The sequence below is a fragment of the Mustela putorius genome, unplaced genomic scaffold (assembly GCF_011764305.1).
Source record: "Mustela putorius furo isolate JIRA1106 unplaced genomic scaffold, ASM1176430v1.1 tig00003846_pilon_pilon_pilon, whole genome shotgun sequence".
In the NCBI taxonomy this organism is placed as follows: domain Eukaryota; kingdom Metazoa; phylum Chordata; class Mammalia; order Carnivora; family Mustelidae; genus Mustela; species Mustela putorius.
The window spans coordinates 8,069,024-8,129,971 of NW_025421999.1; the positions used below are offsets into that span (position 1 = coordinate 8,069,024).

At 39.4% G+C, this 60,948-nt stretch overlaps 1 protein-coding gene across 2 annotated transcripts; it reads right to left on the bottom strand.

The window, feature by feature from the left end:
* Window positions 1-25,176: 25,176 nt before the first annotated feature.
* On the bottom strand, window positions 25,177-57,690 carry CA13 (carbonic anhydrase 13). 2 transcript variants are annotated; one of them, XM_004766961.3, is made up of 7 exons: window positions 57,512-57,687; window positions 52,974-53,171; window positions 45,601-45,719; window positions 39,359-39,454; window positions 37,792-37,854; window positions 37,115-37,270; window positions 25,177-26,873 (listed from the first exon to the last, which is right to left on the bottom strand). In XM_004766961.3, exons 1-7 carry the CDS (start codon window positions 57,546-57,548, stop codon window positions 26,754-26,756), a joined length of 789 nt encoding a protein of 262 aa, XP_004767018.1. In that variant the 5' UTR covers window positions 57,549-57,687; the 3' UTR covers window positions 25,177-26,753. The 2 variants fall into 2 exon arrangements, with proteins under 2 accessions (XP_004767018.1, XP_044919089.1); XM_045063154.1 differs by lacking the exon at window positions 39,359-39,454 and having other exon boundaries at window positions 57,512-57,690.
* Between the last annotated feature and the right edge of the window lie 3,258 nt (window positions 57,691-60,948).

Consider the following 60,948-nt stretch of genomic DNA (forward strand, 5'->3'; position numbering starts at 1 on the left):
AATGGGTAAATTGTATGGTATATGAATGAGAGCTCAATAAAACTGTTCTTTTTTAAACTTCTTTTCTAAAAATTCTCCCTCTCTGCATCTGAATTACTATAGTTAAGAAGAAGGCACAAATAAACATGAAATATATTTTATAGTTTTTGGCATTATGTTTCAGGGACTTATTTTCCTTTTTCCTAGATATAGTTCCTGGTAGTATAGAAAAATTCCTTACCTGCACTGTGCTCCATGTTGACTATATTTACTTACAAGGGTGCGCATTCCCGTATGTAGCTGCTAAACTTACATTATTTGAATGAAACAACAGCTGATACTGATGGTTTCCATCAGAGATGGTTCCTGCTGGGACAGGGTGAAAGCCATTCTCAGCGAAGCTAAGCAAAAATCAGCTACCCAGAAGCTGAGATAACAGCAGATCCTTCATATTAAAAATATTATAGCATCAGTGTCCACAATAGCCAAACTATGGAAAGAGCATAGATGTCCATCCACAGATGAATGGATAAAGAAGATGTGGTGTATATATACAATGGAATACTATGCAGCCATCAAAAGAAATGAAATCTTGCCATTTGCAATGACATAGATGGAACTAGAGGGTATTATGCTGAGTAAAGTAAGTCAATCAGAGAAAGACAATTATCTATGATCTCACTGATTTGAGGAATTTGAGAAACAAGACAGAGGACCATAGGGGAAAGGAGGGGAAAATGAAACAAGATGAAACCAGAGAGAGACTCTTAATCTCAAGAAACAAACTGAGGGTTGCTGGAGGGAGGGACAGAGGGTGGGAGGGATAGAGTGGCTGGGTGATGGACATTAGGGGGTGGGTGGGTACTATGGTGAGTGCTGTGAATTGTGTAAGACTGATGAATTACAGATCTGGAGCCCTGAAACAAATAATACATTATATGTTAATTTAAAAATAAAATAAAAATATATTCAGAAACACTTGAGGGAAATAATACCTAGCCAGTTTTGCTCTATATGTGGAAAGAAAACCCAACTTTTGGAGGAAATCTTTATTGTGCTTCAATACTCAAGAATATGGAATAAGACCCAAAAAAGAATGACTCAGTCTTTATGGTGCAACACATCTGTTTTGAGGATGAGTGAGAAGCTTCATGATCCTTCTTCCTCCATTTATTGAATATATCATTTAACATCTGACCTCTAGTTTCTCTTAACTTCCTACCTGCAGTTTTTCTTAGGTGAAATAGGAATAAAGAAATTCAACTCATGAGAATTTATATGATGTTTTCCAGATTCCCTAGACAGGAGCTAAGATTTTATTTTCTCTTTCTTCCAACAAAGCCATTAATTCCCTCCAACTGAGCCACACTACTGAATGGAAGCCACATGCCAAAAGATGGCTGCCATAAAGAACAACAATGGCTGCTCATTACATCCTTCTTCTGTGAGTCAGACTCAACTCTTCTTGTCAGGTATTCATATTTATTGTCACAATGCATTCCTGTATTAGTTTTCTATTGCTTCTATAACAAACTACCACAAATTTAGTGGCTTAACATAAAGCAAATTTATTGTCTTTTAGTTCTCTGGGTCAGAAATTCTACATGGTTCTCATAGAGCTAAAATCAAATTATTAGCAGGATAAGTTCCCTTTTTGGTAGCTCTAAGAGTAAATCTGTCTCTAACTTTTCCAGCTTCTAGAGCCATTCCTTGGCTCATGGCCCCTTTCCTCCATCTTTTCAGCTCACAGACATACAAATGGCCAACATACATATGAAAAGGTGTTAATCTTCAGGGAAATGCAAGACAAAAGTACAATGAGATATCACATTGCACCTGTTAGGATGACTATTGTCGTCGAGAAGACAAGAGGTTCACAAGAGTTGGTGAGGGTTTGGAACACTATTAAGGGGAATGTAAATTGTGCATTATTGGTGAGAAGGTAAAGTGGTGAAGCCACTATGGAAAACAGTATAGAACTTTCCCCCAAAACTAAAAATAGAACCACCATATGATCCAGCAATCCCACTCTTGGGTATATATATCCAAAGGAAATGAATAAGTATCTCAAAGAGATACCTGCACTTCCACGTTCATTGCAACATTAATCATAACAGTCAGGATGGTGGAAACACCCTAAACATTCATCGATGTTTGGATGATGAATACATAAAGAAAATGTGGTCTACAATTTATACAATGGAATATTATTTACCTATAAAAAGGAAGGGAATCCTGTCTTTGTGACAATGCAGATGAACCTAGGAGATATTATATTAAGTAAAAGACAGAAAGACAATACTATATGATCTCACTTGTAGATGGAATCTAAAAAAGTTGACCTTTGTAAAATGCTAGTTGACTATCTCAGGTGGTCCCCTTTCCATGTCATAGTTCATTAATGTCTCACTTGTCCAGACTAGAGGAAAGCCACAGTACATCCTCACTCCAAGCCTATGAGGCAGGTGTATATTGAAATTTAAAGATGGATGCAAGACTTTCTTCTGGTTATCTTGTTAAACTCTTTCTCTTCTCTTTACAGAGGAAGGCTAAGGAGGTTTCTGTAGACACCTTTGCTTTGTTGCTAGTGCTATGGATTCCTAGGACAGCAGAGTCTCAACAGGGTCTGGAAGTGCAGGAAGTAGCCTCTCTCTCTGTATTTCTAACACCACAGCTCTTCTCCCTGACAGGATAGTCCACAGTGGGAATCAAAGGGAGAATCAAAACCCCCATTACATCCAGCAGAAATACCCAGGATTGTACCTTTGTTGGCAAAGAAAGGAATCATTCTTAAACATACCTTTTCTGAGGAGAACAGACCAGAAATTAGATATAATTTATGTAGTCTTGTTACTTACACTCTTTTTTTTTTTTTTTTTTTTTTTTTTGCTACTTACACTCTTAAAATGCCAATATCCACTCTAATGTCATAATGGAAAACACACTGAAATGTAAGAACATTTTTCTATTTTACCAATTAAATAAATGAACATAAATTACCTTATATATTTATCTCCCTCACAAGACTGTGGTCCCCTTTGGATCAGGAACAATGTCTTATTCAGTGGGTACTAGTGCCCACCACAAGGTCTGGCACATAGTAGGGACCTGGTAGAAGATGGCTGAATAAATAAATAATACATATTGGTAAACAACCATCACTTGCTTTTTTATTAATTTACCAGTGACTGAGCCTATTTACAAACAGATGAATTTGTTCAAAGTTATTTAACAAGCACAATTGTGTTTCTGAAACTGTGTTATCTCTGGGCATAAAAACATGAAATGGATACATTAAAAGAAAATAAGCTGTGGAGGGGCACCTGGGTGGCTCAGTCAGTTAAGCATCTACCTTCAGTTCAGATCTTGATCCCAGGGTCCTGGGATTGAGTCCTTCATCAGAATCTTTGCTCAGTGGGGAGCCTGCTTCTCCCTCTCCCTCTGCCTGCCACTCCCCTGGCTTGTGTGCTCGCTCTCTCTCTCTCTCTGTCACAAATAAATAAATACAATTTTAAAAAGGGAGAGGGGAGAGGGCATCTGGGTGGCTCAGTGGGTTAAGCCTCTGCCTTCAACTTGGGTCATGATCTCAGGGTCATGGGATCGAGCCCCATATAGGGCCCTCTGCTCAGGAAGGAGTCTGCTTCCCCCTCTCTCTCTGCCTGCCTCCCTGCCTACTTGTGATCTCGCTCTCTCTGTCAAATAAATAAATAAAATCTTTTTTTAAAAAAAGGGAAAAGAAAATAAGTCCTAGAGATCTAATGCATAGTAGAGTGAATATAGCAAATAATATTGTTTCATAATTCTACAACCTACAAAGAGGTTACATCTTAATTATCCCCACCATACAAAAGAAATAACAATTATGTGAAATGATAGATGTACAAATTTTCACTACATCAGCAATCATGTCACAACCCTTAAATGTATCAGACTAACGTGATTTACATCGTAAATTTACATAGTATTATATGTCAAATACATTTTAATGAAATTTCTTTAAAATTAAAAATACATGAAATACAGCAGCAGTCGGCCAGGTGTGAAAGAGGCAAAAACAAAGAACTGTATTATCAGGTGGGCAGTGCTGTGAACAAAATACATGAGAGCAGAGCTGAAAAGCCCTTCGTCATGCCCAGCAAAGAGAAAGAGATGGTCAAAGAAGTATTCAGAGAAGAGGTTACATTTGTGCAGGCTATTAAAGAGCAAAGAGATAGAGCAAAGACTTTAATGGAAATGAAGAAAGTGTGAGCAAGACCAAAGGTGGATAAGAACAGAGCTTGTTTGGAGAATGGCCAGGATGTGTGGAGAGACTAGAACAGGGCGGGACCAGCCAGTGAGCAGCAGGAAATGGCACTGGAAAGGGGGTCAAGGCCGAGAGCACAAGGTCTTGAATGCAGGAGCTCTTGAATGCTGGGGCTCTACTCTGTTGGCCACATAATCCCCAACAAGGTGTATGGCCAGAAAAGAACACCACTGTATCTTGGACAGATGATTAGTACAGCAGGGAGGCAGCTGGACTGAAAGCAAGAAAGCTGGGGTGGGGGTGGGGGTGGTTATGGCCTGAACTAGGACAATGGACACGAGGAAGGGTTCCAGCCTCCAGAGACTCTCACAGCACACACACCATTTCCAGATTCATGGATCTGTGTCTGAATGGGGGAGCTCAGGTGTTCTATGTCTCATCCATCCAGTCCCTACCACAGCTCATAAAGCCAACCTTAAAATGAACTTTTCTGTGGCAAAAGGTGAACAAATGACTTTTGAGAGTTTAGAGATCCTGGCATCTCTTTAAACACACACTTAATAAGGATTTTGTCTTTGTTTGCTCCAACCTTAATGTTGGCATCTGTGTGACACCATAAACTGAATTATCTCTGCTTTATGAGAAGACATTTTAGCAGCATCGGGCAGAGTGTGACATTCTTCAACCATTTGCCACCACTTTGAAATGCCTGATGTTATTTGGAGCTGAGGCCATGGCACACTTGCTCCTAGACCTCTTTGCTGAGCTTGCAGGCAGAAATGCCGTTTGGAGGGTTTATATGTTTGAACAAGGAAAATAAATGCTTGCTTCTGGATGGAAAACAAACGCTACCCTTTATACTCTAAAGTACATTGTAAATTGCTGCAACTCTGTGATTTTTTTTTTTTTTTGCAACTCTGTGATTTACAAGCATCGAGTGACACCCCCCCCCAGCTTATCTGATTCCCTTTATTTTCTGCCACATTATTCAATGGATAAAAAGTAAAACAAATTATCAAAACTTTATAAGACGAAGATATACTGAAGATTCATTTTTGCAATCCCTAAAAGACCAAGTGGTCAGAGTTATTATTGGTGTGGAAGTGAGAACACGAGTGATTTTTTTTCTTGTCTTTATTTTTCTTGTCTTTAATAAGTGGTTTTCTAAAGCCACTCTTTGCATGTGTTGAATATATTACATTTTCTTAATTGAACTTTATGAATGAGCAGCCCCAATTAAATTCCCAATCTGACTTTCAGAGGTAAGATCTCTTCTGGAGAGGTCCAGTTCTCCAAGCCAGGGCCCCTCAAATTCCAGGAGAACCCTGGCCTCTTACCTTTTCCACAGTCCTTGCATAATCTTCTGTGGATGAAGTAAATTCTGCTTCAACAGGATAGGAATTCAGAGTAACACCGTTTTCTCAGTGAGAAGAAATTCAGTGCTGCCAATCCAGCTCAACCACATTTAACTCGCAGTTTGTTTTGGGTTTTGTTTGGTATTTGTTGTTGTTGTTTTATTTTTTTCCCAAACAGTCACTTGTGGTTTGAGGACAAAGGGCAAGTATGCTCACATTACCCTTGGCACTGGAAATTATTGGCTCCTGCAGGGTCGCATGGCAATGCTGTGTGAAATGATTATAACCTCCATGCCCTTTGGGCCTAAATCAACTCCAGGAAATTTAAAGTAAGGAAACAAAAAGGGGGATTAGTAGGGTATGTACGAAGATGTTCATATCGGTACAACACTAAGAAGCAATGGAACTAGCCTAAGTGTTCAACAATAGTGGATTTATAAATCCTGGTATAATCTGTGATACTAAAACTTTACTTAGACAAGACAGTGAGACCCCGTCTTCACTGAAACATTTCCTTGGTTTTTGTAAGACCAAGATATACTAAATAAAGATTCTTTTTTGTAATCCCTAAAAGTTGAAATGGTCAGAGTTGTTATTGGTGTGGAAGTGAGAACATGAGTGAACTAGGATATGGCCTGAACTAGTATATATGTATATGTATATATTTTAGCTCATGGATATAAGCTAAAAATGTCAATGGATTTAAAATAGTTTATGGGGCGCCTGGGTGGCTCAGTTGGTTAAGCATCTGCCTTTGGCTCAGGTCAGGATCCTGGGTCCTGAGATCCAGCCCCTCATCTGGCTCCTTTGTCAGCAGGGAACCTACTATTCTCTCTCTATCTGCTGCTCCTCCTGCTTGTGCTCTCTCTCTCTCCATCAAATAAATAAATAAAAATTATTTTAAAAATAATAAAATAAAATAAAATATTTTAAAGAGCAACTACTCTAGGAAGTTGAGGTGAGGCAGGAAATAGAAGTAGGCTGGAGGCCTGCTTGTTTGTGCCCCTACCCCCAAACCACCTCTGAAAACTTCACAGGGCACTGGGAAGCAACATGAAAACCACTGTGGCATCCTTTCCGTCATCACTACAAATAAGTGTGTAGCCACATAAACAAAATATTTGAGACAATGTGTATAAAGTAACATTGAGCGGGAGGAGTGCAAAACACCCACACTATCCACACCTCTGCACATATAATTGTATAAATGTGAGTAATTAGGAAGATTGGAAAGATGGTGTATAGATGAATATAATAGGCCTTACTGTTGAAGGTTGTTTTAGGAACTTACACCTCTCCTTAGTGGAAAGGCATTTATCAAAGTCAAGATTAGCACTAATGCTTTAAGCAATTAGCTCAGCCTTCCTCAACATTCCCATCTGTGAGATGGGAATCGTTACAGTATTTGTGCTGTGGGGTGACTGCGAGCCTCAGATGAGTTGTACACAGTGCTCAGAACAAGTTTTATACAAATTTTAGCTGTCCGTGGTAATACTGTCCTTCCAGCAACCCAGTTGTAAACATTTTTGAGGGAAAAGGAGAAAAATTTAGATTTAGTCTATCGGCTTGATTTTGGCACAGCACAGTAAATGCCCACCCACACTGGCTCTAGACGGCTGCCCCTGAGCTAAGGCTCCCCACAGCTGTGGAAAAATCCCAGAAAACAGTGGCGAGGACGGTGTGTAGGTCCCTATGCCTCCACTTCTTACATACTTGGTAAAAATAGCTCTTTCCTTCTGGAATCTATAATGTGATTCACAAAATCAGCACACCTCAAGTGCCATTCTTCTTGCATATATACTGAATTTACTTCAGGCTGTATATTTTCATGTACTCTGATGCTCTGTCCACGCACAGATCAGAGAAGCTACTTTTAAAAGATTCCAATATTTAAGTACGTTGACCAAATCTTTAGTGGGCAGGAAAGATCTGCATCTACATAAATGTCTTCTGCCATATAAAAATAAGGTCAGTAGGATGCTGTTGGCTAACGTTCCCTCTCTACCCTCCTCATCCAAGCCTCTAATTTCTAAGGCTGATTCTGTTGTTTCAGCCTTCAATCAGCGTAGCAGCTTCTTAAATACAGAAGTAGCATTTATTTTTGTATTAATTTCAATCAGTTAATCAGCAGACCCTACTGCGTTACTTGGTGTCTAAATATGTTGATTAAAGCCTAACAATTTTTGTAAAGCTACTCACTTTTGATATGGTATTTTAAAAATGCTTCCAGCTTATGTTTTCAAGAAAGCAATCTCTGGATCCCCCTCCCAACCCTGCCCCTTTTTTCTTTAGAACTTTTTAAAAAACTTTCATATGAAAAGTACCGTACATTAGCAGCAACATCTAGTGTCTGAATTTGGCAGTGCTCGATGGTTCATACTTGTATCTCATACATTGACAGATTATGCTCATGCAAACAATAAAATTTATTACGTATGCCAGGACCTCTCATAATTCCTCTAAGTGCCTAATCTCATCTAAGACGCACAAAAATGTTTATTTTGATGCTAGCTCTGCATGTGCACGTGTGCACATGTGCATGGATTAGAAAAGTAAGGCCTGGAGAAGTGAAGACACTTGCCCATGCTCACAAGCCAGGGCACTTCACCCTCCTTCCTTCCTTCATGGTCACTGCCCTTCACCACCAATCTAAAAACATGCAGGAAAAAAGTGCTCAGATTTGACCTTGATGATTCAGTTGCAAGAGGGTAGGACCAGAAACCCCAAGGCTTCTCAAAAAGAAAAAAAATATTTATCTTTGAGGGAAGACAAAGAAAAAAATTACTTTTTAAATTTTTCTTTAGATTTTATTTATTTATTTATTTATTTGACACAGAAAGAGAAAGAACACAAGCCGGGGGAGCAAGCAAGGTGCCCCGCTGAGCAAGGAGTCCAATATGGGGCTCCATCCCAGCACTGTGGGACTCAATCCCTGAACCCTGGGATCACCACCTGAGCCTAAGGCAGACGCTTAACCCACTCAGCCATCCAGGCGCCCCTACTTTGTTCTTATACAAGAAAGCAGTAACCTGATTTCTCTAGAATCCTAAAGCTAGAAAAATCCTGTTCATGCTCCCATGACTTTTTTTTTTAATAAAATGTGTTTTTGGATTCCCCTTATTTTGGGAATAGCATCTGAGGAATGGAAGTATGTGGGTGATGGAGGGTTATACAGGTGATCTAAGGGAAGAAAGCCAAACTGCGCAAGGCAGTAGACTGTCTTTAATGAAATCTCCCACCCTTGAAGGCAGCAGTGTAGTCCTGACCCAATAGAAAACCTAGACTTTAATGAGGATTGAAGAAAGAATACAAGCTTGTTTCCAAAGGCCACTGTGAATCTCATTAAGAATGAGGCAAGTGAAAGAGAAGGAGGGTGTGGTAAAAAAGACAAAGAGACCTTTGTAAGAAAGTTTCTGATAAGAAAGCTTTTAATAAATAAGGCCTCCACATCTACTGACAGAGCGTAAGCATTGCTTAAGACCTCAATCTAGTCCATTTCCTTTGCAAAGAAGGAGAACAACATTCACAGATGGGACTCTACCCCATCTGAAAACATAGGAAAGGGGTACCTGGCTGGCTCAGTGGGTTAAAGCCTCTGTCTTTGGCTTGGATCGTGATCTAAGGGTCATGGGATCGAGTCCTGCATCAGACTCTGCTCAGCAGGGAGCCTGCTTCCCCCACCTTCTCTCTCTTGCCTGCCTCTCTGCCTACTTGTGATCTCTGTCTGTCAAATAAATAAATAAAATCTTAAAAAAAGAAAACATAGGAAAGGATGACATATTTATAGAAGAGAAGGGTGACCCAGCATTAAAGCAAACTTGACTCCAGGATATTTACATCCAAATTTGCTTCCACCACTTTCCCTGGTTTTGTGCTAAATAGAGGTATACAACAGAGGGCGCATACAAAAACATTTACTATTAGTGAATACTTCCTCAGCCTTCGCTCCCCTGGCAGCGGCACATACAGGGCCCAGTGGAATCTGTATGGTGCCCAGAGGATTAAGCAACATCCAGAGCAGGTGGCAGAGATGCCCCCGGAGGGATTGGTGGCCAGAAGATGCTCCTGGGGGAGGAGAGAAAAGTGTAAGAATAGAAGAAATGACAGCATGAGTCGACCTGTCTTATTCATGAGCACCAATGAGACACTCCCTGGAAACACGTAGAAGTAAAGGAGGAGTGGGAGTCTTTGGAAAGTACTGGAATCCGGCACTAGCAGAAGAGAGTAAAGCAATGATTATGCGTTTCAAAGACCGGTGGTGCCAGATCTGGCGCTGGCCCGTCCACTCCCTGGAAGGTAAAACGGCTTTTCTTTTCCAGCAGCACCACCTGGTGGTTAACAGGAGGAACAACTCATGGCTGTCCAACTTCCTATTTCACCCACTACAGAGATTATCCTCACATAAATTTTTTAGTTTAGATTTTCTTTAATACCTGTAAAAATGCTCTCATTCTTCTTCTGTGTATTCTCCATTTCAAACACCATTGACTGCAAGAACATCGTTTCCCTTCTCACCATTCTCTCCTGTGCTTCCTTCCTCTTCGTGTCTCACTCAGGCAGCGCTCTGGAAGATGAGGAGTCCGGGGCAAAGCGCCCACCTGAGTTTGGAAATATGGCATCTATTAAACTGAGTGAGCGTCTTTGAGTGAATCAACTACTTGACAGGAAATGTATACCTTTGAACACTGCGTGAAAACTTTTAGAAGCCTTTTGAATTACTAAAGCACTCCTGAAAATAGTCTGTTAATATGTATGTTGCTGCATCAACTCACATCTTGAAGACTGCAATATATTTCTTAAAGTTTTCTGGGGTGCCTGGGTGGCTCAGTCGGTTAGGGAGCTAAACAGCTGTCTTGAGTTCAGGTCATGACCTCAGGGTCTGGGATTTGGGCTCCCCACTCAGTGGGGAGTCGGCTTGTCCCTCTCCCTCTGCCCTTCCCCCAGCTCAAGCTCTCTCCAGGGCTCTCTCTCTCTCTCAAATAACTAAATAAAATCTTTTTTTAAAAATCTCTAAGAAAGAACGCACATTATATAGAGTAACAAAACTGACATGTAATTTTACACCTGGCTTTCTACAGAAGCACGAAACTAATCCAGAAAAACAAATTTATTTTGTGAATCTCTGTTATTTTATTTATTTTTCTTATTGAGATATAACTGATGTAACATTGTATAAGGTTTGAAATGTACAATGTGTTGACTTAATACATTTATATATTGCAGTATGATTCCCACCTTAGATATGCTAACGCCACTCTCACATTACATAATTATCATTACTTTTTTTGCGGTAAGAACAGTTAAGGTCTAAGCTTTAAGCAGCTTTAAGATGTAAAATACAGCCCTGTTGTCTTTTCATCACTAGACTGTGAATTTGATCTCCAGAACATATTTATCTTCCAGAAGTAAACTTTGATGAACTGTACTATTTTATTTTTTAATTTTTTAAAAAAAATTTTAACTTTTCAAACTGTGTTGTTTTAAATATGCATGAAAATATATTCATTTGTTCACTGAATAAATATTTACAGATGTCTAGCATGTGCCATATTAATTATAAATATATATTTATAGATGTCTAGCATGTCTAGCATCAATATTTAGATGCTGGAAACACTGGCTAACAAAATAAAAACCCTGTTCTTAGGAAGGGCACATTCTAGAAAGAACAGCGGATGGATGACATTAGAAATAAATACCATTATGGTAGGTTCAGTGCAGTGACAAAAACAGCCAAGCAAGGTAAGGAGAAAGAGAGTAACAGAGGGCTAATTCAGAGAGCAGGGTCAGGGAAAGCCTCTTTGAGGAGGTGACACCGGAATGATTAAGGAAGTGATCTGTGAAGAGATCAGGGAAGGCCATTCCAGGTGAAGAGAATCTCAAATGTGAAGGCTTGAAAAGGCCCGTTGGCAAAATAGCCAGCGTCTGCCCAGGAGTGCAAGGGGTGGGACACCGGAGGAGAGCAGGGGACAAAGGCAGCAGCCGGCACAGATCACAGGAGCCCTCTGAGCCATCGTCAGGCTTTGGCTGTTATCCAGAGCGTGAGGAAGTCACTGAAGTGTGGAGCTCAAGGCAATGAAGCCCTCAGAGCTACTCTTCAAAGACTCACTCTGGCCGCTGTATGGGGAAGACTGTGGGGGCAAGACCAGAGCCAGGACACCAGTGGGGAGCCGTATTTTAAGAGCAGAGTCTGTAGCACTTGCTAACACGTTAACATGGTTTCAAGAGAGGAGTGAGATGATTCTGTTGTGAGTAACTGGTGGTGCCATATAAGGGATGAGATGGGAAGGGGCTTCTGGGTGGCTCACTCGCTGGGCGTCTGCCTTGGGCTCAGGTCATGATCCCAGGCGTCCTGGGATGGAGTCTCACATCCATCGGGCTCCCTGCTCCGTGGGAAGCCTGCTTCACCCTCTCCCACTCCCTCTCCCACTCCCCCTGCTTATGTTCCCTCTCTCTCTGTCTCTCTCTGTCAAATAAATAATTAAATTTTTAAAAAAGAAAAAGAGAGAGAGAGGGAGAGAGATGAGATGAAGCCCTGGGAGAGTGGGGGTTGCAGGGAAAAACACAGGAAGGCACGTGGACTCAAGGGATCTGTGTGGAAATGTTCGTTGTGAGATGTGTCAGGAATCCCATGGAGTCGTCTTCTAGGCAGTTGGATGTATTGGACTTTCAGGGAGAAGTTGGGGCTGGAGATATAAATATGGGTATCATCAGTCTATTTAAATGTTGTTTTAAGTCATAGGACTAGAAAAAAATCACCCAAAGAGAAGGTGAAAAAAGCACCTGGAGAGGAGGGAAGAAACTAGGAAGGATGTCTCAGAAGAAAAGTGAAGAGATAGAAACACATACATGTACATGCCTGTGGGGGTGTGTGTGTAGGTGTGAATGTGTATATGTATCTATGTATGAATGTATGTGTAACTATCCAGTATATTCATGTCAAGTAAATAATTAAATTCATAACTAAGAACTTAGTATTTCTGATTCTTTTTTTTAATATTTTATTTATTCATTTGACAGACAGAGATCACAAGTAGGCAGAGAGGCAGGCAGAGAGACAGGAGGAAGCAGGCTCCCTGCTGAGCAGAGAGCCCCATGTGGGGCGCAATCCCAGGACCCTGGGATCATGACCGGAGCCAAAGTCAGAGGTTTTAACCCACTGAGCCACCCAGGGGCCCCTATTTCTCTGATTCTGTGACGCCAAGACTAAAGGAGAATTAAGAAAGGTAGGAGAGAAGAAGATATTTTGTTGGCTTTGATTTATGACTTAATTAGAGAATATTTGCATATAACTTTCCTAAATGAAGTTATTATAGAACAATAGCATGTGATTAAATTTTGCCAAGACATTTGAAAGATACTGTCTGACCTGGTGATAAAATGACACATTTATAATAAACATCAGTTATAGGGACTAATTAAAGAATTAATCTGTAATTGGACATCAGCAATTAATAGATATGAGAGAGTTCCTTTATTAAAAATATTTCAATATTTAAACCTTCTCAATCTTACTGATTTTTAAGAAAGATACATTTTCACTGTATATGACAAGGAGTTCTTGCTTGGATAGGAATGAAATGTATCCTAATTGTAAGGAAAATAAAGACAGCTCTCTTTTCCTTTCTTCCTAAATATTGGCTAGAAAGTCAGGTTTGGCTCTGTGTTTTCTTAATAGAATCCTTTAAGTAAAAGAATAACTGGGGCTCAAATTTCACACTCCTGTGACCAGTGAGCAAATTCAGCTTAAACTGTGCCTCTGTGTAGCTGCAAAGCACACAGAACCCTCCATTGTTTAAGGAAGGAGCACTTCAAGCTTGTGTTTGTCCAAGCTCCAGTTTCTACAGGGAAAAACACAGAAAGTATATCAACCACACAACAAATAAAAGGAGCAAATAGATGTGGATTTAAGAACTGTTTTTTCACTGCTTGATCTCAGGATGTCCAAGGAACAGATGGAGAAAACCAAGCCAGAAGAGTCGCTGTGCCAAGAGAAAGGGGCTCTTTCATGATATTCGGGAGACCCCTGGGGATCAGGGCTCCGCTGTGCCAAGAGAAAGGGGCTCTTTCATGATATTCGGGAGACCCCTGGGGATCAGGGCTCCAGGAGTTTCATGCATCCCAAAGATTTTCATTATGTAACAACCCTGAAAATTGTCTTCAGAAGTTTTTATCACTGCACGACCGCTGCTTGTCATGGATTAGTGATGGGTCTGACTCGTATTTCTCACAGCCAGTGCCACTATCTGCATCCCTGATTTCGCTCCTCTGCTTCTCGTCCCAGCTGGCTGAGAAAACAGTGCACCTACCTACATCAAAAACCAAAGTTTCCCTAAAAGAAAATTCCCATGAAAAGAAACAGGATGAAACAAAAAACTATAGGGCCATATTGAATTCTTGTAGGTACGCTGTCTCGCTTTCTTTGTGTTCTTTTTTATCCATTCATTGAGTAGAAAATACCATTTCCAGTCCTTGGGGAGTTTTTCTGGGACCTTTCCAACAAAAACTTGAGAATAAGGAAAGGAAGTTTAAAATTCTGTATATCAGGGGCACCTGGGTGGCTCAGTGGGTTAATGTCTCTGCCTTCGGCTCCGGTCATGGTCTCAGGGTCCTGGGCTTGAGCCCGCATCAGGCTTTTCCCCGCAGGAGGAGACTGCTTCCTCCTCTCTCTCTCTCTGTCGGACTCTCTGCCTACTTGGGATCTCTGTCAAATAAATTTAAAAAAAAAAAAATCTGTATATCAGCTAAAGAGCTCTAAGTGTTGGGCTTTGTAATCTGTACATTATGGATAAGAACAGACATTTTAAGACTCTTCTTAAAGGGCAGAATGACCCTCAGATCTGAAACTCTTACTGGGTGAATGCTGACACGTTGAAAGAAAAGATGTACCAACTAGGGAAAAGGTTGATTTGTCACACACACACACAAAAATTAGAAAATGAAAACTACAAAGGTATATAATAATAGGGTTTATCCAAACATGACCCAATGTTGAGAAACCATTTGCCAACAGATCGAGTATTTTAGTCCTCTTGACAAAATTATCCATATTTTGGAAATAATGGCTAGGAGATACAGCCAACAAAATTCCCTTTTTATTGTCTCACTTTGAAAATCACCCCTTTTAGTGAGCTGGTTGTGTTAAAACTATTCCAGGTCTGCTGATAAAAGACTTGTACTTCTATTTATCTTCTTTGTCCCGAATTCCATACTTGCTGAGCAAACACAATTTGGTGTTCTCTGTGTGGTGACCTTCCTAGTGGAATTCAATAGATGTTCTTTGACTATAATCATGTGCTCTGAGTGTTTCAACTAGTATGAGATGCAGACAACACTCTAAATTGATAACTTGACTTTGTTGCTTTATACTGTCAAATTTGTGACCTCACTTATTATGAGTCTGCACCTGAAAAGGGAATTCATTGCAGTAACAAAGTAGACTTCTAACTTTGAAGGCGTGGCTCCAGACCTGGAGAACTTTATTAAGGTATATGAACTTAGGAGACTCCTTAGAAAGTAGCCATCTGGCCTACATGTAGCCATGTATACCCTCTTGCATTGCTATGACCTGGCAAGAAAGCTGCATTGTAACTCATGTGCCAAGATAAATTATTGCTCTTTTCCAAGAGAAGAAGCAAGAACTGGAAGGCAGGGCCCTGGGGAGGTAATACCCTAAGGGTAGAAGAGAAGGGATTAGGGGAAGGGAAAGTTCCATCAATCTAAAAGATGAAACTGGGAAAGGATAAAGAATCCTGGAGTTCATGGTCAGAACCATCCCATAATACACAAAAGGGAAAAGACAAAGGGCTGAGCGGAAATTGTTCAAAACTGAGGGCTTACGGCAGGAGGAATGACAGCAGGAGTAGGTAGGAAATTTCCATCGGCAGAACCCACGGAACTATGAAATCGGGACTTCAGGTGACTACAGTAAGTCATTTGGACTTGAATTCAAGAAGTGACCCAAACTTAGAGGAAATCACATTGTTCCTTCAGCTCCTAAACAGGAATGAGTGCAAGTTGCTTGGCCTTAGATCTGATGTTGAGCAGTAAGGAGGACCTCCGGAAGTACCTGAAGTAGCATGAGTGATCCCATGTCAAATAATGTGAGACTGTGTGACCAGATTTGCCTTTTTACATCTCAGTAATATGTATGCATATCCATATCTGGTTTTATTTTAGCATTAATAGAACTTAACTATTGTTTACTAGATCTGATCACAACTTTCTTACTTACTTTTTTATTTAGGATGGGATCCCGATCATGGCATTGTCCACGGGGTCAACTCTAAATCCTTTTGGTCTTGGGATCCTTTACTCTTGAAAGTTACTGAAGACCCCAAACAACTTTTGTTACTATGGCTTATAGCTATTGAGAGTCACTGTATTAGAAGTAAAAGTGAGAAATTATGAAGTATTTATTGGGGCCCCAGGGTGGCCCAGTGGGTTAAAGCCTCTGCCTTCAGCTCAGGTCATGTCCCAGGGTCCTGGGATGGAGCCCGCCATCAGGCTCTCTGCTCAGTAAGGAGCCTGTTCCCCCCCACCCCACTCCCCACCTGCCTCTCTGCCAACTTGTGATCTCTGTCCGTCAAATAAATAAATAAAATCTTTCTTAAAAAGTGTTTATTTATTCATTTCAAGATGATGGATTCATATAATGAATAATAAGTGAACATCACAGATTTTATGAAAATAATGTTTTATAAAACAAAAAATGTAGTGAGTGCCACTTGCAGTTTTGTAAATCTCTCTAATATCTGGCTAAATAGAAGACAGCTGGATTCTTATATCTGTTTCTACATTTAATCTGTCATGATAAGCTGTTATGTTTGAACTACTTGAAGGAAATCCAGCTTCACACAGATTCGTAGCTGGAAAATGGAAGAGTCGAGGCGCCTGGGTGGCTCAGTTGGTTAAGCGTCTGCCTTTGGCTCAGGTCATGTTCCCAGGGGCCGGGGATTGAGCTCCGCATCCGGGTCCCTGCTCAGTAGAGAGCCTACTTCTTTCTCCCTCTGCCCCCAACCCCACTTGTTCTTTCTCCGTCTCTCAAATAAATAAATTAATCTTAAAGAAAGAAAAGAAAGGAAGGAAGGAAGGAAGAAAGAAAGAAAGAAAAAATGGAGGAGTATATTAAAAGCCTTTTTGGATAATTGTGGATATTCTTCTTTAGTAAAACACCAAAATTTAACAATATCTTCTTAAAATATTTTCTTAAAAATTACATAAAAGTAGACTGTATGAATAAACTCTTCATGCTTTATTCTACTAAAATATATGGGTCTATCTTGCATTGCAAATAGATATTTTATCTGTGCATGAATTTGTAAAATCATGCACTGTTTATTTAGAAAATATTGGTTCACCAAGTTATGCATATCTTCAAAGTGTTGGCACAATTTATTATACAATATCAAAAAAAATCACATTTAAAAAAAATTACCACTGCTCTCACCAAAAGTATCTTTAAGCATTGAGAAGCTGGCATGCTTAAAGAGCAGATATGTTTATCAAAATCCTAATTTTCCCTTTAAAGTTCTAATTTTATGATTGCCAACAAATGCCTTTAGTTGTTTTTCTTGAAATGAGAAGCTCACTTTGCTCATTTCCAAGAAAATATTTGCCATTTATCCAAGTCTGAGTATCCAGTTTGTCAGTTGCTCTTTTAAGTAGAAATGATGCTCAATGAAAAGAGTGTTGGGCTCTTGGCTGGCTCAGTAAGTCTTGGTCTCTTGGTTATGGGTTCAAGCCCCACATTAGGCATAGAGCTTACTTAAAAGAGAAAAGAAAAAAAAAAAGGATGTCTAACTCAATTTGCAGCTCAAACCTTTGCATAAATGCTTTCCCGAAAGAAAACTGCAGCAAAAGTTCTCGCAAATTTTCCATTATGTTACACCAAATAGTAAAAGAATGTGTACTCGGGAATTGAGAGTGACTATTAATGTTAACCTAACTTTCAATAATATGGGTATAATTAATAATTTTTACTTAACAACAAGGACATTCTTAAGAAAAATTGGCATTTTAAAACTGTACGTGGTGGTACAGAAAAAAAATGACTATGGTCACCATTACTGCCACAGCCTCAATCATGCTAAGAAACAAGCAATTTTAACCATCAGTGCAAATGTCAAAGCCATGGACAAGGCAATGGCGGACAGGCACAGCATGAGAGAGAGAACCCCAGGCAGGCTCTATGCCCATCAAGGAGCCCGACAGACAAAGGGCTCAATCCCACAGCCCCAAGATCCCATCTGAGCCACCCAGTTGCCCCATTATATTTTGGTACTATTATAAAATAATTTTGACTTCACTGACCTCCTAGAAGTGTCTTAGGGGTCATGGGGGTCTGCAAAGCATTTTGAACCTCACTGGTCCATAGCACAGGTTATGGAAGAAAATTATCTGGTTGTCCAGATGACGGCACTAGAAGATGGAAAGAAGAGGAAAGAAAGGACCGTGGCCCTAACAAGGAAGGGCATGATGTGTTTGGAGACCCTCCTGAGGGAGGGCGTGCCCATTTAATCACAATGCAACAACTATAATATATACCTCTACCCCCTTTTGTCTTGCATTACTTTCACAACTAACTAACTAACTAACATTTCCTGAGGGAACAAACCGCTTGAGTAACCTAAGGACACTTGTTATTTCATCAAAGAATGGATTCCAAGATGTGCTAATTTTACATGTAATCAGAGTACTTATACTCATTCATGTTTTATTTATGCATGTTTGTATTTATTTATTTATTTTTAAAGATTTGTTTATTTCTTTTAGACAGGGCAAGGACAGAGCAGGGAAAGTGAGTCTCAAGCAGACCGCTTGCTGAGCGTGGAGCCCCACGTAGGGCTTGATAACACGACCACAAGCTCATGAGTTGAGCCGAAACTAAAAGTTGGCTGCGTAATGGAATGAGCCATCCAGGTGCCCCTCATATGTTCCTTTATTAATGCTTTCAACAAATACTTCCTGAGTCACCTGTAAAGACCGAGGCACTGTGAATCGTAGGCATGATCAATCCACATTGGTTGCTAGAAAGAGAAGGCTGAGAGAGATGAGGACAACAGCTAACAGAGACCTCTCTGCCCCCTTGGAACTGGAGAGAAGCCAGCAACAAACAGACCACAATGATCCGAATCCCACGGCCACCCGTGAGCCCTATGTGGAACACCGACTGAATTGGATCCACAGGGAGCTCCTCCTCCCTGAAACTGCAAGGTTTGCCAGTTCCAGGTTGGCTCCTTCGCTCTGCCAATCCCCATCCTTCCTCACTTCTGTGGGAAAGTATTGATTTATCACTGTATCAAAGCACTAGCAGGACAACTTTTTAAAAAATCTTGTGCCCTTATTCAAATGTAGACCTTGCATTTGGCTTGAGAAATTTCACTCTCTTTTAGGTGGATAATGGTGATTTCCTGAAAGGTCTCAATGAGCTCGTGAGCTTTACTCTTTTAGACTTCTCTTCAGCCATTCATTCAGTACAGACTAGACATTTATTGGTTTTGCCACCCAGAATCTTTTCTCCCTTTCTCAGGTACTAGATCCCAGTTTCCTTTGCTGGAGCCAATCCTCCTCTGTTCTTAGCCTGTGTGGCTTGGGAAGGGGCCAATGTCTCCTGCTTCCCCAAACCGACGTTCTGTCTGCTGGCCATGATGTCTTAACTAAGGATGAGCACATGACTCAATCTAGGCAAATGGGAATGAAATCCAGAACATTTTCTGACGTTTTTGAAGAAAGAAGGTCTCCTTTACTCTTGGTGTGATTTACAGGTGTTTTAGGTACAGAGGTGCAGGCTTCCAACCCTCCATTACGAAGGGACAGCCTGACTGCTAACGGAGCCCACAGAGGTAGAGACAGCCAAGAGGGAGGGATATTGAGGCCTGATCTTAGCCCCAGCTTCACATTACTGCTTTAGCCCTGTAGTGTTAGAGTTCCTATTGTTCTCAGACAGAAGAGTCTTCACTGATAATATCTCCCCACCCCCTAGTGCCAAATGCAAATCTACACAGAGAACTAGATAATCCAGTTTCCAAAATATCACACTTGCAAATCTTCATGCCTTTATTAATTTATCCGGAATTAATTTTTCCATCTTCTCCATGTTTCCTTATCACTCTACAGATAGCTGAACTTAAAATACTTAATAACATTTCATATGTTGCAATTTATTTTTCTACTCATTTTAGATTTTGAGATAAGAGAAGGAGCCATGTATTTTTTTAAATTTTTTTTTAAAGATTTTCTTTATTTATTTGACAGACAGAGACCACAAGTAGGCAGAGAGGCAGGCAGAAGGAGAGGAGGGAAGCAGGCTCCCCGCTGAGCAGAGAGCCCGATATGGGGCTTGATCCCAGGACCCTGGGATCATGACCTGAGCCGAAGGCAGAGGCTTTAACCCACTGAGCCACCCAGGCGCCCCAGAGCCATGTCTTAATCATCCTAGTTTCCTCATGGTTAACTGTAAATTGTTTTTGTCCATTTAATTCACAGGGATGCCCATCGACATGCACTAATGCCATGATACATCAACTAATGCATTCTATTCACAATAGGTTTGCTACACATCAGTTGTGGGGTGAGGTGTCAGGGTATAAGTAAGTATGAGACCTGTAGCCAAAATTGTGAAGTAGTTGGAATTCACCTTGATTATCCTAACACTCAGGTAATTGGCTGTCTTGTATCACATTAACATTCCTTCTGTCACAGACTCTATTCCCACCAAAAACTATCTCATCCAAAGTCAGTTACCTTCAAGTGCAAATGACTGGTGGCAACTTAAACAATTATCCTCTGAGAGGAGTATGCATTTTGATGGGTGTTGAAATCTTAATATAAAAAATTTAATCTTCTTCAGTAGGATTTGAATCGAGAGCAAGTTGTAGTTATCCAAGGCCCAGGATGCCTTCCCAGCCTCTGTAATAAGACCACTATTTCTTGGCTTACATTTTTGGCAGCCCCACTCTGAAGTATTAAATTTTTTTTTTTTACTAACTATTCTATTCCATTGCCACTTATGGTGAAATGTGTATAGGTAAAGCTACATTTTCAATAACTTGTGTTAGAAATAAAGGAGTTCCTTATGAACAGCCCAGTGAGTATTTCAAGATGTATCTTGTTCTTCCTCTTTCTTTCCTTCCTGTTCCCTCCCCTTCCAGGTTCTTCCTTTCCCTTCTCTTCAGGAGTCAAGACAGCCCAGCACAGGATCTTACAGCCCAAGCTGAGTGAGAAGGGTATCCAAGCAATGTGGGGGTGAGAGGCTGGAGGCGGTGATGGGATACTGGTTACATGCAGAAGAACTGGCCAGATAAGTAAAATGTTAAGGATAATGGAAGTCTGGTTTCTTAGTTTTGGAAAAGGGAATTACAGATATGGAAATAGGATGGGGCACCTAGAGGGCTCAGTCAGTTAAGCAGCTGACTCTTGGTTTCAGCTCAGGTTGTGATCTCAGGCTCTTGCGATCAAGCCCCACGTCATTCCCTGAGCACAGCACAGGGTCTGCTTGAGGATTCTCTCCTTCCACCCCTCCCCCCAACTTGTGCTTTCCCTCTCTCTCCCTAAAATAAATAAATAAATCTTTTTAAAAAAATATATGGAAACGAAGAACTAGACTGAACCCTGAAGTGTTGTATTGAAATTGGACATATGAGTGTGATATCGATAAATATAGAAATATAGGTGTTGAACCTGTATATACACACTATGTTTGTGTATGTGTGTGTGCACATTCCCAACTTCTGTCCATGTAGAGGATCTAGGAGTAGTAACACTCCAACAAAAATGAAATCATCTAGTATCCAGACTGGTTTTCTCAATACTATTCTCCACTTAAAGAAGCCAGGATTTCTTGAAGAAATGGTAGATCTCAAGCCTGGGGTATGGAAAGACTGAGATGAACCAGGAACATCAAACTGCTGTCAGAAAGTCAGGAAACAGGGACATGTCAAAAGGACACAGAAGTCATCCTGAGAGTGCTCCTACTGACCAAATTAAAAAAAAAAAATCGTGAATAAGAGCTGATAAATGATGGGGCACCTGGGTGGCTCAGTGGGTTAAATCTTCTGCTTTCGGCTCAGGTCATGATCCCAGGGTCCTGGGATGGAGCCCCGCATCAGGCTCTCTGCTCCACAGGGAGCCTGCTTCCTCCTCTCTCTGCCTGCCTCTCTGCCTACTTGTGATCTTTGTCTGTCGAATAAATAAATAAAATCTTTTTTAAAAAAGTTGATAAATGAGGTATTGTAATAATAGCAATAATGGTAACAGATTATAGCCCATTGAATAAATTAGGAATTGCTAAGTCCATGCTAGAAAAAAATTAATTAAAGATTTAATGAGGAACTAGGTTTTTACATAGTCTCATGGCAAATCCTCACACAACTATTTGTTAATTTACAAAGGCTAAAGGAGTAATTTTGCAATGGAGAAGCTTAGCAGACACTGTCTTAACCCACTGAGCCACCCAGGCACCCCGACACTGTCTTAATCAAGTGATAGAAGTGAATAGTCTCTGTAAGAGGAAAAATCAAAATAGGTTGCTTAATATGATGGAACGAGAAGAGCTCAGCATCCAGTATTGCTTTTGTGATATTCCTGCCAATGGTACATAACCTGACTCTACTCACAAGGAAACCTTGAACAAACCTAAATGGGGGGGGGGGGCATTCTATAAAATAATTGGCTTATAATCTTCAAAAATGTCAAGGTAATGGAAACCAAAAGACTAAAGGATGGTGCCCAACTGAAGGAAACATGACAGCATGAACAAGCTATTCTCAAATGGATTAGGTGGTAATAATAATGCAATGTTAATCTTACGGGTTTTTTTGTTTTGTTTTGCTTTGTTTTTCTTCAAGTTTTTATTTCAATTGCAGTTTGTTAACCTACAGAGTAATATTAGTTTCAAGTGCAGGATTTAGTGATTCAACAATTATATACAACACCCAGTGCTCATCAACCATTTAACACACCTAATCCCCATCAGCCATTTAACACCCCCCCCCACCTTCCTCCCTTTAAGCAACCCTCAGTTTGTTCTCTATAGTTAAGAGTCTGTTTTATGGTTTGCCTTCCCCCCCCATATGTTCATCTGTTTTGTTCTTAAACTCCACATGAGTAAAATCATATGGTATTTGTCTTTCTCTGACTGATTTATTTCCCTTAGCATAATACTCTCTCGCTCCATGTCATAGCAAATGGCAAGATTTCATTTTTTTTGATGGCCGAGTAATAGTTCATTGTGTATATATACCACCTATTTTTTTAACCATTCATCACTCAGTGGACATTTGAGCTCTTTCCATATTGACTATTGTTGATAATGCTATAAATATCAGGGTGCACATATCCTTTTGAATTAGTATTTTTTAATCTTTTGGATAAATACTTAGCAGTGCAATTGCTCTTTCATAGGGTAGTTCTATTTTTAACTTTTTAAGGAACTTCCATACCATTTTCCAGAGTGGCTGCACCAGTTTGCATTCCCACCAACAGTGTAAGAGAGTTTTGCTTTCTCCAATTCCTTGCTAACACCTCTTGTTTCCTGTGTTGTTGTTTTTAGCCATTCTGACTAGTGTGAAATGTTAGCTCATTGTGGTTTTGATTTGTATTTCCCTGATGATGAGCAATGCAGTGCATTTTTTCATGTGTCTGTTGGCCCTCTGGATGTCTTCTTTGGAAAAATATCTATTCCTGTGTTCTGCCTATTTCTTTACTGGCTTGTTTGTTTTTGGGGTGTTGAGTTTGATAAATTCTTTATAGATTTTGGATACTAACTCTTTATCAGACATCATTTTCAGATATCTTCTCCCATTTGATAGTGGTCTTTTGGTTTTATTGATTGTTTTCTTTGCTGTGCAGAAGTGTTTTGTTTTGATTTGGTGTCAACAGTTCATTTTTGCTTTTGTTTCCCTAGCCTCAGGAGATGTGTCTAGCAAGAAGTTGTTACACCCCAGGTCAATGTTCTATGTTCTATGTCAATATGCCTATGTTCTCCTCCAAGATTCTGATGCTTTCCTGTCTCACATTTAGGTCTTTCATCCATTCTGAATTTATTTTGGAATATGATGTAATAATGTGGTCCAGTTTAATTCTGCATGTTGCTGTCCATTTTTCCAAATAGCATTTATTGAAGAGACTGTCCTATTTCCATTGGATATCTTTCCTGTTTTGTCAAAGATTAGTTGACCACATAGTTGTGGGTTTGTTTCTGGGTCTTCTATTCTGTTCCTTTTATCTCTTTTTGTGTAAGTACCATACTGTCTTAATCACTACAGCTTTATGATATAAGTTGAAGTCTGCAAACACGATGCCTTCAGCATTGTTTTTCTCTTTCAAGATTGCTTTGGCTATTCAAGGTCTTTTGTGTTTCCATAAAATGCTAGGGTTATTTATTCTAGTCTGTGAAGAATGCTGGTGGGATTTCAGTAGGGATTGCTGTAAATGTGTAGATTGCTTTGGGTAGTATAGGCATTTTAACAATATTTGTTCTTCCAATCTGTTAGCATGGAATGTTTTTCCATTTCTTTGTGTCATTTTCAATTTCTTCCCATAGGTATTTTATAGTTTTAGGAGTATAGCTCTTTTACCTCTTTGCTTAGGCTTATTCCTAGCTATCTTATGGTTCTTGGTGTGATTGTAAATGGCATCAATTTCTTGATTTCTCTTTCTGCTCGTTCATCACTGGTGTATAAAAATGCAATGGATTTCTGTACATTGATCTTGTTTCCTGTGACTTTAATGAATTTTTTGGTGGAGTCTTTTGGGTTTTCTACATAGAGTCTTTTGGTGTCATCTGCAAATAGTGAAAGTTTAACTCCTTTCTTGATGATTTGGATGCCTTTTACTTCTTATGGTTGTTTTAGTATATTGTAGTTATGTAGGACAATGTCCTCACTCATAGAAAATATATACTAAAGTTTGTGCGATGATAGAGCAAAAGCAGTTGGTGACTTACTCTCAAATAATTCATAAAAATATATACTATGTTTACATTTTTTCTGTGAGTTTGGGATTATTTTCTATATAAAAAAGTGTAAAAATATAATCTCATTCTGTGTCTTGTATATACGGGGGTCCCTGATACAGTTCAAAGTTTGTCTCATTTTCTTTATTGTGATTGAATCCAACTTAAAATACAAAATGTTTAATGAACATAAATCCAATACATGTGTGGGAAACAAGAGAGATCTATACTAGTATTTATACTCTTTAATCTTTTTAAGAGATCACAACTGCAGCATACACCTAGACCTTTCGCCCTTATGAGATAGATAAATTAACAGTCTTCAAGAGAATCGGTGCTGTGTAGATGTTTTTAGTCTACGTAAGTCCAATTTGTAGCACAGACCAATGCAATACTGTAGCAGAAACCATAAATTACAAAGTAATAACTCTCACACAAAGTAATTACAATCCTCATTACACAACCCTTCCAAAAGAACAATGTACTTTCTCTGAGAAAACAGACTTCTTTCTCCCACCAGGATAGTTCACAACATGCTTTCCCAAACTAAAGAAACACCCTTCCATTCAACACTGGTATTTTTAAAACCGTTAAAACATCTGGTTACACAAGTAGATTCAATAATTATACCTTTAAGAAGAAAGCATTTTTAAGAGATAAATTTATTTTACTTGCACTTAAAAAAAAAGCATTTTTTAAGACATAAATTTATTTACTTTATTTTACTGAGAGTGCATTTAATCACAAGCAGAAAGATAATCGCCAAAGATATCAAATAAAAACATTTTAAAACATTCAGTTCATTAAATAATTACTAGATGGCCATCTCCTGCAAGGCTTAAGCTAGACGCTGTGAGGGAAAACAAAAACGGCCAAGGTACCAGCATTAGACTTCAGGAGTTTATCTTCTGCAACTGAGTCCAGCATTATTACACAATTTACTGATACTCAGTTATCCTATCAAGAAGACTATGGCAGAATAATTTGAATTATCAAAATCTACATCCAGAGGAGGAATAGTGTCTGATACAAATTAACAAAAATCAAGGAAACTCGGCTAAACTTCTCTCAGATGACAGAAGTGTACCATGTGTTCAAGTCTTATATGTGGTTAATAGTGTCATGCCACTTGCACCAGAGAGAGCAAAAGGACGTTCACCACCCCCTTCACCAAAAACAAACAGAAATACACTAGGGACTATAGGTTAAAATGAATTACCAAGAGCCAGCTTACAAAATTACTTTTGCAATTGAGGGACGTGCATGAAAGGCGAGATGGGCTTTGCCAGGGAAATGGGTTGGAGGGTTTATGGATGGATTGTATATTTATATGAGACCCGAGTAAATATTTTCCACCACTTGGCAGAACAGTGACCTACACAGGATTGATCCCTGTTCTGTTGACAAAACATGGGGAAAAAGTAAGCAACCTATCCATCAGGCCCTTGGGCTTCTCCACTTGCCAGGTACCTTCCAATCTGTTAGTTTCAAACCAATGCATTTAGTCAATTATTAATCTGTTTATCATTAACATTACCGCATGAATGTGATATAGGGCATAATTCATTGACGTTTATACAGTCACTGATATCCTGAGGGATTCCCAACAAAACTGGATGGGTTGATTTTGAGCTGTGGAGTAGACCCAGTGAGGATTATATCCCACCCCCCACCACGCTCTATTGTTCATCTAATTAAAGGTACCGTGCAATGGGGATCAACAGCGTAATCAGAAAAAAATTCATTTTAAAAGGAAATATTATCAACTTTTTATGAATTGGAATGATACCAAGACATTAAGCAGACTTGCTCATGTAGAAAAAGATATCACAATCTTATCATTCTGGAGAAGATTTTAATTGTTTGACCAAACATTACTGAGAGATATGGCTGATTCAAACTCTAGGGCAAGGGAATATTTTTAATGGACTCGGAGGTTTTGCAACGCCTGCCATGTTTTCACGCAGGTTGAAGTAGATGCATGTTGTGGATCTCAACACACATCAACCAGTGTTTACTGTTTGAATACCCATGAGTGCAAGTCTGAGATGGATGAGTTGAGTTAGCTTGATTACAGAGATCTGATCTTCCTTGTGGTGCTGAAGCTCAGAGCAAAATGGTACCAATCAATAAGAATTCTAGGAAAGAGCTGTTTGGGGGGATTTTTGTGTTTTGTCTTCTCTTCACAGACCTGTTCGGGGTGGTCAGCTGGTGACAATTTTTAATGGAAAGAGGCTCTTACTTTTCGGCCCTTCAGAGGCTGTGGTGGGCGGTGATTGCTCAACAAAAAAGCCGCCGCCTCGCCCTCCGCCGTGCAGAGGAGAGTGCGGAATGTGGCCAGCTGTTAAAGAAAAGAACAGTGTTGGCTTCAGCACAGAAGGTCACACCAAGGTTGCCGAACTGCCCTCCACTGAAAGTTATGAAACATAGAACCTTTCCTCTACCAGGAACTAAAATATATTACCATAAAACTGTTCTAAATTATGAGTCATATATATAAGAAAACACCACTTCTGCTAAGTTCTCACCACTATACAAATACCTGTGGGTTCAAAAAATGAAGTACATAAGCACTCTTCATCTGAGGACAGAGGTAATATGAGGAAACAGAATGTGGTTCAAAGAGGACATGTCTAGGATTCAGAGAATGTCACCTACAAAGGCAAAACGGGACCATGGAAAAGTCACACTGTACTGGCTTCCAGAGATAAGTCCCAGTCCTCGGTCTGGCACCAGTTGGAATGCCTTGGGTGCTGGTCTTCAGTTACCTCATCAATAAAGTGAAGCATTGGGTTCTATGTTCTCAATAGGTAATAGTGCAATCACACCAAACACGTACTAGTACTCCAGTACCACAGAACCTCAATTTTCATGGCAACCTTGTGGTGTTCATCCTATAGAATATTGAGCTTTCAAGTACTGTTTTCGTTAAGCAATGATTTTGCTCTCACCATACTTGAGCCTTGAACAGCTAACTATGGTAAACGCTTGGATTGTTCAACCTCTGATAATGTTTAAATACAATTCTAGCGATATAGGCATATTTCTCATCCAAAGGGCTTAAATTTTCTTATTACAAAAAAAAAAATGCTGACTTGTCTTACAAACTCATACAACACACAAAGCATCAAGAAGAAAATAAAAATTACTGGTGATTACATCACAAGATATAATCACAGTTAACCTTATGGAGTACACTCTTCCAGATGTTTTTGTGTATACAAACATGTGAATGCACACACAATTTTTCTTATAAAAATGGCTCAACTATCATGCTCTTTTGAAACCTTATTTTTTTACTTAATAGATATCCTATATATCTTTGTATGTCAATAAACATAAATCTACACTACTATTTTTAATTGCTGAAGTTCTCTACTCTAGGCATGTTATATAAATTATTTAACAATTCCTTGGTGAGTTAATACTATTTATCAAGATTTAGCACCAGTCTACAGTAGTAAAATGAAGACTGGGTAAATGTTCACCAAAAATGTATTACCAATTAACTCAACTATGTTTCTGGTGTTTCTTTTCCTATTTCACTTGAGCAAAGACAAATTATTAAATTATTGAGAATAAAATTCCTGCATTGGACTCCCAGCTCAGTAAGGAGCTTCTCCCTCTGTCTGCTGCTTCCCCTGCTTCTGCTCTTTCTCCAACCAAAAAAAAAAAAAAAAAAAATCTTTAAAAACTAGTCTCCATTCTCTAATCTATGCTAGTCATTTAATTGCAGAATCAAGCAAATTCACACTAAGATAGGGATACCTGGGTGGCTCAGTTGGTTAAGCATCTGCCTTTTCACCTCAGGTCATGATCCCAGGACCCTGGGATCAAGTCCCGCATCAGGCTCCTGCTCATTGGAGAGTCTGCTTCTCCCTCTACCCCTCCCCTGTTTGTGCTCTCTCTCTCTCTCATGTAAATAAATAAATCTTTTTAAAAAATTCACACTAGGACACATCTATTACGTTTCCATCATCACCATTTAGTTGAAGACTAAAATATTTCTTGTACAGTACTAGCCAGTAGGGGAGGCAGAGGTGATGGAGGTCCTCCATAACTAGCAGGCAACGGTCTGTCAGCACACTTCACAGAGACAGGTTCATGCATCATATAAAGCAGCCATGTCTTTCCACAGGTGATACTTCGAGGGGTATAGATGGGCAAGGTAAGACAAATATTTACAACCTACTATTATTCATATTTCATTAGACCGGATTATAGCTAGAGCCAGATGAGACTTGAATAATTCTCTGGGAAAGCCAAGCAGTGGAGGTAAATAAAATCTAACCTCTAGAGCCACAGGGAAAACACTCAGCCTTCTGCAGATCATGGGGATCAGGTCTGTCCAAAATGGCCTCTCCCAATGGCCATGCAGGAATCCCAAGGCCTGAATCAGGGCACCAGCTTGCTGGCCTCAGCAAGCACAGCTGGCCTCCCAGTGATGCTGCCCATTCCTCTGAAGAGGTTGGCTTTTTTTTTTCTTAAGATTTTATTTATTTATTTGAGAAAAAGAAAGGGAGAGCAGGGGTAGGGGCAGGGGAGAGAGAGAGAGAGAGAAGGAGCAGGGAAAGGGGCAGGGATCCCCAGGACCTCAGGACTGTGACCTGAGCCAAAGGCAGATGCTTAACCAACTGAGCCACCCAGGCACCCACCCCCCACCCTCCTTTGAGTCCTCTGCAAGTTGGTCATGGCTACCTACCTCCGTAACACCTTAACCTCACAGGAATTTCTCTAGTTCTTTCTCTGACCTGCCTGTACATTTTGGTGAGATTCATTGAGCCAATCCTGATGTCTCACCAAACTCCTTCCCTCTCTGGCTCTGGATCTCCCTCTGGATCACTCAGTCAGGCTAGGTAGCGTTGCGTCCGCCAGTCCCTGCTCAGATCTGCTTCTCTCGGCTCTGGCGTCCTTCACCACCGCACTAACCACCAACTTGCACACCGCTGGCTGGCCCTTACCAGTCTCGCCGCTCTCTGGGCCCCTGGGCTTCTTGCAGACAGAAAAATCTACCACTCTGTCACGAGGGCTGATAGCATCTACACGAGTCCTGGCAGGAGTCTCCCCAGATGAGCCTGAAGGCTGAGGAGGGTGTGATCTGTTTTGCTGGTTTTCTTGGCTCTAATACTGAAAATTTAACATCCTTATAGAGCAACCCTAGTAAGCAGAAATACTTTGTCTAATGTTTTGTAAATCGCTTTGCTTATGCCACTCTAGAGCTTAAAAGTCTAATAGTCCTCCACTCCCTCCCAAAGCTGGATAATAAAAGTAAAATGTCCCTTCCAGAACATGGTGGGCCAGGTATGGGACCAAGTCCCCTCACACACACCTCGTATCCCCATTTTAAAGATGAAGCACCTGAGGGACAGCTAAGAAGTTTCAGTAAAGAAGCCATCTGGCAAGTAAGTCCTACACTAAACACAGCACTATATTGCATCTCTATTTTTTATTTCTATTTTCCCCTAATCTCTTTTCATTAACCTTTTATTATGGAAACTTTCAAACACACATAAAGCTAGAAAGAGCAGCCACGTAAGCCACCACACACTCAGCACCCAGCTTCACCGTCAAGAACACGCAGGCACCTTCACTGCATCCACACTCTCCTCTTCCCGCCTCCCCTCAGGCTCACCCTGGATTACTTTGAAACAAATCCTGAATATCGTCTTTTTAGGTATAAACACTTCAAAATCGATCTCTAAAATAGGTAATATGTCTAACTCTAATAAGGCTTCCAAAACTAGTTAGCCTGGCTTCTGGAACCAGCGGGGGCCAACTGACTAGATTGTCTCTAATCAGAGACACTCGGAGCCCGTTTTGTCAAGGGTGATCCCAGAGTACCTGAATGAAGAGACTTTGGGGAGATTCTTAAAACTTCAGGTTACCGATCCTTATCCCCAGACATTCTGTGTGAGAATTTCTGATAACGCCCAAGGATTCACATTTTTGATAAGCTTCCCCAGGTGATTGTTGTATACAATAGAGTCTGAGAAACTTAGGTACAAAGGCACCCACAATTTCTGCACCTCTTTTTCTTGCCTTTAGTTACAGTGTCCTTTCTTGAAACTGCTCCTTTTCCTTTACTACCTCCAACCCGTCATCGCCCTTTTCCTAGCCCAGATATCAGCGCTTTCAAGAAGTCTTTTCCTGATTTCTCCAATAAAATAGTCTCTCCCCTGTTGAACTTCCGTTACACCTTATTTCTCTTACATATCAAGCACAGCTACTGTGTTACTGTTTTTTACGCATTTATTTTATCTTGTCTGTTAGATTATAAACTACTTGAGGACAAGGGACATTTTTAACACTTCTTTGTATCTTTTGCATTATGCCTTGCAAGAGTTAGCAATTATTAAACAACTCCAGAATTGACTTGCACTCGCCTATAATTTAGAACTTTAGTTTTTTAAAAATGTAAGTCAAAATTAATGTTCCAGTGAATGAATTCTTTCCCCATTTCCCAGTTAGTCTAAAGATGCAGAAGTTAAGAAGAGTATTCCTAGATCATTATCTTTAATTACATAATATAGCATTTTACTATTTTAAAAGGACACTAGGTATTGCTTTCAAATCGGTTGGACTAAGATCCTACAGACAGCCTCCCTGTAGAAAACTCTAAAACCCAGACATAAATACAAAAAAGCGACAATTCACAGGTCCTAGAGAGTAAAGAGAAGCAGGGGGACTCAAGTGGGTAGTTTGTGCTCACATGAAGGGCAGATGGGAGCTCTACAAGTGAGTTTCTATCTCTCCCAGCTTTTCACCTGAGCTGAGTAGAGTCTGCAAGGTGCACAAAGTTGCAGCAGAGGCAGAGAGAGGATCCTCAAACTCTATACCCAAGAACCATACACGGCTGTACTGAGACCAGAGCTGCTGCACAAGAAAGAAAATAAGTGCTGGAAAAACAAACAAACAAACAAACACAACCTACTCACACGAGGGAAATAATATTCATCAGAAAAAAATAACCAAATCCAGAATCTCTACCACTTCTTTGTTAAGTAATAAAAAATTACTTAACAAAGAAGCAAGAAAATGGAACACATTCTCAAAAAAAGAAACATCAACAGTCTGACCCAAGATGAACCAAATTAGGAACTTACAAGGTTTTTTTGTTTGGTTTTGGGTTTTGTTTTGTTTTTTTGTTTTGTTTTGTTTTGTTTTGTTTTTTTAAGATTTTTTATTTATTTATTTGACAGAGAGAGAGATTACAAATAGGCAGAGAGACAGACAGAGAGAGAGATAAGGAGAAGCAGGCTCCCTGCTGAGCAGAGAGCCCAATGCGGGACTCGATCCCAGGCCCCTGGGATCATGACCTGAGCCGAAGGCAGAGGCTTAACCCACTGAGCCACCCTGGTGCCCCTTGTTTTTTTTAATAAAGATTTTATTTATTTATGTGTGAGAGAGTGCAAGTATGTGTGAAAGCAAGAGAGCACAAGCAGCAGGAAGGAGCAGAGGAAGAGAAGGAAGCAGACTCCCTGCTGAGCAGGGAGCCTGATGCGGGACTTGATTCCAGGACCCCGAGATCATGACCTGAGCTGAAAGGCAAGATGCTTAACCAACTGAGCCACTCAGGCACACACAGGGTTTGTTGGTTTGTTTGTTTGTTTTTAATGACTACTTTAACTAACTGAGGTTTGTATATTAAACAAAGCATCTTTAATGCAGAGTAGTAGGAAGTCTCAGCAGAAAAATAAATATAATAAAAAGGAAGAAAATAGAAAATGTAGAACTAAAATAGAGAATTGCTAAAACAAAAAATTACCTGGTAGACTTAACAGTCAAATTGACATGACAGAGGAAAGAGCAAATGAACTTAAATATAGATCTATAGAAATTGCCCATAGTGAAGAACAGAGATTTTAAAAAATTATCTAAAAATTAGTCTTGGTGAAATGAGAGAGGGAGAAAAACCATAAGAGACTCTTAACTATAGGAAACAAACTGAGGGTTGCCAGAGGGGAGGGTCGTGGGAGGATGGGGTAAGCGGGTGATGGGCATTAAGGAGGGCACGTGGTGTGATGAGCTCTGGGTTACATGCAACTGACGAAACACTGACTCTACTTCTGAAACTGATAATATGCCACATGTTAATTAAATTGGATTTAAATAAAAAATATCTTTTAAAATAGCATCTTGGGGATCTGTTAGATGTTATTAAAAGGTTAAATATATGTGTAATTGAAATATCAGAAGGAAAGGAAAGAGAAAATGGGGCACAGCATACCTAAAATTTAAATCATAAATCATCATGAAATGTGAGAGCTACAACCATTACTTAGAGTATGAAAAAAAAAATCTGTGGCTTATAGTTAGTCCTTAAAACAGGACACCAAAAGCACAAACTATAAGCGATAAACTGATAAAAATGGACTACATCAAAGTTAAGGACTTTTGCTCTTCAAAAGACAGTTTTAAAAAAAGGCAACCAATAGACTAGGAGAAAACTTCGGCAAAACATGTATTTTAAAAAGGGTGTTATCCTTATTGTATACAGAACCTTTGCAATTCAATAATAAAAACACGAACACTTGTCAAAAAAAAAAAACACAAACACCCAATTTTTAAAAAGGAAAAAATGATTTCAACAGATATTTCACAAAAGAAGATATGCGCACAGCCAACAAACACCTGAAAAAAAGCTCAGCATTACTACTCACCAGACAAATGCAAATTTGAAAAATCACATTTACCCACGAGAATGGCCAAAATTCAAAAGACTGACAACACCAAGTGCTGATAAGGATGTGGAGGAACTTAGAAATCTCCGAGGGGTACAGATGGGCAAGATAAGAGCAACCCCAGTAAGCAGAAATACCTGTTCTAATGTTATTGCTGGTAACAATGGAAGATGGAACAGCCACATTAAAGGACAATATGGCCGTACCTTATACAATTAAACATGTAAGTGCTAGCTATGGCCATAGAACATGAAAATATGTGCCCACACAAAATTGTACGTGTCAATTATTCCTAACTTACAAAAATGTACAGCTGTTATTCAGAATAGCCCCAAACTGGAAGCAACCCAAATATCCATCAATTGGTAAATAGATTTTTTTAAAAGGTGGTATATCATGGAATATGAATAAATTTAAAGTAAGGTCGTATATCATAGAATATGAATATTCTAGGGATATAGAATATTCCTCAGTAACAAAAATTATCAGTGAAACTCGAAAACATTATGCTAAGTAAAAGAAGTCAAACGCAAAAATCTACATACTATATGATTCCATTTAAATAAAATTCTAGAAAAGGCAGAATCCTTGTGACAGCATCTCAGAGACTGCCCAGGGCCATGGGTGAGGAAGGAGGTAGAATGCAAAGAAGCATAAGGAAATATTCTGGCAGAGGGATCTATTTTATATCTTGATCCAGTGGTTGCTGCATGGTAATATACGATAACAGAAACCATCAACTGCACATTAAACTCATGAATTTTACCGTATGGCAATCTCATAACAAAAGACCAAGAGAATTTTTTTTTCAAAAGAGCATAGAATTAAAACCAAGTATTTCACACACTGAATTCAGCAGAGAGCCAATTTAGATAATTTAGGATAACCCAAAGAAACTTAGCAGAACAGCTAGCCTTCCAAAGAGAATGACAGATCTATTATCAAAACTATCTGAAAACAGCATATCTGTTTACTGGTCTGGCAGTTAAATTAAGCATTCCAATAAATGACTCTGGGAACTAAAATGGGCTTGAATCAAATAAAAGAAAATGAAAACCATGTGTTTGCCCTTCTGGTCAAACAGTGACTGGGCAAGAAATAGCAGTGGAAAAAAACCTAGGAAAAAAAATTGGCACTAACTAACTAAAAAAAGAATTTAATCTTCATAGCTAGTGACATTATATAGTAGAATTGGAAAATACACAAAACAATGTGTTTCAGGGACTTCAAAAATAAAGAGAAGCCAAAATTGGGATCAGAAATTATCTTTCAGAAATTAATTCTTAATTACGTGGTATACTCGAAAGACACGTTCATTTCACTTTATATAAAAGAGATAAACACTGAATAATCATCTCAACCCTCTCATGTTTTAGATTTTCTTAATAACCTTATTATTTTAGAATAGTTCTAGATTTACAGGATTATTGCTAAGACAGTACAAATAGTTCTCATAAGCCCCACACTCCATGTGCCCTATTACCAATCTCTTACATTAGGGTGGTACATTATTCACAATTGGTGAACCAGTGTTAATATATTCTCACTAATTGAAGTCCATTCTTTATTAAGATTTCCTTTGTTTTTACCTAATGTATTTTCCTGTTCCAGATCCCACCAGGAAAGAACATTGCATTCAGTAATCATATTTCCTTGAGCATTTCTTGATGACGACAATTTCTCAGATTTACCTTGCTTTTGATAACCTCGACAGTTTTGAGGAGCACTGACCGGCTATTTTGCAGAACCTCCCTCAGCTGGGCTTTATCTGATGTTTTTCTCATGGTTAAACTGGGATTGGACTTCTGAAATATCTTTTGCTTCATTCTTTAACTCTTAAAATCACCATAATATCATATTAAAATAATTTGAATTATTATTCAGATAATCATTTCCATCTGATTAAAAATGAAAATGTCTGGAGCACCTGTCTAGATGGCTCAGATGGTTAAGAGTCTGCCTCCAACTTAAGTCATGATTTTGGGGTTCTGAGATGGGCCATGTCCAGGTCCCTGGTGAGCAGTCTGGTTCTCCCTCTGTCTCTGCCCCGCCCCCTACTGTGCTCTTTCATTCTCTCTCTCTGTCTCAAATAAATAAAATATTTTTTAAAAATGAAAATGTCTAAAATTATTCATGCTAGAGTAGATGTAAGTGAATTTAAGTAGATCTCAGTGAATTATCAATCAAACTAAAGCTCTAAAGTATAGTTATTATTTTTTATACTCTACCTTATAAAAACCACATTAATAATTATTTTTAATTAACTGAGCCTCAAATTAGATACAGTAGTGAAACCACAGCTAGGCAGGCATAATTCCTAAACTTAGAGAGAGTCATTTTTGATTAAGAGCTTTAAGTATTTTAAGGAACTAAATTATATATTTTGATATATTCTATTCTAAATGGCAAGTGGATTTTAAAAAGTTAATTTCCAACTGGTTTTAAGAGATAAAAATATCCTTGAAATATGAGGAAAAACATGAACTCTTATTATTACCACCTTGATGATATAATTTATTAATTGTTGCCCTTACCCTGTTCAAATTTAAGAAAGGAATGTAAAAGTGAACAGTTTAACACATGGAGGAAAGAAAAATTTACTCTGTTAGAAAAGCCACTGGATCAGTGACAGGTCTTTTTCTTATGACACGAGGCACCTTATTCATGAGGGGAAAAGTCACAGGAATTTCCATGTCTGTCAAGCTCTGAACTTCAATCCACACTTTTACAAAATGTTTTGATCAATATGTTCCAGATTATTATTTGGCTTTAATCCTAAAGATAAGGCCAACATAAGTTGGATGTGTTCAACACGCCAAGGAAAAATGTTACCTAACATGACCTTGGCAAAGGTGAACGAGCTCTAGTCTTTGGGGGTCAAACAGAAACAGCTAGGCAGGTGGGCAAGCCCAGAACAGATTACCTGCAAAAGTTACCAGCCTGTGTTCTTGCTAAGATGGTGCGGCAAGTAATTTAAAAAGGAAAACAAAAAGCAAAGAAAACCCACTCAGCACAACATCCACAGAAAACATCACATCCACCTGTCTGGTAGGTCAGTCACATGGGTCATAGACCCAGGCCGAGTTTCTGGGCATCCAAGCCAGTCCGAGTCTGCAGATGGCATGGCTTCTCGTGGGGACTCCGTACGTTTATCAGAAAAACAAGTGAAGCATTGTCTTCACTAGAACAGCACAGGTAGGCACCCAACAGCATCTCAGGAAATGCTTACAGCCCCTCAAGCAGACCCACAAAAGTTCTGTCCGCAAAAGCCAAGAAACCCATTGCTGTGTCACTGCTCACTTTCTTTCTTTCTTTTTTTTTTTTTTTTGAAGATTTTATTTATTTATTTATTTGACAGACAGAGATCACAAGTAGGCAGAGAGAGAGGGGAAACAGGCTCCCCACTGAGCAGAGAGCCCGATGCGGGGCTCAATCCCAGGACCCTGCGATCATGACCTGAGCCGAAGGCAGAGCCACCCAGGTGCCCCACACTGCTCACTTTCTGACTGCGACATCATCTGTAGGAGGAACAGGTCTCAGGACTGAGGTCAAAAAGAAGAAAGTCCCCTTTTAAGAATAGCCTTTCTCCTAATTTCCCTGTTTATCTACCAGCCTGCTTATATCTCAGCCCATAAAAGAAAACAAGTATAGCCTTTAAAGTCACCTTCCTCAGTGTCTGTATGCACGTTACATTTCAAAGAACAGGGAGAGCAATCATCTAATCAGAGAAGGTCAAATAAGAAAGGGACATGAGTTTTACCCAGTCCAACTACCTATCTGATTAATGAAGGGAAAACACAGCCGTCATCATGTCCCAGAAATTAAGGGCAAGATTTTTTTTTTAAGTTTTGATCCAGTTCTCCTCCGGTAAATCAGGATCTACCTTGAAGAAGCGACATACCTGTTGAGAGCTGATATTTATAGGTTGTTTTAAAACAATCCATGTGACACTCTCAAGAAGAGGTGGGACAGTGAGGGAACCGGGATATGTCCAGTAGTCCCAGGATGGAGGAAGCAGAGATAATGGGTCAAAATTTGTGAATCGAGTTTGTTTACCCTAGTAGAGAAAAGAGAATTCCCACAAATTAAAATGGGAGAGTTTGACACTGCCCTCCCCCCAAAAAAAAAAATCCAATGAAAGACCATTGTGCTAGAATTCTTTAATTCGTGGAATTATTTAGTATCTGCCTTTGTATCTTAAAAAAAAGGTTTCTGTCTTAACCTAAATATTTTAGATGAAGTAGCACATTCCCTAGATTTATTTAAGAACACAAGATTTGTTTAAAATGTGTTGCAAGTTTTAGATGCTGATTATGCAACACTCCAATACCAGAAACTAATCATGCATAGTTTTGTTAGTAATGATTTTAGGTAATTTAAGACCCCCCCTCATAATTTTCAAAAGACAAATGGTAATAGGTTGATTCTGCTCTATTGATCAAGTGTATTCCAAACCTGCTTCAAAGCAGATAGCATATGTTCCATGTGAACATATGTCTAAGTTATTAAAAGAAAGTAAAAAACTTTAGGAGAGAACAACAAATATATTAGTCATTAGCAAATAATATTTCATTTTACCTTTTCTTTAATAGAATCCAAAATGTCTGTAATCTTTTGCAGTTGAGAATTATGTTCACCAATCTGAAAGCACAAAATTTCAGAAGAAATGGTTACTGTAGCAGAACAGGTCTGGTTCACTCCATTTCAATAATTGGTTTTGAATTTAAAAAAAAAAAAAAAAAAAAAAAACCTACGCCAGCCCAGAACAAACAGAGATTGTTCTATAATGAAGCTGCCTTTCACCTGCTGACTTTATCATGCTAGAAGAATCTGAACAAGGTAATGTTACAGGTTCCTTGGCTGAATTTTAAGCTTGATTCCAAAACTAGTATTAATAGCTACATAGTTTTTCAGCTTTGTGAATGTTTAAGATACAGGTTAACTTAAGAGAAAACTCCCTTAGGAAACTCTAACATAATACTATTCAACCAGATGTGACCTTCAGATCCTAGAACCAAACTGACTCTTGAGACATCAAAGCATTAAAAGAAAATATCTCCAGCAACACCTGGGTGGCTCAGTCCATTAAGCATCTGCCTTTGGCTCAGTTCATAATCCCAGGGTCCTGGGATCCAGTCCCACATGGGGCTCTTTGCTCAGTGGGGAGCCTGCTTCTCCCTCTGCTCCTTCCCCTGCATGTGCTCTCTCTCTCTCTCTCTCTCTCTCTCAAATAAATAAAAGAAAAGAAAAAAATCTCCCACTTACCACCTAAAATGATTTAAGTTCCTGAACCAACATGATATATTATCAATGAGTAGAAATCATCATCAGAAAAATATATGTACCTCTCTTCATTATTATGGATGTCCTGAATCTAACTAAGCTTTTAAATCCTTCAGGATTAAAACATAATCTCTTGCCTCACTTGCATTCCACTGCCACCAGCGGACTTGGCCGCCAAAGGGAAGAAGCCAGCTGCTGCCATTCATCCCACCCTCTGTTCTGCCCTGTATTTCTCCCAGTGCCAGCCCAGCCCCAAGGGGTTACAACACTGCACAGAGTCAGTGGCAGAGCAAAAGCGCCGGCCCTGCAAGAATGCGGTCACAGTGGGAGCTGAACGGCCCAACCCACCCACGGGGATCATAACAAGGACACTTGCTTCACCACGTGTGAATATGAGACAAAGGAAAAGACAACAACAGTTTTTAAAAACTGATCAGTGTGTTTGAGACAACAGACCGCTGTGGTAAAACTGGTGCTTCAAGATTGAGGAATTTGAACTTCACTCGGTCCTGTATCTCTAAATACTGTGTCATCAGGAAGAGACTAGAATAAAGATTTCCTTCTCGAATCTCAGTTGTTACTCCTGCTACTATTGTTGTGGCTGCGGCTGCAGCTGTTTCTGTTCACATAAAAATGATCAATGGACAATAAGAGAAGATGTAAGACAATACTTCTAAGGTAGTTCTGGGCTGTTAGATAAATCATAAATTAAAACATAAATGTTTAATATAATTTCCAAAGGAAAACATTAAACTTAGAAGGAGTTTACTATTAAAAATGGTAAGATTACATTTTCCATGACTGAAACTCTTTATCCAACATGGCTGAGGAATTATTTAAAATGAAATTGGTAGATTCTCACCTGTAAAAATACTCCCAACACAGCTAGTCCATCTGGCTCATGAGCTGCCTCAACAAAGCTGGGGTATTTGTCTGAATTCCAATGAACAACATGGAGCTGAAAGGGACACAATTCAAAAAAATTTTTTTAAATCTTTAAAAACATAAATGAAAATGAAATATTTATATAGATATCCTGGGTTTGTGCACACATGTGTATAATGTCTTCTTCACAGAATCTTCCTTTTTGCTTTTGTCTAAAAGCCAAAGACAAGTACCATGGCCACTTGGAGTCTGTGGTATACTATAGGAAGGTCTACAGCACTAGTTAGAACATTCTGGAGCATCCTGCCAAGCCCCTCTGGTCCAAGCAATCTCCAACCATTGCTCCTGAGTGACTTAAGGCTCCTCCCACGGGTGGAAATGCAACAGAGCAGCCTTGGGTCAGATCTCGGCTGGTAGCAGAGTCCAGGAAACAAGCTTAGGCTCACAGGAGGGGGGAGAAGTCAACTGATGGTTTGTAGTAACAATCCTGCTGCTAAGGACAGTACTGATTGTTCTTGAAACTGCCTAGTCAGATGTTCATCTCCATACCCGAAGACTTTTTATGACTGGAAAAAGCAAATTCTCCTTAACAGAACTATCTTAAGCAGTATTCACACATGTGTTACCTTCTAGAATTATGTTCCAATCCTTTGCTGATAGCAAGTTTTAACGGGGACAAAGAGACTTTGTCTAGGAACAGGAATTAGGAACCAGGCACATCTGAGGATGAAAATGAGAGGCAGTTGGTGCTACTGAGGGGGGAGAAAGGAAAGAAGGGGAAAGGGAAGGAGTTGGAGGGCCTGGAACTCTAGAAAATAGAAAATACACCTACTTCATAACTCTGCCCTCTTGCAAGTGGCGTTCTTCAAAATCCAAAGGGGTCCTAAAAGTTCTGCGACTGTACACAGTACCGTGTCCCAAACACACAAACAACTGTGAAAGAATAACAATAAGGCAGAAAACCACCCCGGGGAGATCTTCATTCCTGATTAAGGGGAAGAACACACTACAATAGACACCAAAGGGCAATGTGCCACACTCAAACAATTTGGCCATAATCAGGAGCATGCCATGCTGTCCAAGAACCCCTGTACTAAGGACTGACCTCAGATACAATCTCCTTTCAGTGAATCCTTCGGGCACCTCAGGGGGAAACACAGATGAAGGGCTTCATGCACAAGTCACCTTTCTAGCTGTCTCTTAAAAGAGAGAACTGAGTATGTTCAAAGTCATGGTTTTAATCCCATGCTTTAAATACAACTTCCTATTTCATAGGCAACTAATATGGGGGAATTTCTGGATAAATAAGAATTATCACAACCAGTGAGCTACAAAACTATGAAACACTCCACCACCCATAAACAATCAAGGAAGACTGTGGGATATACAGATGGAAAATACAAAGGTGGATCCCTGCAGTACCATGTTCTAAGTTGGTGTGAGATAGCTGGAGGAGGAACGAAACCCGGAAGACACTGGATGATGAAACAGAATTCATTTGGCTCACAAGACATTCCACTCTAAGGGAGGGGCTGAAAAGAACATTACAATTGTTTTAAATGGCTCTGTGCCAACCCATCAGCTCACGTTGTAAGAGATGACACCAAAGAAAGAAAAAGAAGTGAAATGATGTCTTTAGGTTCACAACTGATTAGAAAAGGAATATGTAACTAAAGAGAGATGAATCTATATATATTTTCTTGGTTAAAAAACAGCAATTATTTACAGGTGCCTGGGTGGGTTCAGTCAGCTAAACATCTACCTTCAGCTCAGGTCATTATCTTGGGGTCCTGGGATCGAGACCAGTGTTGGGTTCCCTGCTCAGCAGGGAGACTGCTTTTCCCTCTGCCCCTCACCCCACTTGTGCTCCCAATCACTCTTTCAAATACATAAAATTGTTTAAAAAAAATAAAAAATAAAAAACAACAGCTATTTAGATTATGGGAAACTAGAGCAAGAAAAATCTTTTTTTTTTTCCAAGTCTTTCTCTCTCCCACACACCTTGCCTAATTAGCACCAACAGCTTCAGAGGGACTGATACAACCTGTATTAGCATTCATATTTGTTTTTGCAGCGTTTGGGAGTTTCTTTTTAAGATTTTATTTATTTATTTGACAGAGGGAGAAGCAGACTCCCTGCTGAGTATAGACACCTCCTCCCCCAACTTGGGGCTCAGCACCAGGACCCTGGGGTCAGGACTTGACCTGAAGGCAACCACTTAACCAACTAAGCCACCCAGATGCCCCACCATTTGTATTTGAATTAAAACTCAGACAAATAACAAATTCACATTTCCAGACCAACAATGACAGCTTCAGTGATTTAAGCCAATCGCAAGAACTCATAGCCACAACAAAACTGGAAATGAGAAGATTCTTCCCTATTGGAAATAATCTTTTTTTTTTTAGATTCTATTTATTTATTTATTTATTTATTTATTCATGAGAGACCAGGAGCACAGGGAGGGGCAGAGAGAGGGAGAGAAAATCTCAAGGACACTCCGTGCTGAGGACCCTGAGATCATGACCTGAGCCAAAATCAAGAGTCTGACCCTCAACCACTGAGCCACCCAGGTACCCAATAATTTCTAAATTATACTATTATTCAACTTTAGCATTTTAACTGCATACTATTGATATGTAAATTATATTTAACCTACCAAAAATCACCATTAATATTAAAATTATAGTTTTACTATCAACTACATATTTAATATGCTTATATAATCTGTACAAACTGTAATCAGATGAAGTTTTAAATAGGGAGTGGATTATTAGCCTACTTTTTATAGACACACAACTCTTAGGGTAAGGTTTTTCCATGATTTAGAACACTTTAATCTCTCTGTTAATGTCACAGGTCATGAGATTAGACTCAAAGTTAAATTTTTATATGGTACAGTCTAAATGTTTTCTTCCTTTCATTTCTTTTCTTCTTTTTTTTTTTTCAAGTGGGTACAACTCGATGACAGTCATGAAATTAGGTACAAAAGTGGTGGGAAAAACTAATTAAGAATCATTTCTACAGCTGAGCACAAAGGGATTCTTTTTAACCTGAAATCAAATGTGATTCCCAAATATCTCCATCTCCAGCCTGGACGTCTTCCTTAAACTCCAAGTCTGTACCTAATGGCCTTCTTGAATGTGAGCCTAGAAGGTCTAATGGACACCTCAAACTTGATGTGTGCGCAAGAGAAAGTCAGCTTCTCTCTGCAACTTGCTCCTTCCTGTACTTGTTCATCTGAGTAAGTGGCAGAAAGATCCTCGTGTTTGCACAAGCCAAAGTCTTAAGAATGTTTCTAGATTCCTCTTTCTTCTTTCTTCAATCTTGCTACCCTTTTCATTGGCAAGTCCCATGGATTTTCTTTCCCAAACATATCCCGGACTCCCCTTTACCTCCACCACTTCCATAGACCAAACCACCACCCTTGCTCATTTGAAATACTTCCATAAACTTCTAACTTGTCTCCCCATTTTAACATTTGCCTGACATCTTTTCCACACAGGAGCAAGTTATACTTTATAAAATATAAATTAGAACAGGACATTCCCCTGCCCAAAGCCTTCTATTGTCTTTATCTCAATACATCAAAGATAAATTCCAAACTTCTTACCATGCCCTACAAAGCCCAATAAGACATGGTCCTTGCCTGCTTCTCTAGGACACAGCCTATAACCTCCTCTCATTAATTCCAATCCCGGGAGCCAAAGCCTTTCACTTCCTAAATGTGCCAACTTCATTTCTGCATGAGGTCATCTGTATTTGCTGTTAAGCTGTATAGATTTGATGAGAAGCTGTATAGATTTTCTCATGGTGAGTTTTCCTAACTTTTTAATCATACTACCAGATCCCATAGTATTGTTCCTAACAAAGAATTTACCATATACCATTTACTTATGTGTTTATTGTCTGCTTCCAACACCCCATCAATCCTGAGGTCTGACCCAGACTTCCTCATTCTCCATCAGCATTCTTATCTCCCACCAGAAACAAGGACCCTCTCCTCTCCCTCTCTCTCAAACCTAATCAATCAACAAATCCCACCAAAGCTGCACTGGCCACCAGCACTCCAATTAACTGAGTCATCATCTATTATCCGGAACGTCCCACAAAGCCTCCTCCTCACGGACTCTCCTTATCCACTCCTGTTTCAACCCAATTCATGCTCAAACTGTAGCATGAATATTTTTTAAATGCAAATATGATCACTTCACAATTCAAAGTGAGTTAATGGCTTCCCACCCATTTAGAATTAAGTTCACAAGCCTTACCATGATTGATCTTTGTAAAATCAGGCTCTCCAGCCTTTCCAACTTTACCTCTGGCATCTCTCCACTTCATTCTTTGTGTGCTAATTCCACTGGTCATTCTGTTCTTCCAGTATGTGACTACCCACACAAGTCCTCACACTTGAGTCTAGGCAGGGCCCCTGCTGTCTCTGCCCTTTGCCTGGCTCACTCCTGCTTATCCTTCAGGTTTAGGGTTGAGGGCCTCTTCCCAGGAAAACATTCCCTGGCTCATCCTTACTTCCTTCCAGCACGAGTAAGCTGGACAAAGATGGGCGACATGGTGGGGTCACAATGACTTCTTAAAGAGTGAATGATTCATGAACAAATAAACAAATAAAATAAAAAAACAGCCTAAACACATATTAAAGAATATACGAAACTCTAGTCAAAGCTTTATCTGTTTCAAGAAGGAAAGTCTACGAAGATATCTTGTTCTGTAGGCAGGACTCTGAGCCACTGGAAAATTTCAGGATAGGACTGCCCTTTTCAAGAAACAACCTGCCAGCTCAGATAAAACCTCTCGAAAGTATACTTTCAAGTTTATGACACGAGGAAGTATAACTATAAACCAATGTGACTAAGTTTTTTTAGTTGCTTAGAAAAATTACAAAGCAGTAATCCAAAGCCAGCTCAATCCCCACAGAAACTTTCAGATTTAGAATAACGTGTTCAATTCAGAACATAAAACTTTAGAAAGCAACATGAAAACTATTCAGCAGATAATATAAACTGAGGCACCACACAGATTAAGGAGTCCCACTTTCTATATTCTTGGCATCTTTTATCCAGTGCCATGGAACACTTTGGATATACAATTTATTCCCTCCTGAAAACAGAGCAGGTCCCATATCCTAAGCAATTGGCCTCAAACAAGTGTTTTAAGTAGACAAATAGATGTTTTCGTTGATAGGCTCAAAGAATAGATGTATGTGTTAATGGAAGAGCAAAACTGGAAAGCTCTCTTGGCTGGATTTCTCTCAACAGCAAAACTATAAAGGAGTGTCTCAACTCCACAGCTTAGTACATGAGAAAATGAAGAAAAACTTTACTTGCCTGGTAATGCTCTGTTTCACCTAGACAACTCATAAGCCAAATTACTGTCACTTAAAAAGCTTTGGTTGCATCACACAATAATTCACTCTCATCTCATAGAAAAGGTGGGTGTTAGCAATATTTAACAGTATTAAAACTTAAAGTATATTATGCTTTGTCATTTAACAGAGGATTAGAAAAAGTAGAGTAGTATTAATGAATGTGATTACAAAGGAATAACTTCCCAATTTAAAAAAAAGTCAATGAATGCTTTATTGCATTATGACTTCAATAATTAACAGAGATTCCCTTTTATACCTGTAAATATAGAGGTACGGTTGAGTTTAAAAGAGTTCCTGTCTTTGTACGTAGAGTTTAGAAGAGTTCGTGTCTTTGTTTCTTTTCCCTGTAAGGAACTTCGCCACTTAATATCACTTCTACAAAATATGATATTAGTATACTCCTGTGTCTGGACCAAATAAGTACACAGTTGAACCCAAATCAAATGTCTCTTTCTCTGCCTTCTCCCTGGACTTTCAGGAAACACAACAGATATTCTAGAAAGAGTTTATAAGTTGGTTTCAGACAGACGTGAGTTTAAAACCATCTCAACTGCTTCCTAGTTGGGTAAATTATTAATCTCTCCAAACCGACTGTTTACTCATTTCTAGAAGGAGCACAATAACCCTAATCTCCCAGAGTTGGTGTAAGGCTCAGAAGGACCATGTTTATAGCTCTCATACTGATAAACTCTCCTATTGATGGAATAAAGCAATATCAGACACTGATTCCAAATTGGCTCAGGATCAATTTGCAGTCAAGAGAGTTGTCAGCTGGGTTCCTTATATCCCACCACCTAGGAAACCACTGAGTCATGAATATGTGTCCGATGGCTTACCTCTGCAGCATATCTCACTCCATCCACCACGTGTTCAGAGCCATGATCATCAGCAGACCCCCAGTGAAGGTGAAACTGTCGCAAGCGGTAGCTTCCAGAGAGAGGACCCCCACGCAGAACTAAACGCCAATATATTTCAAATTGTTAGCAAGAAGAAAATATTCATACATGCCGCTATAATCCACATCATCTCCCTGAATTATTCAACAAGTCCATGTCCACCAAGGAATTTTTTTTTTTTTTACAAATGTGTCATTCAGTTTGCAGACAGGCATACAATTTAGGTATACGAGGAATGAATACAAACATTTTAAAAGGTTGGAGAGTCCACGATACAGATTTTTATGGGACATCTGGGAAATCACAGTGGTTTAGAAAGTAGAAGAAATTAGGAGTTCCTAAAGTAAAGAATGAGTCTGTTTATTGGAGGATGTCAGCCTCTCTGAATAAGGATGTGATATGTCAAGAGGGCCACCTTGAACTTGGGGAAGTAGCCCAGAAGCAATGGTTAGAGAACAGGTTCCAGCACTGAGAAGACTGCTCTTACTCTGTGATCTTGTATCAACTCTAACTTCAAAGCTATCCCTTTCATGTCTGTCACCTCAAGATACTAAAGCTCCCTCCTCCTAATGCTGTTTTGAAAATAGAAGAAAAGTTCAATACAAAGAACTTATCATGCCTGGTACACAACCAGCATACTGGACATGTTAGCTATATTACTATTCTATTGTTTTTAGGAGGACTACAAAAAATTGGCCAAGAAGCCCATCTTCTGTACTTGAATTCTAACTTCCCAGGGAAACCTGGAATACAGGGCAAAATTAACTCTTTTTTTGGCAACAGAGTCATATCTTAAGTATACAGAAACCTTCTTAAGAGAAAACATAGCTCTAAACTGTCTCCTCCTAATTAATTTTTATTGGGCATGTTTAAAAGATACGGGGGGATAAGAAAGAATTGGGTATTCAGTATACTATACGCATTACTAATCTCCCATCAACACCTGACAGAAGTGTTAGCTTGTGAGCCGCAGCCTTAATAATAGTTTGATTTAAATGACCCTCCTCTTCAGAGATTTCAGATAGGGAAACAGAGGTACAGAATTAGAGATATCTCAAAATTGTCAGAAATGACCCATCTTAATTAGATAAGAAACAAAAGATGTTACAGGGCTCCTGGATAGCTCAGCCAGTAGAGCATGTGACTCTTGATCTCAGGGTCCTGAGTTCAAGTCCCACATTCCACAGGGAGCCTACAGAAGCAAAAGATGTTAAGGTGTATCACGTGCAGTTTTCTACACACAGCAAGGGGGAAAAGGGAAAATACATTTGTCTAAAGCACACCCCTCGTGGGAGAGAAATGATCGAGACTGTTATCTGTATTAACCAGTACAACTGAACTCATTTCTTCCTTACTCAACTTGACTCAGGCGAAGTTGAACATCAGTGATGAAGAGTTAGTGTGGTTGCGATCAGCAAACCTGGGAATAGTCCCAGATCAGCTACTGAATTATGTGATCTTCCAAAACTCACTTAAGCCTCTGTGGGCCTCAGCTTTTTCGTCTCTATTTGTGATCGTTTGTCTATTTTTAATTAGGAGATTGGACTGATGCTCCTTAACTTCTATAATTATCAAAATTACCAAGGAAAAATACTGAACATGTGCAATAAAATTTGGGAGGATGTTGAATGACTGGAGGTTTCTTTAGACTATTTGGATCCAGATTTCTTTACAATAAAGATAGCTATTTCCAAAGACCTCTGAAAAATAAAAGAGAAGCATTTATATCAGACTCGAGGACTTGCTCTTTTGTTAGTTGCACTGTTATAAACAGAGTAGTTTTACTGCTTTGAGTCTCCCACTAAGAGTGATCATGAGGGCAGAAACTCTGACTGGGTCCCTGCTGGACCCATCACCTAAGCACGGTAACTATCACAGAGCAGATGCATGATAAATATTTGATGAATGAATGAATAAAATATTTGATCTGTCTTTAAACAGGCAGTCAAAGATGATTCACAGATGAATTAATTTAAAAGGCACATTTGCCTAAGTGACTCCATTCAGCATGGATACAATGGCATTCCAAATAAAAAGAAATCATTTTTTAAAATTTTTTCTTTTTTCTTTATTTTAATTGCAGTTAGTTAACATATAGTGTGGTATTGGGATTCAGTGATTCACCACTTACCTATGACACCCAGTGGTCATTACTTCCAGTGCCCTCCTTAACGCCCATCATCCGTTTAGCTCATTCCCCCCACCCGCCTCCCCTCCAGCTTGTTCTCCGTAGTTAAGAGTCTTTTATGGTTTGCCTCTTTCTCCGTTTCCATCTTATTTTTCCTTCCCTTCCACTATGTTCATCTGCCTTGTTTCTTTAATTTCACATATGAGTGACAGCCTGTGATAATTGCCAAAGAAATCAACAATTCTATTGTCCTTTTTTCCCCACTTACTGTAGCATAATAAGATCCGAGCTGAAACAAAAAGCCATTCCCTCACAGATAAAAAGCAGATTAGAGTCATCAATGTGGAATTAACTTTGGGAGAAGATGCAAACAACCTGGCTCAAGAGAAAGAAAGTGATACCAAAAACACACAGGGTTAGGGACACATCCAAGGATCATGGCTGATCTCTGGAAAGCCTACTCAGAATCCAGGGTTTAAAGCCAGATTAGCATAGCTCTGCTAGTTAAACAACAAAGATTGCCTTACACTCTACATATCTTACTCCACATGTGAGTGTTTCATCTACAATATCCAAACTGGGACCATAATCAGCAAATGTCTACTTATGAAGGAAGACATTCTCTTGAAGCAGAGCTCTTTTGGAGAAACACGGGTTGGGGAAAAGTGAGTCAAAATATTAAGGTTAATTTATCACTGACTTTGAGATAGTCTGTAAGAAAATAATGAAACTATAGTATGAAATCAATACGGGCAACAAGAATTATTTTTAAGGAGAATGACTTCGTGTTTTCAAGGGTCAAATCATTCATCTTCCTCTGCAACTGAGATGAGTAAATAAATATTATTGTCTCCATCTTATATGTGAAAACGAATAATCATTTCTCCAAAATCACCCTTGGTATACATGTCCACTTATTCTTTCATTCAGAATTTTTCTTAAGTCTATTCCAAATAGAATACTCATATGAGAGGTCTACAAAGATTAAGAAACCTGAGTTAAATGCCATAAAAGTTTGGGAAATTTTTAATATCTTAGTAAAAGGGTCCTTGTCATTTGTTATATGCTGCAAAGACCAACAATGTTGTGAAACTAGAAATGTATATGTTACTCCCTTGAATTTACTTTGTCAGAAATTTGCTAACCCTACTTATTTCATGAAACTACACTGTTGTCAGTGGTCTTAAATGATAGGCAAGGCTTGCAACAAAATCAGAAAAAAAATTAATAATTAACACACTTGTCTATGCATGTATTTACTGCCTATTCCACCAAAATACCAACTCTCTTAAGGCAGAATCTCTCTTGTTCTTTTTGCATCTTCAGTGCCTAGGACAGTGTCTGCATCAGTAAAAACCACTAACATAGAATAGGAAAAAGACCTCATCTGTAGAAGCACTTCTCCATAGACTTTGGTTTATAAAGTGGGTCCTGAGTAAGTGACCTAGGAATTGCTAAAGAACATGTTCTTATGACTCTGACTCTAATGAAAGTCATAGCCTAATCACTAAACAATTCTCTGAAGTAAAGCTACGTGAACAGCACATCTGTATTTTGCTTGCTTGCATCTAGGAAAAAAGGAACTAAACAGCACAAAACTGTCAGGATTGTACTGTGAGAGAGAGACCAAGGCCATAAATGTTTCCGGTCCCCGGGGCCTGAATTCTTTATGGAACCAGGAAAGTCTTCATTCAATCTGGCTTCTTTTGCTCTGAGCATATGCACACCACGTTACTCTCTCATTGCTCATTCATTCAATGATTCTAAAGAGCTTACTTACAGGCCTGCGACTATGTTCAAGGCTAATTAAGTATGGGATGCTGAGTAAGGTCATCCCTACCCTCAAGGAACTTACAATCTAGTGAAGGGAAACATCATTACACTAAAGCTTTGTAATGTCTACATTGTCACAAATCAGCAATTCCGTTTCCTGCAGATCTGGGCTTCTGGGAGGGATCACACAACTAAGATATCTTTCCCCCAGATGTTTTTCTGTTTTGTTTTGTTTTCTTTTCTTTTCTTTTCTAACGTATAACTTCAGATCTTGTGAATTTGGTTGATTTCACGTAGTTACCTAGAACAACGTAACTAGACGTTGATAACTAGACTGAACTGAGAAATTAATAATTTCTAGAGGTGAAAATTAAAGAATAAACACTGGACTCATCAAATCACTGGTATTCCTAGGAGGCCTTTCTTAATGAGAAATCAGCTTCCTTTTGATATCTTTAAAAAATTTCAGCACAACATATCTCGTATATGGTAAGGATACAGACCTGTTATGTGTTCTGTGTTATTATTAGTAGTTATTAATATTGTTAAGTGCTTACTATATGCCAGGAACTCTCATTTATTAAAATAAAAAATTAGGGGGCGTCTGGGTGGCTCAGTGGGTTAAGCCGCTGCCTTCGGCTCAGGTCATGATCTCAGGGTCCTGGAATCGAGTCCCGCATCGGGCTCTCTGCTCAGCAGGGAGCCTGCTTCCCTCCTCTCTCTCTGCCTACTTGTGATCTCTCTCTCTGTCAAATAAATAAATAAAATATTTTTCAAAAAATAAATAAATAAATAAATAGTACAACAGCTTTTAAAAATTAAATATTCAAACAACGAATAATCCACTAATACTTAGGTGTCAAATGGTAAGTATTAATTGTCTTCTGGTGGTTTGTAATTTTATTGGGACTTCACCTATGTAGACTAACGTGTCCTGTACCATAATGCCTTATCAATTTTCTTTGTCCTCCATGAAACATCATACCAAAAAAAAAAAAAATGTTAACTGAAACACACATTTACTGAGTACCTATTGTGTGCACGGCACCATACTAGACAGATGAATAAGACAAAGCTATTGCCCACAGGGAGTCTTCAGCTGAGTGGGAAGAGAACCAACCAGCAGTTACAACGCAATGTGGGAAGTTCTGTGATAGGACAAGTCTGAGGTGCCACAGGGAGACTTGTGGGGCCAGTCAGGTGAGATTCCCAGAGCTGAGATCCTGTCTGAGTACGGAAAGCCCAGAAGCTACGGTGAAAATGCCCTTGTCTTTCCTTACCAGATTATTATTTCTCCTCTACCACAGCCAACAGGCCTTCTTCCCCCAGAATTTCATATCCTCCTGCCCCCTTTTTACCTTTTTTTAAGATTTTATTTATTTATTGACATAGGGAAAGAAAGCACACAAGCAGGCAGAGGGAGAGAGAGAAGCAGCCTCCCTGCTGAACAAGGAGCCTAATGCGGGACCTGATCCCAGAATTCTGGCATCAGGATCTGAGCCAAAGGCAGACACTTAACCAACTGAGCCACCCAGGCGCCCCTGCCGCCTTTATAAAGTTAAATCTATAAAGTCCTTTATAAAGGACTATTAAAATTCTAATGGGTGACGCACTGGAGGTTAACCACATGGAATGCAACTTCCCAGACAAAGAAGCCCTACAAGGACCATGAGGAAGGTTTCATGTCTGGTTTCTTTATTGGTGGGATTCAGAGTTAATTTTGGTCAAGAATGTCTTCTTTACAAAATGGAAACTGTTTTCTTCAAATCAAAGTGGTTTGCTACAGAAAGTATCTTTGTGTTTTTGTAGTTTACCAAAGAAAAAGAAAAGCTAACAATTTATTTTAATTATAGTGGTTTCTACTTTTTCACTGATTTAATACCCAGAATAACCATGAAACATTCTTTTACCTTGAGATAAAAGAATGAGAATCGTGACCCATATTTATGTAGTTTCTGTCTCAGAGGGTACTGAGTACTTCACAGACATTTCCAATTAACCCTGGTAATTTCACTGTGATCTAGATAAGAGAGAAACCTTCACATTGGGGAGAGGGCACACATTACCAATCACAGACACAGTGTCAAATCTGGAAACACAAACAAACTGATTCCCCTGGGTTAACCCAAAGTAGAGGGAAAACAGGAGGAAGAGGGAAAGAGACAGGGAGAAAGAGGAAGAGAGAAGGAGGGAGAGGAAGGAAAAGAGAGGGAGAGAGTAAACCTTAGTCATCATCAAATAAATTAGAGCAGGAATTTTTTATGACTAAGGCAGCTCACATTTATAAATAAAAAAAACTTTGCGGTATCTGGGTGGCTCAGTTGGTTAAGCATCTGACTCTTGGTTTCAACTGAGGTCATAATGTCAAGGTTGCAAAATCAATCCCCACACTCAGCAGGGAGTCTCCTTGAGATTCTCTCCCTCGCCTTCTGCCCCTCCCCCCACTCATGAGTTCTCGCTCCCTCTCTCTAAAATAAATAAGTCTTTAAAAAAAAAAAAGCTTAAAGCTTTAGATGAAGGACAATTAATCACTTCTTACTCTAAAACTAGGAGTGGATAGTCTCAAGTTTTTATGCTTGAGATATATGCAGTAACAAACTATGATTATGGATGGTATAAACTTTATACTCAGGAAGCTTGGACTATTTACAATGTACCCATCAACCATATCTATTAATACAGTTTCATAAAACTGAGGGCTTGAAGACAATTGAATATAGTATATAAAAAGCGAGTTCCCCTCTCCCCCCCTGCAAGTTAAAAATACGTCTTAATCTTTCTTTGTGCATTTTTCCTCAATGCATTGATGAAAATATATCTTCTATGAATTTGACATATATGAGAAATTTTGTGGGCTTATAATTTTTGCTAATGATATAGTATCACATAAATACAGAATATTATTACTAACCTAAATATCACTTAATGAATAAATCTTCTTCCAATTTAGAATTTTTATAATTTAAATATATTTTTCATTAATAGACCAAATACAGCATTATCCTAATATTAAACTAAAAAATAATTTGTCAGAAGCCTTAAGAAGTATTACAAAATTTGATTCTCTCTAATTTCTCTCTCATCCAAACTTTAAACTGGATATCATCCATTCCTTGGGAGTTGATAATGCTTGAAGAAGGATTAAATGTTCATTTTAGGGAAATTCTCTTTTTCTATTTCATCTAATTATCAAATTAACAAGTAAACTAAAATTTTATTCAGTTGGTCCATGACTTATTCACAGTGTGAAAGACATTATCCTATGAAACAGTCTAATAAAACTTTTATTACAAGCTCTAGTAAAGTACTGATAAGAAACACACAATCCATAGGTATTTTAAATATGAAAGATAAGAAATCATAATCATCCAACACCCTCGTCTCCCACCAAAATAAAAAAAAAAGAACCAACCTGATTTGTCCTCTGTGTCATCGAAGTCAACGCTGAAGGAATGGCCACTATTACTGATGATTTTGGCTGAGTTTGCATCATACTTGATACTAAGAGGTCGCAGGGAAGAGTCATATTTCACTTCTTTGGTTTTAATTTCAATCGGTGATTGCTGATCCCCATCAGCAATAGGGAAAAATTTATTCCAATGAATAGGACCTTAAATATATAGAGGCAAAAGAAAAGAACTAATTAAGTTACTTCCTTTACCAAACAAGTGCACTGTGCTCCAGTTGAAGGAAAAACAAATTAGATCATCATCTTCAGGGCATTTATATCTAATTTTTTTTAAATAAGACTAGTTGCTTTTATTATGGGTATGAAAACCTCCTGGTTTGCCTTAATTCATTTGCAATTAACCCTTATGGACAAAAAGCATGTACGTTTTAAAAAGTACTTTCTAGGGATGCCTGGGTGGTTCATTCAGTTAAGCATCCCACTCTTGGTTTGGCTCATGATCTCATGGGTCATGAGATTGAGCCCCATTCTGTTGGGCTCCCCACTCAGCAGGGAGTCTGCTTAAGATCCTCTCCCGCTGCCTCTTTCCACCCTCTGCACACATGTGTGCTCTCTCTCACTCTCTCTCTCTAAAATAAGTAAATCTTTAGGGGAAAAAAAATACTTTCCAAAGGTACCTTTCTACCAAACTACAAACAACAGCACAATTCATCACTGAAAACAATGACTTTCAGTTTCAGCTCCAAGAATGATCTGCCGTAGCTCCAGTGGTCAACAAGTTCATGGGATGAAAGAATTAATGGAACTGAGAAAGCTGTGTAGCAAAAAAAAGGGTTCAGTTCTATTCCTATTTCTTTCTTCTATCGCTCACTGTTGTCCTCAGGTGTCACCCAAGCCTCACTCAGTTGCCTCTTATGTGCAACAGGAACACTAAGGAAATATATAAATTTTTTATACAGCATAATCCAAATAAAATAGCTGCACCACATAAGGAAATGTAATATTGTTGATTATCTTCAGGGGAGTCAGGTAACAATTTCTTTCTTTCTTTCTACATTTCGAAGGGCCTTCTGAGGTTATTTTGCCAGTGTTACATTTGAATTCCTACACAAGGGACAATTGTCATCCTGATCCTCTACTCAAAAGTCAAAATTGCATCTAGTTCCCAAGCCAGACATACTTGGTAAACTGACATGAACCAATAAGCGGGCAGTTCCCTTGCCTACACTCTTCATTTATCTGGGAGACTTGATTCAAGCTCTGCCTCCCCAAATCAAGAGCAAGATTGCAGCTTCAAGTAACCTCTAACTCATTTCAGACATGAGTAGTCACTTTATAGTTTAGAGGCTCTTCTTGTCTAGTATGCCTGCAATTCACGCAATAACCACCAGGGCGGCAGAGCACAGGGCTACTGACCAAGCTTCTCCCTGTTTCACTAGATTTCTCTAACGTTCAAGTACTTATTAAAATGACACAACATGACAATTAAACATTTGTTACTGACAACAACAACATTTTTTTTAAAGGTTTTATTTTTTTATTGGAGAAAGAGAAAGAGAGAAAATATGAGTAGGGGAGGGGCAAAAAGGGAGAAGCAGGCTTCTCACTGAGCAGGGAGCCAGACATGGGGCTTGATCCCAAGACGCTGGGATCATGACCTGAGCCAAAGGAAATCGCCCAACCAACTGAATCACCCAGGTGCCCTACAACAAATATTTTTTAAAGGTAAGATTTAGAATGACATTTCAAGAAATGCAAATACATCACAATTATCACCAGCTTCAATCTCCAAACCTAATGCTCCATATTACTCTTCAATTTGGCAAAGGAGAAAGCTTATGCTCTTTTCTTCACATATGCTTCAGGTATAAAAAGTCAGAGCATGACTATGTAACTATACACACAACTTAAAAACTCTTCTCTTATGAAGTGACACTTTGGACTTCAAAGCAACTTGAACATCAAAAGCCCTTGCCTACAACTTATTACAGAAAAAGCATTACGTTTCCTGATTTATTAAGTACTCCAGTTTACCTTTCTAGTACTTTCTCTGTGCAATCTAGTCCTTGCTTTAAGTGAAAAAGTTTTCCTATCTCACTGTCACCAAGTATGGTTTAACCTGTTAAGAATTAGATTTTGAATATGTGATGCATATATCACAAAATGTTGTTGACTTTTTTCTTTCTCTTCCTAATTCCTTTACTCTCCTATTGCCAATCCTTTATAACAAGAATATGTTAAAAGCAGAGGCAACCCAAAATAATATAAAAATAATCCCATTTTGCATAAATTATTCAATATCATCTATTAACCGCCATAGTTTAACCACCTTTTTAAAAATTTTTCCATCCAACTTTAAACCCATTTAAACATAGTTCTTAAGTAGAGATATATAGTGATTCTTCCACTGATTCAAGAACTTTTTTTGTTTTAAGATTTTATTTATTTATTGGACAGAGAAATCACAAGTAGGCAGAGAGGCAGGCAGAGAGAGAGGAGGAAGCAGGCTCCCCGCTGAGCAGAGAGCCCAATGCGGGGCTGGATCCCAGCACCCTGAGATCATGACCTGAGCGGAAGGCGAGGCTTAACCCACTGAGCCACCCAGGCACCCCTGATTCAAGACATGTAGTTTTCAGTGTCACATTCCCTAACGTGAACCAATGAAACTATCACAGGTTAATGCAAGAACTGTTAAGTTTTTGGCGAAGGTGGTCCCCCCTTCCCAATGCCTCAACTCCGTTTTATCATTGCTACTACACCCAGTTTAAGTTTGCTTTCAACTGCTAATTCACTGCTTCTATCAGTGTAAACAGAAAACAAGCAACCAAACTTGCCCGGTCAGGTTCAACATTTTTCCAGTAGGATTTTGTCACAGTTGATCTACTTACAGGAATGGTCCTTAGAAAGTTATTGCATCTAAAAGCTGGAAATGACCCTATAATTCTTAGCAGAAATATAAAATCACTCCTTGGTAGTGGCTTTTCAGAGATAAATTTTTTAAATTTCTGAAGATGAGCTCCATTGGAGCCACTATTTTCTAATATATAAACATATTAAAGAGTAACCAATACTCACTGATTGAAAACACTCTTTTTCTTCCTAACTATCATGAGGGTACTGTCGATACCCAGTAACCATTAAATAACAAAAATTAAAACCATTTCAGCAAAGAGGGAAATTAAAAGAAATTTGTTTTGTGTTTTTTCCCCCAAACATAAATTGAAAAGTAGCAAAAGTATGAGATTATAATTATAGTTTTAGTCAAAAAAAATTCACCTAAATTACACCTTTTATTATTAAAGTTCTAAATTTCACCTGCTGCCATTTTTAAACTGGCAAGTCAATCATAACCTCAAAAAGGCTACAATGACAAATGAAGCTTTTCTGTTTCTTTGTGAAAATAAACTTTCTATAAAATTTGACTGTATGGTACTGTCCAATAATATACATGTTAATCCAAGGAAGTATTATTATTATTATTCACAGATCTAATTTTGACAGTGATTCACCATCAGGCTTTCTTGGTGTCATTTTGCAGTTATTTCAAATAATTGAAAAATTATTTCAAATAATTTTTTTAGGATTTTATTTATTTGACAGAGAGTGAGAGATCACAAGTAGGCAGTGGGGAGGGCTTCAGGCTCCCTACTGAGCAAAGACACCCCCCCCACCCCATGCGGGAGCTTAATCCCAGGACCCTGAGATCAGGACCAGAGCTGAAGGCTTAACCCAGTGAGTCACCCAGGTGCCCCTCAAATAATGGTTATATTGATGATATAGTATATAGAAGAAAAAAGTATACATTTTATTATAACTGTCACTCCCATCAATTAATACATGTTCACCAACATGCTAAAATTTGAATGATCCTGTCTCTGCAAAAAGAGTGTGGGAGAGGGAGAAAGGGTGAAGAAGTAGCCTGAAGTATAACTTCATTTTTTTCAGAAAGAACCTAAGTCTTCCTAAAGCTAATAGTACCAAATTGCCATGGCAATATTTTATAGTAACAATTTTAAGAAAATTGCGGTATTTTGGTGGCCAAGAAGGCAACTTCAATCTCCAGGGTTGCAATTCAATTATTAAAATTTCTTAAGTATAGCTTCAAATGTTTTGCATGATTTGTTTCCTCTAGGTGAATAATTAAAAAACTGAAAGCGAACTTGTCCTCAATTCATTAAAGTATGTCACCAGACTTCTAATCTCCGTGCCTTTTACTGAGAAGTAGTTACTAGGGAAAGCGCTCGGCTTTACAAAGGAAAGTGAATGGACGCGTGACGAAGATTTCGGGGTCCGGGGAATCTTCACGGGGGTAACGCACGCCAACCCTCACCTCCACCATCAACACCCGCCAAAAGACGCTTTTCCTGTCTACACAAGACTAAGCCTTCCCTCCACTTCCTGCATTCAGCTTTGGGGAAAGCCGCCCCATTTAAAGAGGAACCAAAAAGTTTCTCGCAAGTGCGGGACCAGCAGTGGGTGCTCTGTCCCCCACAGCCGCCCCCCGAGCAAAGCCCTCCCTCGGACCTGCAGAAGGCGCTCACCGTTGTGCTCGCCGTATCCCCAGCTGAGCCGCGACATGGTCCCTCGGGTGGGAGGCAGAGGAAGATGTGGCAGGGCAGCTAGAGAGGAGGGAGCGAGCGGGGCAAGCGCGCGAGCTGGCGGAGGCGGCGGCCAGCCTAGGGAGGGTCCGCCCGCCGCCGCCGGGCAGAAACGGAGCGCTGAAACCCCGGGGCCAGGGCGCTAACGACCTCGTCCGCCAGGGGGCAGCGGCGTGCAGGAAGGCGGCCGCACCTCTGACGGCGGACCCGCGGCGGCGGCGCTGAGCTGGGTCCAGGGGCAGGAGTTTGAACTCCAGAGAGCGAGAGTAGGCTTGATAGAGAGGCAGAGGGGAAGAGGCACAGAAAGAGAGAAGGGTTTCCAGAGGGGATTTTCTGCCTCCTGAGAAGTAGTCACTCGGGGAAAGGGTCGCTTAGAGGGCTATCCTGGGAATGAATGAATCACCTGAGCCTGAAGCTGTCGGGCTGGGCAAGGCGGGGCTGCTCATGGAGACAGGGTCGTTGATGGTGGCGGTGGTGGGGTGGTGGTGGTTACAAGTACAATAATGACGACGGCAACAGCCACAGAAATAATTTAGTTGTTATTCATTAAAGGCTTACCATAGGCCAGTGTCTGAACCAAGACATTTACCCCCATTTTGCCATTAGATCCTCAACATTCCTTTGAGGAAGATATTATAATTGCCCCAGAGGCTTAAGAGAAGCTATGTAACCTGCCCAAGTTGGTCACGCTGCTAATAGGTCCCGAGAGTTCCTACTAAAAAGGGTCGGCTGTCCCTTCCCTCCCCCAGCCTGGCTCCGCGGCCCATTCATCCTGTTCCCTTCCTGTCTCTCACGGTGCAGGCTGTGGCATGAGGAGTGAGGGTACCAACCTGATTATTGATTCTTGGCCCAGAAGTTCTGCTGCCCTTTTGTCCCCACTGAGAGGAGGGTGTTCATTCTGTCTTGTCTTGGATGCATGGTAGGCTTGCTGTCCTAGGGCTGAACTGACTCCAGAGCCTTGAATTTCTGTCCTAGAGTAGTGGGTGTTCTGGGCTCAGAGTGAAAAACAAAGAGAACTCTGAGACCTGCCAGGATTATAATTACTGTTCCAGCTGCAGAAGGGTTTGAGTGGGGTCAATTTGAAATTTCAGACCGAACTATGCAGTGTTATTTATGGACAGACTAATGCAAAGAACTTCTCCATGGTCATATGAGCCCTCCATAAGAGATGTAAGAGTGGCTCTTCAATGATCATCATCCACTTTCTCTCGCCATCCACACAGCAGCTGCTTAATGTGGTAATTGCAAGTCCCAGGAGGGTACCTCTTTTGGTAACCACTGTACTGTTTAGGGACCACTAAATAAAGATCAATTTGAATAATTCTTCTTTAGACCTGACCTAAATACCCCATAGTGCAGCCTGCACTTCCTTCTGCTTCTATAAATCTTAATGAGGTTAGAATGCAATGGGAAAAAATTTTTATAGAGCTATAAGTACAATCAAATTTATGCTCCTCTTATACCTAAGGGAAAGCACAAGCTTTCTCTTCCATTTTCTCTGGCACAATTGGTTCATTTATGCTGGCATAATAGTGGCCAAACTTTCAAAGTTTTACCTATATTTCACTTTCACTACAAAAGACAAAATACATATATGTATATATTTATAGGCAAAAATATATTAAAGTACTGTGCTCCAAAATACACAAAAATTCTTGAAAACTCCACAGTAAGACAACAACCTGATGAAAAAATGTTCCAAAGACCTTAACAGACATCTTACCAAAGAAGATATAGATATTGCAAATAAGCACATGAAAGATGCTCCACATCATATGTCACCAGGAAAATACAAATTAGGACAATAATGAGATACTACTACATACCTATGAGAATGGTGAAAATCCATAACACTGGCAACATCAATTGTTGGCAAGGCTGTGGAAGTATAGGAACTTCCATTCATTCATCATGGGAATGCAGAATGGTGCAGTCACTTTAGAAGACAGTTTGGCAATTTCTTACAAAACTCAACACACTCCTACCATACGATCCAGCTATCACAGTACTCAGTATTTATCCAAGTGAAAAGTTATAAAAATCTGCACATAAAAGCCACATAAAAATCTGCACATGGATGATTATAGCAGCTTTATTTTTAATTGCCAGAACTTGAAAGCAACCAAGATGTCCTTCAGTAGGTGAATGGATAATTAAACTATAGTGCATCCAGACAACTGAATATTATTTAACACTAATAAGAAATGAGCTATCAAGCCATGGAAAGAAAGACATAGAAAAACTTCAATGTCATACTGGTAAATGAAAGAAGCCAATCTGAAGACTACGTACTGTATGATCCCAACTATATGACACACTGAAAATGGCAAAACTATGGAGACAGTACAAAGATCAGTGGTTGCCAAGAGGGGGGTGGGTGGTGCTGAGTAGACAACACAGAAGAATTTTAGGGCAATAAAAATACTCTGTATGAGGAGCACCTGGGTGGCTCAGTCGGTCAAGTGTCCAACACTGGATTTCAGCTCAGGTCATGATCTCAGGGATGTGAGATGGAGCCCGGCATCAGGCTCTGTGCTGGGCATGGTGCCTGCTTAAGATTCTCTCTCCCTCTCTCTCTCCTTCTTCTCCTTACCACACTCCCTCCTTTTCTAAAAAAGTACTCCATATGATATTACATTGATTCATACATGTCATTATACATTTGTCCAAAGCCACAGGATATAAAACACCAAGAGTGAACCCTAAGGTATACTACGAACTGTGGGTGATAAGGATTTAAGTTCATCATTTGAAATAAATATTGCCTCTGGAGGAACAAGTTGATAATGAAGGAGGCTAAGCATGTTGGAGATTTTATGGGCTCTGTCTGTACCTTCCTCTCAATTTGTTGTGAACCCAAAATTACTCTAATAAATAACTTTTTTTTTTTAAAATTAGCAAATTAGGGACACATGGGTGGCTCAGTAAGTTAAAGCCTCTGCCTTCGGCTCAGGTCATGATCCCAGGGTCCTGGGATCAAATCCCACATCGGGCTCCCTGCTTGGCAGGAAGCCTGTTTCTCCCTCCCCCACTTCTCCTGCTTAAGTTCCTCCTCTCACTGGGTCTCTGTTAAATACATAAATAAAATCTTTTTTAAAAATTAGCAAAATAAACTCACAAAATACTAATGAAGTCATGTAAAACACACAAACACACACACACACACACACACACAGAGGAGGTAGCATGTAGGAGGTCCATTGCTAAATTTGGGACAATTTGGCCATCAAAAAAAAATAATAGTAGTAATAGACTGTGACTTCCATTCCCCAAAATATCCACGAGTCCATAGTGATACTGAAAGAGAGAGAAAATGCTTCTTTATGAGAGAATGCAAGCTACTAAATACAGATAAAGTGGTAGAATTATAAAACCATCAA

Bases quoted from the DNA above. Each gene is read 5' to 3' on its own strand.
- CA13 (XM_004766961.3), bottom strand. From the start codon at position 57,548: ATGTCGCGGCTCAGCTGGGGATACGGCGAGCACAACG. The intron at 39,455-45,600 runs GTAAGCCATCGG...TGTCCCTTTCAG, and splicing joins GAGTGAGATATGCTGCAGAG to CTCCATGTTGTTCATTGGAA. The intron at 37,271-37,791 runs GTAAAATGAAAT...TTTCTCTACTAG, and splicing joins TGGATTCTATTAAAGAAAAG to GGTAAACAAACTCGATTCAC.